Genomic DNA, 72,089 nt, shown 5'->3' with positions numbered 1-72,089 from the left:
AATATTCTCTGTTAATGAACAACTAGAATTATCTGTCCCATTCGATGTGCTTGAGAAATGACTAGGAGCCTAGACAAAGCCTATATAAAGGATTTCATTTATCTTTACTTAAGTGGCTACCTGAGAATTTTATAACTGCTCTTAAAATCAATTTATTCTTATGATACTAGAAACAATCAACCCATTAGAAGTAGTACACAGCTGACATCAACTTTATATACAGTAATTACATGATGCATAGTCTTTAATGAGAGGCCAACAGATACCAGTAAAACTCATGAAGTCATATACTATACCCTGGAGAATACATAATTATGTGGTTATGCACATTCTTTTTATGCGAAGAAGTGAGAAACGATATTATTAGAGACAATGGCAGGCACTGATTGAAAGAAGAGAGGAGGCCAAGCTCCAACTATCTACTTTGCAGAATCACCAGATTGAGCACATTACCAGAAGATAGTATCAAATGTTAAATTTTTCTTCTACATTGAACTCAAAAAAGGACAAGAGTTCTCACAGTATAAAGAAACAGGACCTGGGAAACTGCTTAAATCTGAGACTGAAAGCAAAATAGGGTCTTGAAAAGCACTGAATACTATATAATCAACAACTGTGCAGAATTAAAGTTAGATATAAAGATTATTGCAACCAACAATACTATATGTCTCACATATCTCTTCTTCAAAAAACAAGCAAACCAAATACAAGTGACAGAACCCAAGAAATCCACAAAAAAACCCACAAAAGAATAGCCAAACTATATAAGAAATAGACTAATAATATTTAAAATGCCAAATTAATATGAGACAAAATGTCTGCAAACACACCAGTGAGTTTGTATTGTGTCGTCTGACTACTATTGTAGTGGAGGCTTCCATTTATTGTTGTTCTAATGCCAAGTTGGAGTCCATCTATTGTTTTCTGGTCACTGGAAATTAATTGATAATAGCTCCTTGATTAAGAATGAAGCCCCTGGATTGGCAGTGGTGGCACACACCTTTAATCCACACACTCAGGAGGCATATCTCTGTGAGTTCGAGGCCAGCCTGGTCAACAAAGTGAGTCCAGTCCTGTTGAGGCTACACAGAGAAACCCTGTCTCAAAAAACCAAAAAGAAATGTGGAGCCCCCATCCATTTTTCATCCTTGATTTAGGGGCTTCATCAGGGTTGTGCATATTAATGCTGTATTTTTTCTGCAACAGTCTCTGTGGGTTCATGTAAGCATGTACTCTTCTGTCTGGGAGACACAGTTTCCTTGGAGTCATGCATCACTGCTTTCTCTTATTATCTTTCCACTTCTATCGCATAATTTTTTGAGTTTAGAAGAAATCATCCCATTTAGAACACAGTGTTTCAATATCTTTCACACTGTTTAGAATCCACTTTTGAGTTTCACTGTTATCTCACATCTATTTCTCTTTGTCTCTGAGCCTCATTGTCCACCATTCAGGAGCCTCATACAGAGATTCTGGCATCTTCATGCGTATCATATCCTCCAGAGCATAAGGAGTACATTCAAGCAAGTCTGGATAAAGAAAGATACTTTCATAAAAGCAAGAGAAGTATGCTCAGTACTTTCTTGAAGAATCTTAAAATCAATAATATGGGAAAATGCTTAAATGATGCATAAGAAAATTTCCATGAATTCAACATTTCCAAACTGTACACATAACTAAAGCCTACCATTGCCTCCCCTGCATGCAGCCCATGAAGATCAAGAACAAAATTGAAAGACAGCACAATGGAGATATTAACATGTGTCTCAAGTTTGCTGGAATTTTCTTCAACAGCTTTATTGGCTATATACATTTCACTGTTCCTATTAGATATGGCTGTGCCAATGTTGTCTTACTAATGTAGTGAGTATGTGTATGTTTCCCTCCAAGACCAAAGGGTTTCATAGAACTTGGGTGACTTGAAGAGATTTTCAATGAAGATAAAATTTTACTCTTGTTGAGCTGGTCATGTGTCAAGTTATCAACAGTATTTTTGAAAGGCTATAGTTTGGGATATACGAATAATAGCAATGAATGTCAGCAACTAACATAAAACTCACACAGTAGTATTCTAATAATTTTGTGGATGTTTTCTTACACATAACAATGGGAAATTGAAAGATTCTTTTAAAAATATATTTTATATAAATTACAAAATAATTATAAAACATGGAGAAATGAGTAGTAATAAAAACGAAGGATGTAGACACTTTATTATTTTATTATTTTATTTTTTTCAAGATATATATTATTTTATTAATTTGTTCTTGTTACATCTCAATGGTTATCTCATCCATTATATCCTCCCATTCTTCTCTCCCTCCCATTTTCCCTAACTTTATTATTTTAATTGAGGAATGTATACAAATTTATTGAAAAATTGTGAAAGAATATAAAATCAATAACATAAAGATGAACAGATTGTATAAAAAAGGATATAAAAATTAAACATGTTTCTGATGTGGTGCCAACATTTTCTTAAACTGAGAGCAGTTGGCTAAAAGGGGAGCAGATGACTAGATAAATGATATATAAATGTGTAGATTTACATGGAAGTGAGGTTAACTAGCAAGATTTAACATAGATGGATATGTGATGCACTTTGTGATGATTTGAATATGGACTGTGTAGTCAACTCAAAGGTGATTATTCTGATTGACTCATACTTCACTTTGGGTAATAAAATAAATTTCTAAATAATTCTACTAAGTTTTATGCAACACCTAAGCACATTAAAGTGCTATCACATCAAATACATATAAATTATGATATCTGGTGGTGTTTTTCAATATAAACATTTAATCCCAAACAAAGATTAATACGTTAATTTAATGTGTGGAGATATTTAGAAACACCATGTAATTCATTTTCAAGTCTGATGTATTGACAACTGATTATATAATAAATTAAAATATAATTATATAACAATTACATGTTAGCATGGCTTATTATAGGAAATTAGGAAATTTTATTCAGATGAACTTTTCAACCTACAATATATACATATATGTTATCAAGTCAGTCAGATGATAGAATATGCATTGAATTCATAAGGAAAATCAATAACATAAAAATGAACAGTCTCTATCAAGGAAGGGTACAAAATGCAACATAATCCAGGTGTGGTGCCATCAATTCTTACACTTAGAGCACTTGAGGCACCAGAGAGTAGATGTTGTTTTCAAACACGAAAAAACGGCTTTTATACTACAACACTGTAATACAATTAGATGATGAAATACAATCTGACAGAAACAAAACCATATAATTGTATAACACATGTTTATAACGCTATTGGGTAAGAATCCAGACCTTCTATTAAGTTGTGATGATAGAAGCTAAATTTATCTTTTGAACTATGTTTTGTAAGATTTATTTCTTCTAGAATGTGTCTTGTCCCAGATTTGATGAATTGAGTTCTTGTCTGGTCTCAGCAAAATAATGTAACACTTAGGGGCAAATATGAAGCCAAGGAGTGCTGCACTGGAAGCCAATATGGAGAAAACTTCCATAGCCACCATGACCTTCCCCTTAGTGCTGTGGTAGGCAGGAAGGAAGGTGACCCAGACACAGAAGAACACCAGCATGCTGAATGACAGAAACTTGGCTTCATTGAATGTATCAGGCAGATTCCTTGACAAGAAGGCCATGGTATAACTCCCAAATGCCAAGAAGCAGAGGTATCCCAGGACACAGTGGAAGGCAACAGATGAACCCTTGTTACACAAAATGATAATGCGTCCATGTTCAGTATGAACATCCTGGTCAATGAATGGAGGAGATGTTGCCATCCATATACCACAAAGACCAAGTTGTATCAGGGTGCACATAGGAATGATGTAGTTTGGGGCCCTTGATATGATTAGCCACCTCACCATTCTTCCTGCAAAAGTGGCCTTGAAGGCAGTGACAACAGTGATAGCTTTGGCCAACACAGTGGCAAGAGCCACAGTAAATGCAATTCCAAATGTGGTCTGCTGCAGGATGCAGGTGGCTTTGTTGGGCTGGCCAATGAAGTTCAAAGAACAGAGGAAACAGACAGTGAGTGTGATGAGCAAAATATAACTGAGAGCCCTATTATTGGCCTTGACAATGGGAGTGTTTCTGTGTTTCACAAAGACTGCAAGAACAATGACTGTGAGTGCAGAGAGGCAGAGAGCTAGGCTGGTGAGAACCATTCCCAAGGAGTCTTCATAGGCCAGAAAGCTCACCACTTTCAGGAGGCAGTGGTTTTTCTCCTTATTTGCATAATGACTATCTGGACACTTCACACACTGCTCCACATCTGGTTAGAAATGAAGGTTATAATGAGCCCATGTTGAGATTATCCCTTTTACTTTGAGATATTACTTAGTACACACTCAATTGAAAGTCAAATAAATTTTCTTCCTTAATTTTCTCAGTGACAACCTATATAAACACTATTGACAATAATTGAAGATTTATGTAGCCCACCTTGCTTCTTAGATATATCATTTAGTAATTAGGTAGACATATAATAATTTGCATCTAATTTATCTCATTCCTACTTTCATACTGATTTATTTCCCTCTTTATTAGCAACTTAATACGTTTTATAACTCTTCTTCTACATTTTAATAACCATGGAGTCCATTCAGTGCTGCCATTTTTTATATGCTTGGGGAGGGCTTCAATTATTACATAGGTAGACTTTCAGAGTTTACATTCCAAAACAAAACATATATCTCCCTGCAGTTAGCCAGCAAGTGCCAATAGCTTCTCAATAACAAATTTTCATTGTGTTTTTAACTTAACTAATCTAATGTCTTTTCTCTCTTTAATTACAAAGATTCTCTGCCTTTTATGATGCCTGTGTGTCTCTTTTGGAAGTAACCAGAGTAATAAGTTTCTTGTGTAAATCTTCTTTGCCCCTAATATCACCAGATAATTTATATATACTTTATAGATTGGATATGGCAATCTACTTAAGAGGGAGAATTTTCAGATATTTCTTTTTCTTATATGAGTCCTCAATTTAGGTTTCTTCTTAAAATTCCTTGCGTTTTCAAATTATGTTCGTTCACTGCTGAGACTGTAGTGTAGAGACATTATTACATGAGTAATATGAATATACAACGAAACATTTTGATAAAATTTGTGGGAAACATTCTATTTTCATAAAAACAATTAGTAGGATAAGTGAAAACTTTAGAAAACAGTCTTATAATACTCTGATCTTCAAATTTTTTTCAATCTATTTTTAACATAAAATTTATGTGCCCTGAATTATGTACTTTACATTATCACTATGTTAAAATATTTCTACTTTACTCAAAATATGAATTCAACAACATACTTTCAATTTTATTTCATTAAAATATGAATTAACATAAACTGTTTTGAATGAAAATACTGGTTTATTTTTCAACTTTCATCCTGCAGTATTTTGAAATTTGAAGTGTTTAGCATTTTTGAGCTGCATGGTGGTGTAAAGAATTGCTGGTAAATAGAAACACTATCATATTTAGAATTGGTGAGTAATATATAATCACCTACACCCTGACTGAAGGCTGGAAGCAAAGAAAAGACAGAGACTGAATGTGATTTGGTCTTTTCAAACCCAAGTGATATACCTTCCCCAGCAAGGCCACATATCATTATCTTTTCTAAAGATTCCATTAATTTAAAAAAAAAGTTCTATAAAAAATCTTATCTAAGAAAGTGCAGGAATTTAGTAAAAGCGCAGCTTTTAAATAACCACATGAAAACATTGTTTTCTGGACACAGATCAGTTTCAAGTTTCACACCACTTGAGACAATGCATTAGATCTTTGCAGGCTATGACAGACCAATTTCAGCATAGAACGTGGAGGAGGTTGGCATGACAATGTGCACCCAGCAAAAAATCTATTGACAACTCATATCTATTGGGAGGAGAGTCTTTTCATTTGTAAGGGTTCAGCCCATGGTTGGGTTACAACCCTCAACTAATATCCATTCACCCAAGAATAGATGAGAATCACAGATTATATAGTGTAATTAACCAAATTTGGGTAGATAGAAAAGAGGTGGATGGATATGAGTGGAGTGGGAATTTGAATATGATCACATACATTGTAAGAATGTATTTAAAAAACTACTAAAAATGAGAAAATATTTTTGAATTGAGCTATGAATAATCCAAAGAAGTTACAACAGATGTGAACACTCTTTCAGTCTTGAAAGTGGGTCAAATGCAGTTTGAAAAACATTAATATTTGATACTTCAGTAATGTGTTTTAAACAGCACAGTGAAGTAAAACACTGTTAGGTGCAAAAGAGTATGTTTTTTTTTCTGAAGGAATTGATATTGCCAGTGAATCAAATATATAAATCAAGTATGATTTTCAATGGTAATCTATTTCAAGGGAATGTTGATGAATTATGACCTTAAGTTCCCAAACAAAATGAGAAAAATTTATGTCTGACTTCTATTTAGATCATTCTTATTTGGTAGGATGTTTTGCAGAATTTCAGAGAAATGGGAATATTTTCTGATATAGCTGAATTTACCTGTTTCATTGGAAATCTCATTGTCTGCACAAGGAGTACAATTGTAGCAACAGATAGCCCGGCCCTCCAGAGAGACTTTCCTGAACCCAGGTCTACAACTCTCACTGCACACAGATCGAGGGGTCTGAGAAAAATTAAAAGAATGTTATGTCATCCTTACGTTTTATGAAAAATCACAAAATTGTGTTTTTGAATAGTATGCATTGAATTTGTGAACATTATTATAAGTACAATAAGATGTTTGGAAACACTATGCCCTTCTGAAAGAAAGTATGTTTAGATATTTGTCGGATTATTGTTATAACTTTATGAATTAGGACAAGTGTAAGAAAGGTAGGTAATTTGAGACATTATCTAGGGTATGTAGTCTCTCTAGACTGATTTTATCTCTGTATTTACTGACTAGTGGCTTGAGCAATTTTACTTCAACCATGGTTGTGAATATTGACAGTCAACAGGATTGAGCATGATCATGGAAACAAATATGTGTCTGTTTGTCTGAAGAATTGATCACTAACTCCAGTTAAGGTAAAAAGATACACTTGAACTCTGAGGGTCGCTATTTAATGGCTACAGTCTCATAACAAATATAAAGATCATAGATAAATGAGCTGCTGTATTCATTGCTTTCTGCAGAAATGATAGAATCAGGAGCCTTATAATTTGGAAATCATATATTTTCAAGGATAATACATTGCACCCTCAGAACATTTCTTAAGATACTTCAGTGATGCATTTATTTGTAGAAGCTAGGCAAGTCAGTTGTTTAGTCATGAGCATACCACACACTACTCTTTTTCTAGAGGTCTAAAAAGCAAAGGATAACATAAAAGAAAGAAATTCCTAAGCATGGAATAACAATTTATGCATTGAGTATATACAGCAAGTTAGGGTATACTAATATGTAAATATACAGTATTTTGAATGAAAAATATCCCATGTAAGCCCAAGTACTGAGGCCTTGCTCCCCATGGAACACACTATTTGTGGCTTATTGAAATTTTCATTTACTGTACTTTCTGAAGGAATTATGATATTGGCTTTAGAAATTGAAACAATATGATCCTTGCCTCAATTCCAATTTTCTCATTTAACTTATTGTAAATGTGTGTAGATAGAAAGATTATAACTCTGGTCCCAATGACTATCTCCAAGATCACCCATTGGTGTTATAATTTCATGCATGGTGAACTCATAACTTTGTAATCTCAAGCCAAAATATATTTTTTCTTTTAAAAATCACTTTTTGTCATGACATTTGATCATAGGCAAAATGTAACTTTTACATTGCTTCCTTACAATAATCACAAATGAGAGGTTTTCTTCAAAGATTTGATCCATGAATCATTTTGGAGATAGAAATTTGTTCTTTCCAAGTGTCAAATTTTTGTGACTAGTTGATTAAAATTAATCCACTTTCAAATGAATATTTGGAGACAGGGTTACCATTAAATACTTCAATTGATCTGAATCAAGGAATGTGACAATCCTTTATACTAATAATTTGGTGGAGGTATTTTAAACTGGTTATAGGAGAGTGCTTTGGCCTTGAGGCAGACAACAAGCATCACTATATCAGAAAACAAAACATAACCCACCTCTGAAAATTTTTCCGGCCATTGTATCATCTGCTCAGATAACAACAACTGTTGACCATGTGGAGCATTTGGAGAAAATGTTCCAATTTTCATCTTTAGTCCAAGACCCTTTGGAAAATCCCAAAAATTAAGAATATCATATTCTGCCTCTAATTTCTCTCTCCAATCTACACCCACGTTGTCCCTCACATCCATGTCCTTCAGGAAAGAGTTAAGCTGAAAGAGATTAGTTAATTTATATTACAGAGTGTTCCAGAGGCAGAACAGAACCTATACTGTAGTTCGTTGTTTTTAATTTCTGATGGGAAAGTCAGCACTAGCGAAGTTTCCAGTGATGATGAGGGAACAAAAACCTCTGTGAGTGGGATACTATTCTGCTTATATCTTTCACCTTTAACAAAAACCTTTGAATAAAGCTACTGCAAAGGATCAATGACTCCTGATTTATGCAAATCTCAAAATGTGAAACCTAGGCAGACCTAATTGCCTTCAAAATATCTCCCAAAGTCCAGTGTCAAAATGAGGACATTTATGTCTACAGGGTAGTTAAAAGGGATCACTTATGTATAAAAACACTGCTAGTGCTTCACTTAAATGTCAATTTTTTACTGGAGAATTGAACCATTGATATTGAGAGATATTAATGACCAGTTACTATTAAGAGTCTTAATTTTGATGTTGGTTCCAGTCGAGCATTTGTGTAGTTGTGTTTTTGCCATGGTATAGTTATCTATTTCCTGAGTAGTTTTGGTTGTAGCTTGACCCTTTGGGATGGAGTTTTCCTTCTAGTACCTTCTGTAAAGCTAGATTTGTGGATAGGTACTGTTTGAATTTGGTTTAAATTTCTGCTATAAGACATGTATCGGGTAAATATTTGTTTTCCTCATTGAAACTATTACCAGGAGATGAAATTGCAGTTAAGTATTGAGTCCATAAAACTGATCTTGAATAATTTTCTCCTGTTCTCCAATTTCTCCTGTTATCACATGTGCCATTCCTTAGCAACACACACACACACACAAACACACACACACACACACACACACACACACACACACACACACACACAACTGCCTTGAACTCCAATTAAGTTTAAAAGCTCAAACAGTCCTCTGATTTTGTATAATGTTTACTGATTTTACAGTACCTAATATAGGGCCTTTGCAAATTCTCCTATGTCATGGTGCTGATATCACAATACAATGAAAAGGATATTACCTGCCAAGGGAAGAACAGCACCCCTTCCCCATTTTCATATGGTTGCATCTCTACTTGCTCAAGACTCATCTTATGGAGACTGTGAGCCACAGCATACACAGCTTTGTATATATTGTAGCTTTCTTCACTCATGTTTATGTCAAATACATGTCTAGGTAATTCTTCCAAAGAAGCATTGGCTTGACAGTTGTCCAAAAGTTTACAATCAGTGTCAGAAAATGAGCACTTGAAGAACAAATGCCACAATTTAGGAAGATAAATGTCTTCAGGGTATTTGTAAGGATTCACTGTTCGAATAAAATTGGTAAATTCAACACTCTCCCTATAATGATGGGTAAAAATGAGGCTCCCGTGGAATGAGTCTAACAGGAAATAGTCAGCATGGTCAGTAACATCCTGTTCAAAGTTCATGATCCAGACTTTCCAGGTCAATAACTTTTGCCCTATATTCCTCATTAGACCTTGTAGTGAATCAATGTTACCACAAATGATTATCACATTTGTTGATGACTGCTGGATTTCATCCATATTTTTCCAGTCTTTGTTATAAAATAAAGTCCAGGTGGCAGGGATCATTTTCACAAAAGCTATGCAGACTCTTTTTCTTTCCATCTCATCTCTGAAATCTGATAGAATTTTATTCCCTATGTGGTCATCTGGGAGGATAAGACCAACCCAGGACCACCTAAAATGAATCAGCAAAGAGACAATGCCAAGTGAAATAGATGTGTCCTTGGGAGCCATCTGGTAGAGAGAAGAATACTGACTTCGGTCACTCAAGATAGGATCATAAGGTCCAAAAGAAAGCTGAAGCATATTGGAAAGAAGAGGAAGAATATTAACATCCTGCTCTCCTGAGTAAAGTATGACAACAGAAAAAAAAGAGACAGGTTCATTCCTAGTTATAGGTGTTTTCCACTTACAAGATTTTACAGAAAAATTCCATCAAGCCTGATAATTTTAGGGAATTATATCGTTTCATTCAGTTCACCTTCATTACTCCTTCATGCAGGGGAAATATGGATTGATCTCCGTGTGTATGTGTACTAGCTTTTGTGGTTGCAAAATTCAAGTATCCCTTCTTTAATTTTTAAAGACATCTATCCCTTCTTTAATTTTTAAAGACATCTATACTTTGAACAAAAGAGACCTGATTCCAAGTTCTTAGACTCCACATTTTCTCACCTGTGGAAATTTGAAGAGTTGCAGCAGTGTTCCAATGTAGGCAGATGTTGTCCCTGATGTTCCTGTGAGTACAGCAGTAAAATTTCTCTTTTCACAATTGTAGTTAGGTATAACATTGCCTTCCCTGTGAGCTGTGAGCCAAGCACAGGTAATCATAAGAATGTCCTTTTCAGTGAATCGGACATTGTTGAAATCAAATCCAAGAGATATGTTTGGTAAAAGATTTGGGTTCCCATTTATCTCTTCAATGGCAAATGCCAGAGCCAGAAGAAACTGGTAGTTCTTAAAATTATATCTGTATAAATGGCATAAAAGCACAGAAAAGGAAGACCACATATGCCTGTATATTTACTGCAATAACTTGTATTATTTTGTATCATTTTTGTTTCTATAGAATATGTATTTAATTTATCACCATGAATTGCTGCAACTAAATTATGCAAATGGGTTAGGATTAGGCAAAATCCTTTAATGTTACCACTCTTTAATTACACTTCCTCAGAGCATCCTTTATTTTTCTTTCATAGACAGATACAATAGAAATCCTGTCTTACATCAGCAAATAATTGTCCTAAAACAGTACATCTGTTGGTGTCCAGATTATTGTCTTTCAGTCTATTCAGCTATTGAAAGCCATTCTTTCTTCATTAAACTAATCAGTTTTCACAAACACTATCTTTTTAAGAATTATGTAATTTATTCATGTATTTTACATCCATACCACCATTTTCCCTCTTTCATCTCCTGCCAGGCCTTCTCCCCATTTCTCCCATTCATGTCACTGTCTTTTCTCCTCAGAAAAGAAGAGATTTCCCAAGGATATCAAGCACACTTAGCATACCAAGTTGCAGTAAGACTAGGGGCATCTTCTCCATCTTAGGCTAAAAAAGGCAGCACAATAATGATGGAAAGTGTTGCAAAGGCAGGCAACAGAGTCAGAGGCAGAATCTGCTCCAGATGTTAGGAGACCTACATAAGTATAAACCTACACAACTATTATATTTGTGAAGAGTGCATAGGTAATTCCCATACATGCTTCATAGTTGTGTCTTTAGTCTCTGGGTTCCTCACGGACTAGGTTATTTGGTTCTCTAAAATTTCCCATATAATCTTTTATCGCTCTCACTCCTGCATGCCTTCTTGCTATTTTTCTGTAATTTTCAAGCTCTCCCTAATATTAGGCTGTGCTTTCTGCCATCTGTAGAAACAAGATATTAACAAAATGTAATTCTAAGATTTGTTCATTACATATGTGGCCACTGCTGCCATTTTGACATAATTTTTTAAATATACAAGCCTTGAATTGCCAATATATCGCACACTGATGAGATACAGAGAAAAGCCTGTGTCTGCTTCTAAACTGATGAGATTAAAAAGATTACAGCTCTGTGCCTGCTATATTTTTATTTTGTATGCATTTGTGATGTTTGTGTGTTTAACTTTGTGCATATATGTGCCACTGTGTATAGGTATATGAAGGACAATAAGTATGACTGCAAGTCAGGAAAAGCTTGAGGAATAATCTTGGATATCCACCTTCTTTCCACATAGGCTCTATTTTGTTTATTTACTATACATTTAATTGGTTTAGTGATTTATCATTTGATTGATTGAATTAGACTTTGTCTGAATGTTTAGCTCTGGCTTGACTGGAATTTTGTTGGTTTCTTAGACTGGTCTTGAACTCATACATACTCATCTGCCTTTCTCTCATGAGTACTGGTTACAAAAACTTTTATAACCACAGCTTGTTGGTGGATTTCCTTAGTTTTATACCACATAAGCTCATTTTCTAACATAGCAAACTTATAGAGATTTTCCTGTTTCTATCTCCTACCATCTATATGATCATTGGACTATGAACATGCAATAATATACTTTTGTGTAAGATATGAATAACGATCCTAACATTAACAATGGTGTGTTCTATTCACTGAGGCATTTCATATATATATGAACAATATATAACTAAGACACCTTCTTTCTCTTAACGACCCCTTATATCCCCACTCATTGAAGAGTATCATTTTATTTCAGTGTCAATGTGTGTTGACTACAGATAAAGATTAATTAGGATTCCACTGTGTAAATTATTCTTTCCTCAAATGGTCTAAAGAACAGAGCTGAAAATGGTGGAAGAAAATAAGTAACCAGAGGCTATGAACAAACCCAGAGAAGCAATCATTTCTGGAGACATCAAGGACATTGTACCTGTCATATTACAATAAATGTAACACCATACCAAGATCTATGTATCTCCAAGTAAAACAAAATTCCAGCATGGCGAATGGAGGTAGCAAAAGATTGTCCTCATATCTGAGGGTAATTATATTTGTTAGATCTTTATTTTTGTGAATAGAAACAATGGACATAGAAATTCTTATAATAGAAAACATTGACTTGGTGCTGGCTTACAGTTCCAGAGGCTTCATATATTATCTTCATAGTGGGAAACATGGCAGCATGCAGGCAAACATGTTCTTGGGGGAAAGACCTGAGAGATCTACATCCTAATTCACAATCATCAGAAATGAAGACTTACATTTACAGGCCAGACTTGAGCTTCTTAGACCTTAAAGCCCACAGACACAGTTATATACTTCCTTCAGCAAGGCTGCATCTATTTCAACCAGCCTTCTAATAGTGAGACTCATTTTAGACCAAGAATTTACCACATCACTCCAAAGGAACCATTGCTATTTCAGCTAGAAGATTTCATTCCTTACTCTCAAGTGTAAGTTAAAATGTCCCCATTGTCTACAATGGTCTCACACTTATATAAAAGATCAAAATTCAAAGTACCTTCTGAAATTCATACAATACCTTACCTTAAAAATCCAGTAAAACAAAAATTAAAAGCATATAAAATACAATATATAATGTTACAGAATATAATTTATCATCCCAAACTGGAGGAAAGTGACCATAGTGAGGAAATACCGGACCCAAATAAGACTGAAAGCCAACTAGGCAAATTCCAATTCTGAAGCTCTGTGTCTGTTATCAATACTCTCTTCAGATCTCTAACTCCTTTCCTCTTTCTTCATTGCAAGAGAATTTTTCCCCCTGGAGTGCTCCATTCTTGTTAGCAGCTATCATCAGTGGGTATTACATGGCACTGGCATCATCAACATTTTGTGATCTCCAAGGCAATCTTGGCTTCTCCTTTAGGGTTTCACACAATGACAACCCCTGATGAACTCTTGGTCTCCTCAGCTTTCCTTAGTCACACAGAAAGAGTTTCCATAAGCCATTTCTTCTGCCCTTGACTCAAAAGCCAGAATCACATTGCTGAAGCTTCCAAGATCTTCTGCTTGCTGGGGCTTGAACATGGCCACTCCCTGCTTCCTTGCTTGTTCAATTACCTCATCACCAGCTTTTTTCTCCTTTGTTTCCTCAACTAAGCTTGGGTGTTTTGAACTGTAATGGGCCTTAAACTCAGAGATCCACCAGGTAAAATTAAAGATGTGTACCACCAACATACCTGGCTCTGAGTTTTCAAGAATTTATTTTCACAAGCAGAAAGCTTATCTTTGTGCCATCTTGTCCTGGGGTCTCTACTCCCTTCATTCCATTTAATATCATGACCTTCTTTTATCTTTTTATCTTTTGAACACAGAATTTAGCTCCAGTCCATTCCTTATACTCTTCTCAATCTGTACATTTTGAAATTTTACTTCCTCATCTTCCTCTTTTTCATCATAGATCTTCATAAGAGTGAACACTTCATAATTGAGGCAATACTCTAGTTCTTAGTACAAACTCCTTCTTAGTTTGAGTTTTCAATCTCTGAAGAGACATGACGGTCATGACATTTATACCAGAAAACATTTAATTGAGGTCACACTTATAGTTGCAGAGGTTTAGTGTATTATCATCATGGTGGAAAGTATTTTCATCACGTGGTTCTACATGGTCTTGAACAAGTATTTGAGAGTTTTGCATAATGACCATTAGCCAGCAAAATCAGTGTGTTGCACTCTGGCCAGACTTGACCTTCTTACACCTCAAAGCCCACTACCAAAATGTTATACTTCCTCCAGCAAGGCCACACCTCCACCACAAATAAAACCATCTCATACTATTGTCATTCACTGTGGGCCATGAATTCAAACGTCTATTGTAGATACTTCTACTCAAACACCAGAGTATAACAATTTGGTAACTGGTGAAAGATGAAGGGTCAGTTTTCTTACACAATCTGATTCCTGTTAGCCAATTATATTTTGGGATTGCCTGACCTTCAAGAATACTTGGACAACAGAAAGTGAACTTGACTGGGGAGAAAAGTATTAAGTTTAAAGTTTGGTAAGTAGAGATAAGGACAGAAAGGTTAGCTATAGAACATTAATCAACTATGGGACTACAGCAGCTTCAGAGAATATAGTCAATATAATGAATTGCTTATATGTATAAATTATTAGAATTAATATTTGCATAAAAACAATATGAAGTGAAGCAAGAAAACTGGTTCTGAAATTAAAAGTGTTGCTTTTCCTGAAAGCCCATATTTTAATATGTGTGTTTTGAAAATAATTTCATCATATATTTCATAGTTTAATGAATTAATTTGATACTAAAGGATATTATAAAAAATTTGAAATATTATTTTTAAAGAAAAGCAGTTAGATAAAATATAAATAAAACAATATTGTCCAATGGACAAGAATTTACCAAAGGAATTTTGAATTATTCAAAATAGAATAAATATGACATTTTTCTCATTCATGAAAAACTATATATATGTGAAGATATCATCATTTTTGAGGATTGCATATAAAACAGACTGCATTAAGTTTCATTTTATTAGTATACATAATGTACCTACATGTTTTTGAATGGGTATAGCTATCAAGATTTTTGGCCACATGTAAATGTTAATTACTAAATTAATTCCAAATTAAAATATGATTCTGAAAAAGTAATTTCAATAAATGAGAATTAATGACTTTGTAAAAAGCATTGTAAAGAATGCATAAAATGCAAAAAAAAAATAGGAAATGTCAGAAAACTGAGACATGCTTACTAAATTCGGTAAAGGTCCTTATTTATTTATTTATTTATTTACACTAGGTAATGGTGTAGTATTATATAACTTAATTTTATATGGATTCCTAGCTTAGAATTGATTTCAATGAAAAATCAGTCCACAAAGGTTTGCATTGTTACTGAATGTGAATGTTGCAGTTGCATGCACACATTTGTCTCTACAATTACAGTTTGAGATGAACAGTAAAAAAACAAAAACAAAAACAAAACAAACAAAACAATAACTATTGATGACAAGCAAGGGCCATTAGTACTTACTGCAGTATAAATACTTGCCAAAGATCCTTACTTCAGAAAGGTTCATGTATTTATAAAGAGCTGTTTGTGTTGTATTTCTGGATTTGCAAAAATATACCTCTGCAGATTATATATTTCTTACAGAACACACTGATACACAGACAGCAAGCAAACTAGACCTGAGTGCCAGTGAAAAGCAGAAATTGTAGATGGATGAAGGCCAGTGGCAAAAGAAGGACTTTTCAAAGCAGTGTAAACAAAAAAGCCATTAATAACTTGAGAGAACACTAACAATACGGTGCTAGCTCTGGGCAGTGAAAAACTATATTTATGACATTCAAGGAAATTCTGATATCGATTAAAGTGATAATTGAGAATCAAAATATAGTTAAGAACAGATCTTTATTCACTGCTAATAATTGTAAAAAATATGGTGTAAAGAATCTAGAATGGCATTATCTATATGAGAAAAGTTATGAAAAACTGGCAATAGACTATTTTATAGTTTTTCCATTCCCAAAACATATGTAATCCACATTTGGTTTAGTAAATATATGTTTATACTTAGATATTTCTGATTTTCAAAATTATAATAAAATTTCCATAATTACCAAAACCACAATATTGATACATTTAGCTAAAAATGACCCTTCATATACTTGGAACAATGAATAAAACATGCTTAAAAATAGATCACAATGTAAAATATTTTAGAAAAACCTGTCAGAAAATATTTTTGTCTTTTAACATGAAAGTTGCTCATAATGGTAAAGGATGATAATAAAATGAAAATCTATTAAAACGCAAGAGAAAAGAAATATGTTCTTGTGATACATAAACATTATCAATCTATGAGTAGAAGAAATGAATATATGATTGATTTATTCCACCTAGGTATATAAGTTCAAAGCCATATTTTAATTCATGTGAGGAAAAGGAATTTACTCGCTCATTAACCACAAAGATATTCTCCATAGATTTTGCAAGATAAGATATCAATAAAAGATTTAATGTATTGTCCAATAAAATGTCTTAGCCAATGCAGGATATGGTAGAAGAGTTTGAGAGGCTGAATTTAATCTTAGCACACATACTGTGTGGCAAGAAAGCTTGTTTCCATAGTTTCATTTTTATCGGCAAATGTGAGCTGCATCAAAAATATGCATGCATGCACACACACACACATGAACGTCATGACAAATTTGAGAAGATTTTATCATGAATGTCTCAATGGAGCAAGCCACTTTTCTCTTAAAATTGTTTTATAGTCTCCAGGAAGCATATGAATCCTCAATAATTTATACAAAAATACTCACTTGGCACCTGTCCTCTAATGATCCATTAAAACAAGTTCCATTTAGTAAATGTGACCATACAAAAACTTACGTTGAAGGTTATAATCAAACCCACTCATTCTTTGTAAACATGAGAATTACAGAGAACATATTTAAGCACACAAATCACAGAAGAAATAAAAATGGAATGGAGAGAGGAAAAATAATCATCCTTTTGAAATGCACACTAACTTCCACATAGGTAAATAAAAGATTAAGTGAGAAGGACTGAAAATTATTCTCAGCTTTGTGATATATTTGTCTTTCTGTGGTACCTACTATATGAAAAAATACATTTAGTGAATTCACTGTATAAGACAGTACTGTCAATTGACTATAATAAAAGTGCTGAATTTCATGATTTAGTTTTTATCACTGATAACATATTAAAAAGTTTGACAGGAAACAATCCTCTTATTTATAATAAACCAAAATAATGCTCATGCAACTGAAAGTACAATATTTGTAAGGATGGACTTGAATGCAAAAAATAAAGAGAAGCAAATACCAACATACTTTGGTGCCTGGAATTCTGAGAGTAGAGGACATAAAAAGTACGAGTTAAAAGGAGCATTAATTCTGAGGTAGTAAAGGAGGCATGACATAACACTCAACATTACCACACCTATGAATAATATGCTATATTTGTGATTTAGAGAAGAAATATCATTCCCTAAGGAATTCGATCTACAATCAAATGTTTTATCTAAATAAATTTTGCATAGCCATCTTGGCTATGTTTCAAAATCTAAAAAACATCTGCCAGGGTAACAAAATGATCAGTGGCCTTTAAAATTTAAACATTTTTTCCTTCCACTGTCTTTGATTTAATGACTTAATAGTCCACAAAGTTTTTCACAAACACATAGTATTGTTACACTGAGCATAATTTACCTTCACGTACATATTTCTTTGGTCATTTTTCACTTGTTGACTCCCAACACATTTCTTCATGTGTTCACATGGTTTTTACAAATGCTATTGCTGCAAACTAAAGGTCTTACAGCCTGGATCCACAGAGATATAAGCTCTGCATGGGGTAGGCAAATCTTATTGGCATAGGCACATATTATTTCATTTATTAAGAGACACTTGAATATTTCATTCTAATTCAATAAGACTTGTCTGACACTATTCATTCATCCTGCATATTTCACAGAAACTAAGGAACAATTCAAAGTTTACTCTCTCACAGTCAGTATGACTTGGTGAACACATCTAATATCACCAGAACAGTTCAGAAATTCAGGAATTCAGGAGTTTTGGAATGCCTTGAAAGCAAAGTCAGCCTTAAATTAAAGCATACTACTTCTGAAATCATAATACACTGAAAACCATAAAGTCATTGTGGTACTAAAGGCGTAGTAATTAAGAAGTTGCAATTATCAATAAAAGGAATAAATAAGAGTTATTTTTTCATTTTCCTTTTGAAAAAAGCAAGAATGAAAATAAAATTGAAGAAGATATTTTAGAACCTGTAAAAGAGAAATTGTTACAATAAAAACAAGAAGTAATATGTAAAATTTCATAGGTACAGCACCTAAGTTAAAAGAGCTCTGAATTCTAAAATAAATAATTGTACTTACTGTAGGTAATAGTCTTCATAATAATATAGTACATATGAATGTGGAATTTTGTTGATGGTGTAGTAAGTATGAACAGGGAAAAATGCACCAATTACCACATCACCTTTAAGGTGAAAATGTTCACTGATTTTGAAATAGCATTTACTGGAAGTAAACTTGCAGACAACATTGGGAATCTGCAGGAGTAAGGGGATAAAAATCCAGGAGAACATCCTATGAATACATATATCTTGTTGATGGCGATCACACAGTGTCTAGTATATATATTCTCAGTTCTTGTTTTTGTGAACATGTGTGTTTTGAACACTGTTGATGAGTAAGGCTTTCCCACTAATCATGCCAACATTTTCCTCTCCTCTCCATAACAGCCATTGGGAATTCTGAAGCTATTTATTCCATTGGGCTCTGCATCTGAGGCCCTTTACTCCAGTAAAAGAAAAAAACATGCTGGAGACATGTTTGTTGACTTTCTTTACTAGGAAAGGCTCTATGGTTTTAGCCAAGACTAGAGCTAGCCAAAGGTCAAGAACCCTTCATGAGCTGAACTTCCTGAAAATATGAAGAAAATAATTTAGTTTGACCATTACAGATTACATCAGAGGAGGACAACTATGTGAAAGAAGAATGCCTCAATAAGAAACAATTTTGAGTAAACTGACTCAAAATTAATTGCCCATAATTCTCTAAAATCTAATTATATAAGTGTATGTATGTCCTTATGGTTTATACCCTGTTGGCATCTCAGACATCTACTTCCTTGTTATAAATATATCAGCATATCAATAATAGGTACATAGCAAAAACATTTTTCTTCTCTCTTCAAGGGACTGAATAGCACCTCTTTCATTTTTTTAAATTTATAAATTTATTAAGATTACAACTCAATTGTTATCCCATCACTTGTATCCTCCCATTCATGCTTCCTTCCTGCTTTCCTCTATTCCCCTCCCCTGGGTCTAAGACCAAGGGAGACTTTCTCCCCCACTATATAGTCATAGGCTCTGAAGTCTCATCTTCATATGCTCTTTATTCTTTCTTCTAGTGCCACAGGCCTCATCACCAAGGGCAGGTGGTAATATATTTAGAACCAGAGATCATGTCGAAGTCAGTCCTCACTCTCCACATAACTGGAGATTGTCCTGTCTATTGGGTAGATCAGAATAGGGGTTCAATGTTTACAACTTGTATTGTCCTTATTTAGTGCAATAGTTTAAGCAGACCACCCAGGGCTCAGATGTTCTTCTTGTGGGTTTCTAGCACCTTCTGAGTCCTTCTCTTTCCCCATCTCCTACATTTCTCTTACCTAGAGTCTTGGTAGGATGTTTTCACATCCCGTGGTAAGTGAAGACTTTCATGGGACATGTCTTTGGGGCTAGTGCCCAATTATATGTGAGTATATACCATGTGAGTCTTTCTGCTTCTGGGTTAAATCATTCATTATGATCAGTTCTAGACCTATTCATTTGTCCACAAATTTCTGGATTTCCTTGTTTTTAATAGTTGAGTAGTATTCCATAGTGTAAATGTACCACAGTTTCTTTATCCGTTCTTCTACTGAGGGATACTTAAGCTGTTTCCATGTTCTCGCTATTGTGAATAAGGCTGCTATGGACATGGTTGAGCAAATGTTCTTGTTGTGTGCTGGAGCATCTTCTCAGTATATTTCAAGGAGTGGAATAGCTGGGTCTTGAGGAATCCCTATTCCCAGTTTTCTGAGATAGCACCAGAGAGATATCCAAAGTGGCTGTAATAGTTTGCATTCCCACCAGCTATGAAAGAGTATTTCTCTCTCTCCACATCCTTGTCAGCATGTGGTGTCACTTGAATTTTTTTCTCTTAGCCATTCTGATGGGTGTAAGATGGAATCCAAGAGTTGTTTTGATTTGCATTTCCCTGATGACTAAGGAGGTTGAGCATTTCTTTAAGTGTTTCTCCACTATTTGATATTCCTCTGCTAAGAATTCTCTGTTTAGTTCCAAGCCCCATTTCCCAATTGGGTATTTGATTTGGTGGTGTCTAATTTCTTGAGTTCTTTATATATTTTGGATATTAGACCTTTGTCAGATATAGGGTTGGTAACGATCTTTACCCAGTCTGTAGGCTGTCGCTTTGTTCTATTGACAGTGTCGCTTGCTTTACAGAAGCTTCTCAGCTTCATGAGGTCCCATTTATTAATTGTTGACATTAAGGCCTGGGCCATTGGTGTTCTGTTCAGGAAATTGTCTCCTGTGCCAACGTGTTCCAGGCTTTCCCCCACTTTTTCTTCTATCTGATTTAGTGTCTCTGGTTTTATGTTGAGGTCTTTGATCCACTTGGATTTGAGTTTTGTGCAAGACAAATATGGATCCACTTGCATTTTTTTTACACATAGACATCCAGTTAGACCAGCACCATTTGTTGAAGATGCTATCCTTTTCCATTGAATGGATTTGGCTTCTTTGTCAAAAATCAAGTGACTATATGTGCGTAGATTCATAGGTGGGTATTCAATTAGATTCTTCTGATCAACCAGCCCATTGCTGTGCCAGTACCATGCTGTTTTAATTACTGTTGCTTTATAGTACAGTTTGAGATCAGGTATGGAGATTACTCTGGATTATCTTTTATTGTACAAGATTGTTTTAGCTTTTCTGGGTTTTTTTGTTTTTCCATATGAAGTTCAGAATTGAACTTTCAATGTCTTCAAAAAATTGTGCAGGTATTTTGATAAGAATTGAATTGAATCTGTAGATTGCTTTTGGTAAGATGGCCATTTTTACTATGTTAATTCTCCCAATCGATGAGCAAGGAAGATCATTCCATCTTATCATGTCATCTTCAATTTCTTTCTTCAGAGTTTTGAAATTTTTTTCAAACAAGTCCTTCATTTGCTTGGTTAGAGTAATTCCTAAATATTTTATATTGCTTGGGGCTAATGTGAAGGGTGTGGTTTTCCTAATTTCTTCCTCTGCAAGCTTCTCATTTGTGTATAGGAAGGCTACAGACTGTTTTGAGTTTATTTTGTATCTAGTCAATTTGCTGAAGGTGTTTATCAGCTGTAGTAGCTCTCTGATGGAATTTTCAGGATCATTTATGTACAATATCATATCATCAGCAAATAGGGATAATTTGACTTCTTCCTTTTCAATTTGGATACACTTGATCTCCTTTTGTTTTCTTATTGATCTGGCTAGAACTACCAGTACTATGTTGAAGAGCTATGGAGAGAGTGGTCAGCCTTGCCTTGTTCCTGATTTAGAGGAATTTCCTTGAATATCTCACGATTTACTTTGATTTTTGGCTATTGGCTTCCTATATATAGCCTTTATTATGTTGAGGAAAGTGCCTTGTATCCCCGATCTCTCTAAAACTTTAAACATGAATGGGTGTTGGATTTTATCAAATGCTTTCTCTGCATCTAAAGAGATGATCATGTGATTTTTTTTAATTTTCAGTTTGTTTATATGGTGGATTACATTGATGAATTTGTGTATATTAAACCATCCCTGCATGCCTAGAATGAAGCCTATCTGGTCATGATGAATGATATCTTTGATTTGTTCTTGTATTCATTTTGCAAGTATTTTACTGAGTATTTTTGCATCAATGTTCATAAGAGAAATTGGTCTGAAATTCTCTTTCTTCATTGAGTCTTTGTGAGGTTTAGGTATCAATGTGATTATGGTTTCATAGAATGAATTTGGTAATGTTCCATCCCTTTCTATCTTTTGGAGTAGCTTGAAGAGTATCAATATTAGTGCCCCCTTGAAGATCTGGTAGAATTCTGCCCTGAAGCCATCTGGCCCTGGGCTTTTTTTGGTTGGAGACTATCAATGATTGCTTCTATTTCTGTAGGGGAAATGGGACTATTTTGCTTGTTTATCTGTTCTTTACTCAATTTTGGCAAGTGAAATTGATCAATAAAATTGTCCATTTCCCTTAAATTTTCAAACTTTGTGGCATACATGCCTTCGAAGTAGGATCTTATGATTCTTTGTATTTTTTCAGTATCTGTTGTTATGTCTCCCTTTTCATTTCTGAGTGTTTTGATTTGGATAGTGTCCCTCTGTCTTTTAGTTAGTTCGGCTAATGGTTTGTCTATCATGTTGATTTTTTCAAAGAACCAGTTCCTGGTCTTGCTGATTCTGTGAATTGTTCTCTTTGCTTCTAATTGATTGATTTCAGCCCTGAGTTTTATTATTTCTAGACATGTCCTCCTCTTGGGTGTTTCTGCTTCTTTTTTTCTAGGCCTTCCAGTTTTGTCATTAAGATGCTTATGTGTGATGTTTCCAATTTCTTTTTAAAGGCACTTAGTCCTATGAATTTTCCTCTTAGCATTGCTTTCATTGTATCCCACAAATTTATGTATGTTGTTCCTTCATTTTCATTGAATTTCAGAAACTCCTTGACTTCTTTCTTTATTTCTTTCCTGACCCAGGTGTCATTTAGCAGAGTGTTGTTTAGTTTCCACATACATGTAGGCTTTTTGTTATTTCTGTTGTTGTTAAATTGCAGACTAAGACCATGGTGATCTGATAGGATACAAGGTATTATTTCAATCTTCTTGTATCTGTTGAGGCTTGTTTTGTGACCTATGATGTGATCAATTTTGGAGAAAGTTCCATGGGGTGCAGAGAAGAAGGTATATTCTTTCTTGTTTGGGTGAAAGGTTCTATAGATATCTGTTAGATCCATTTGATTCACGGCATTAGTTAATGATGTTATTTCTCAGCTTAGTTGCTGTTTCAATGACCTATCCTTCCCTGAGAGTGGGGTGTTGATGTCTCCCACTATTATTGTTTGGGGATCGATGTGTTGTATAAGCTTCATTAGCAGATCTTTTACAAATGTGGGTGCCCTTGTATTTGGAGTATAGATGTTCAGAATTGTCATATCATCTTGGTTTACTTTACCATTCATGAGTATGAAGTGTCCTTCCACATCCCTTTTGACTAATTTTGGTTGAAAGTCTATTTTGTTCGATATTAAGATGGCTATGCCTGCTTGCTTCTTGTGACCATTTGCTTGGAATATTTTTTCCAACCTTTTACCCTGAGGTAATATCTATTGTTATGGGTGAGATGTGTTTCTTGGATACAGAAGAATGTTGGATCTTGTTTATGCATTCATTCAGTTAGTGTGTGTCTTTTTATTGGAGAATCGAGACCATTGATGTTGAGAGATAGTAATGACCAGTGACTGTTAAGAGTCTTAATTTTGATGTTGGTTCCAGTCAAGCATTTGTGTAGTTGTGTTTTTGCCATGGAATAGTTATCTATTTACTAAGTAGTTTTGGTTGTAGCTTGACCATGTGGGATGGAGTTTTCCTTTAGTACCTTCTGTAAAGCTGGATTTGTGGATAGGTACTGTTTGAATTTGTTTTTTTTCATGGAATATTTCTTCTCCATCAGTGGTTATTGATAGTTTTGCTGAGTAAAGTATTCTGGTCTGGCATCTGTGCTCTCTTAGTGTTTGCAGGATCTCTGTCCAGGTCCTTCTGACTTTGATGGTCTCTGCTGAGAAGTCAGGTGTAATTCTGATAGGTTTGCCATGAAATGTTATGTGCCCCTTTTCCCTTGCAACTTTTAATATTTTTCTTCGTTCAGTATGTTTTGTGTTTTGATTATTATGTGACGGGCAGTTTTTCTTTTCTGTTCTATTCTATTTGGTGTTCTGTAGGCCTCTTGTATATTTATAGGCATCTCTTTCTTTAGTTTGAGGAAATTTTCTTCTGTGATTTTGTTGAGAATAGTTTCTGGGCCTTAGAGTCTGATATCTTCTCTTTCTTTAATGCCTGTTATCCTCAGATTTCTTCTTTTCATGGTGTCCTTGATTTCCTGGATGTTTTGTGTCAGGATTTTTCTAGATTTAGCATTTTCTTTAATGGTTGCTTCAAGATCTGTGATTGTATCTTCTAGGCCTGAGATTTGTTTCTCTATCTCTTGGATTCTGTTAGAAAAGCTTGCCTCTGTGTTGCTTGCCTTCTTCTCTGAAGTCTCACATTCTCATTTTTCTTCTGTCTGTGTGTTTTTCATTGAATCTATTTTTATCTTCAGATCTTGAACTGATTTTTGATTTCTTTAATCTGATTGTTTGTATATTCCTGAATTTCCTCCATTGCCTCTTTATAGGTCTTCAGAGCTTGAACTGTTTTATTGACTTCTCTCATCTGCTTGCTTGTATTTTCCTGAAAATTTTCCAATTCCACTCTATGGGCTTCTTTTATGTCTCTCATTTTTTTGGCTGCGTCTTCCTGCACTTGATTACGAATTTTATATGTTTCCTCCATTATCATCCTCATTACCAAGGATTTGAGGTCATTTTCTTCTATTTTCTTTGTGTTTGAGTCCTTTGAGTTGTTTCCTTTAGGATAGCTGGGATCTGGAGTTGTCATATTGGTTTTTTTTTTTTTGCATATGCCTTTATGCTGTCCTTTAGACATCTTGCCATCTCTGTTTTTGTTGGTTAGCTTCCACACTTGGGTGGAGGGAGTCTGATGATAGATTCACTTGTTTTATCATGATTTCCCTAGGCCGGAAGCCCTGATGCTTCACTGGTGTGGATGGCAGGAGGCTAGGCCTGTCATTTTGGACTCTCACAACCAGTGATCCTCAGCTTCCCTGTACTGTGGGTCCTGCAAATGTTCTGGGTCGCTGAATGTGCGTTGGGTCAGGTCAAAGTGTCCACAGCCTTCTGGGTCCCCTGCCAAGACCAGCCAGGAACACTGGGCCCGAACCACACACCAAGCTCTGCTAGATTCTCATGGCCCAGACGGTCTGCCAAGCTCAGCTTGAAACTCTGGGCCCAAAATGCATGCAGAGTCCAACCAGAGTTTCAGGGCTGGGATAGCCCTCCAAGCTCAGCTAGGTTCTTTGGACCCAAAATGCGTGCTGTGGTCAGTTATAGACTCAGGGCCCGAAACTTCCACCAAGCTCAGCCAGGAATTCTGAACCCAAACTGCACACAGTGTCCAACCAGAGTCTCACGGCTGGGACTGCGCAAAAATCTCATCTAGAGTCTCTGGGCCAAGCTGCCTGAGAAGCACAGTTAAGGACTTTGGCCCCAAACTTCATGCCCATCTCTGCCAGAGTCTCAGGGGCAGAATTACACAGTGAGCTCTGCTAGGGACTCTGGACCCACACTGTGTGCTGAATTCAGACAGGGACTCCAGGCCTAAACTGAGCAGAGAATCCTGCCAGAGTCTCAGGGACGCGATGTGCACAAAGCTCAGCTAGAGTCTCTGAGCCCAAATTTCCAGCAAGCCCAGCTAGGGACTCTGGTTTGAATCTGCGCGCTGAACTCAGCAGCAGAACTGTGTGCTGAGCTGACCTAGCATCTCCGGTGTAACTGCGTACTGAGCTGAGCTAGCATCTCCACGGCGGAACTGCGCACTGAGATTAGCTTGGGCCTCAGGGGCTGAACTGCCGGCCGAGGACAGTTTTGGTCTCAGGGCACCCCGTGGCCCAAATCCTGCCCAGAGTCCCTTCTCCCACAGCCAGTCCCACCAGCTACCACAACAATCTCCTCTGCCAGAGGGCTTCAAGCTAAAAACCTCAGCCGCTGCAGCCACCACCGTCACCCCTGCCACTGCTGCTGCTGCTGCCATTGCTGCTCCTATCTGAGAAAATCCATGCTCCTCCCATATGCAGGGGCATGCAGGTCCTCTGCACCCTGGTCCCTTCAAACCATGGAGTGCTCCTGCTGCAGTGGTGTGGGGACCTCAGTGTTCCTGGTTCAGAATTCTGTGCAATTCCCTGAATTGCTTACTGGATCTTTTAAACACGGTCCATACTGCTCGCCACCCACCATCTTGGATCTCTCCCGTCAGTCTTAATTTTTATAGGTTTATCTACAGTTGCCATACATTTTTTAAAAAAATTTTTTATTTAAGCATAACTTCTAGGAAATACACAATAACAGATTCAGCTTTTTTCAGATCTTCAGGCTGTTGACCATTGATATCCTGAATACATGTCTATAGTTTCCAGTTTACCAAACTTGGTAAAATAAATACATCCATTTGCCAAGTTTCATTTCTTTGACTACCTTCAGGGTTACATACTACAGATAATGGAGTCTGGTTATATAAAGTACAAGTAGAATATTTTCTCACAATTTTCTTGGCTTGTTGCCAAGTGATGTAAAATTCCTTTAAAAAAATCTTTGCAAATAACATGGTGTTGTTATGAAAATCTGAATCCTCCAGCACACTTTCTATCAATAGTTGATTAAATTTATCATTACCTTATGCTAGCAGGCCTGGTAGACCCGTTTGAGATCTCATATGTGTTGTATATAATAGAAAATTTCTGTTTCTGATCATTTGTTGTAATAGAATAAGTAGTGAAGTTAATTCAGAATCATCCTGAAATAAATAAGTAGTTTCTTTATGCAAAACCACTGTTTCAGCATACTGAGAATCAGCTAATATATTAAGAGTTTTTTGGAAATCTGATAACATCATAATTGCATAACATTCTGATTTTTGAGCAAAATCATAAGGACTCTCAACCACCTTATTTACATTTTCTGACATGTCACCTGCCATTTTTGATTTGTTGACATCATCTTAGGAGAACCAGAAATTGAAATCCTCTTTGCTATATGATGAAGAATCCATTTAGTTCTTTTTATGAATTAAAGTCACCTGCCTTTTGGGTATCTGTTGTTAATTCTCCTAATTCTCCCCCCAAATCACTGCAACACTGTGCCATTGTTCATTATCTGCCCATAAGCAGGCACTCTTAGTATTCATAAAATCTACTATAATATCAGCAGGATCTACTCCAGTTAATTGGTGAAGTCTAAATTTACCCTTTATGATAAGTTCAGAAACCTTTTCTGTGTAGGTTTTTATTTTTTTTAACTTTCTGTGGTAAAAATATTCATTTTAAGATACAATCTTCTCTCTATATACAAATTCCTGTGGGAGAATGAGTAGGAGGCAAAATACAGTCCATCTTTTTGTATCAATGGAGTCTATATATGAATTATGTTATTTCCTTTCTATCAGTGCCAATTAATTTTCAGCTTCTGCTGGTAACTTTCATGGGTTATTTAAGTCTTTTTTTTTTTTACCTTGTAAGCTCTGAAATAAATTATCTAGCTCTTGAGTAGTCAAGCCACTTGTAGGCCACATCGAGTGAATATATCCCAGCAATTTTGGAAAATCATTGAGTTCTTCACTGCTTTCTCCTGACTTATAAGTTTTTTAGTCTGTTTGTAGGTCTATTTTGTACCCATGATAATTAATAGAATATCCTTTTAAAGTTTTTTTTCAGGCACAGTCTGTAGTCCCCACAAAGTAAAACTCTATTTACTGCATCAGAAATATTTTCTAATATACTCATATCTGAATTAGCCAATAAGATATCATCGATATAATAGTAAATATTGTGTTTAGGAACTTTCTTAGGAACTATCTCCAACATATGTTGGATAAAATGTTGGCACAGGTGTGACTGGTTAACATTCCTAGTGGTAAAACTTTCCAATGATATCTCTTTATAGGGCAGCTCCTTTTAAATGTAGGCACCGAAAAACAAACCCCTCCCTGTCATGCTCATGTAAAGGAATTGGGGTGTCATGGAGTGAACAAACTTCTATTTCAATCACTAGAAGAGGTAACAAGGAAGGCAAGGAGATTCCAGACTGTAACATTCCCATTGGCAGAATAATTTTATTAATTTCTCTGTGTTCTGTTAACATCCTACATTTTCCAGATTTCTTTTTGATGACAGATACAGAATTCTAAGAGCTGGTGGACTCCTCCATATGTTGAGCCTTTAGCTCTTCTTGGACTAGCTGCTCTAGTGCCTATAATTTTTCTTTAGTCATAGACCTTTATTCAATACAAAGAGCTTGGTTAGCCAACCTCTGTAGTGGCAAGGCTATAGGTGTTTTATCTGCAATTCTTCTTCCCAACATAAAGTACACGATACAACCCCTACTGTACCTTGTTTATGGACAGCTTGGACAGTATATAACCAGCTTTGACAACCATTTTTAATAATCTCAATTTAAAAATTAGGAATATCACCTATTTTCTCATTTGTGTCTGAAATTGGAGAGACATTAATCTGGATTTTCCATTCTTGTAACAGATATGGCCTTAATTTTCCTATTTGACTATCTGGCTCTGTAAATTTAGGCCCTTAGACACTTTGTTTATTTGGAGACAATGATAAAATACCTAGGACCTGTGTAGATTTCTTTTGAATGGCCAAACTGGATTCCAGGAATCTTGAAAAAACTATTGTTACATCTGCCTCACTGTCCAGTGTCTGCCTTCATCTCAGGGCCATCTAACTGTAATTTTATCTTTGGTCTCTTATCATTTATAGTAGGATGTAGTTTGTGATATATGATTAATGACAAAGGATGACAGCAACTACATAAAAATCACACAGTAGTATTCTAAGAATTTTATGGATATTTTCTTACATGTAACAATGGGAAGTTGAAAGGTTCTTTTTTAAATTTTATTGTATATCATTTACAAAATAATTAGAGACCATGGAGGTAAGGGTATTAATAAATGAGAAGGATGTAGCCACTTCATGATTTTAATTGAGGAATGCATACCAATTTATGGAAAATTTGTGAAAGAAAATAAAATCAATAACCCAAAACTGAACAGTTTATATAAAAAGAATATACAAATTAAGCATGATCCCAATGTGTTGCCAACAGTTTTTAAAAGTCAGAGCAGTTGAGGCAAAATAGAGCAGATGATTAGATTAAAGATATATAAATGTGTAGATTTAAATGGAACTGACCTTAACCAGCTAGATTTAACATAGCTGGGCATGTGATGCACTTTGTGATGCTTTGAATATGGGCTGTGTGTAGTCAACTCAAAGTTAATTATTCTGGATGACTTGCATTTGACTCTGGGTAATAAAAGACATATCTAAATAATTCTACTAGGTTTTATACATCAGCACATTAGAGTGCTATCACTTTAAATACATATAAATTATGATATCTGATGTTTTTCAACATAAACACATATTCCCACAGATAGTAAGTTAATTAAAAGTATTGAGATAATTAGAAGCACCATGTTATTAATGTTCAACTCTGGTGTGTTAGAAATTGATTTTATAATAAAATTGAATTTTACTTACATAACAATTACATGTTAGTATGTTTTATTATAGGAAACTAGGAAATTTTATTCAGATGAACCTTTCAAATTACAACATATACAAATATGTAACCAAGTCAGTGAAAGGAAAGAATATGCATTGAATTCATAAGAAAATAAATCTATATAAAAAATAAACAGTCTATCAAGGAAGGGTACAAAATGCAAGATAATCCAGGTGTGGTGCCATCAATTCTTACAGGAGTTGAGGAACCAGAGAGTACATGTTTTCAAACATGAAAAATTGGCTTTTATGATACAACATTGTAATACAATTGGATGATGAAATACAATCTGACAGAAACAAAATCATGTTATAATTATATAACATGTTTATAATGATATAGGATAAGAATCCAGACCTTCTATGAAGTTGTGATGATGAAGCTAAATTAATCTTTTGAACTATGTTTTGTAAGATATATTTATTCTAGAGTGTGTCTTGTCCAAGATTTGATGAATTGAGTTCTTGTCTGGTCTCAGCAAAATAATGTAACACTTAGGGGCAAATATGAAGCCAAGCAGTGCTGCACTAGAAGCCAATATGGAGAAAACTTCCATAGCCACCATGACCTTCCCCTTAGTGCTGTGGTAGACAGGAAGAAAGGTGACCCAGACACAGAAGAACACCAGCATGCTGAATGACAGAAACTTGGCTTCATTGAATGTATCAGGCAGATTCCTTGACAAGAAGGCCATGGTATAACTCCCAAATGCCAAGAAGCAGAGGTATCCCAGGACACAGTGGAAGGCAACAGATGAACCCTTGTTACACAAAATGATAATGCGTCCATGTTCAGTATGAACATCCTGGTCAATGAATGGAGGAGATGTTGCCATCCATATACCACAAAGACCAAGTTGGATCAGGGTGCACATAGGAATGATGTAGTTTGGGGCCCTTGATATGATTAGCCACCTCACCATTCTTCCTGGAAAAGTGGCCTTGAAGGCAGTGACAACAGTGATAGCTTTGGCCAACACAGTGGCAAGAGCCACAGTAAATGCAATTCCAAATGTGGTCTGCTGCAGGATGCAGGTGGCTTTGTTGGGCTGGCCAATGAAGTTCAAAGAACAGAGGAAACAGACAGTGAGTGCGATGAGCAAAATATAACTGAGAGCCCTATTATTGGCCTTGACAATGGGAGTGTTTCTGTGTTTCACAAAGACTGCAAGAACAATGACTGTGAGTGCAGAGAGGCAGAGAGCTAGGCTGGTGAGAACCATTCCCAAGGAGTCTTCATAGGCCAGAAAGCTCACCACTTTCAGGAGGCAGTGGTTTTTCTCCTTATTTGCATAATGACTGTCTGGACACTTCACACACTGATCCACATCTGGTCAGAAATGAAGGTTATAATGAGCCCATGCTGAAATTATCCCTTTTATTTTGATGCATTACTTAGTACACACTCAATTGACAGTCAAATAAGTTTTCTTCCTTAATTTTCTCAGGGATATGTACAAATATATATATGTACAAATATATATATACACACACAATAGATTACCTATAGCAAGAAGAACTATAACACAAGCAGGAATTAGATAAATGTTACATTCTTAGTGTTTTGGTTATTTGTATTTGACAGCCTTGAAGAAGACATCTTTCCTATCTTGGTGCATCTAATTTCTGAATGTAAATCAATCTCCATCACATATTGTGATTATCAACTTAGGCCATGTAGACCTAAAAACATCTTAACCCCTAAACAATTAAGCTTCATTGTAAAACTAAGCTACCTGGTCTTCAACTTCCTCAGAGACTTAAGAAGGAATACATTTGATTAACTGAGTATGCCAGGACTGCAGGTTAGTATCTTTCCAAATGAAAAGACGACACAGACAATTTTCACCCAAAACTCTCTGTAACATTGATTCATGTTCTTCAGCCTTCTGGCCCAATATATATGACAGACACATTTGTGAGGCAGGAACTATTGAGGACTTCCTTACCCTGTCTTGGTAGTTTTTGGCCATCAACTCTGCCTGTGTCCAAGCTTGAACCTTTTCCAGGCAGAGTTCTGTGTGTGGTAGAAATGAAGACCTTTTCCCAGTGGCTTCCAATTTGAAGCATCTCCCTAAGGAGGTTCTTTTCTTTGATGCTCATCATCCTCCCTGAGGTAGTTTGGGTGTTGCCATGAGTTAACTTGTCTCATTGTCAATGAATCTTTAAAGTAATAAAACCATTTTAAATGCCATATTCTGCATGTCTCTGGGGTTTTTGAAGACCTTATCTTTCTATAGAGTCATATCTGTCTGTTTCACCTAAGATCTATATTCTTGTGATACAAGTAGCTTAGCAGTTGACGTGACAATCATATAATCTACTTATATTGAATTTGTATAACTTATTTCTATTAAAGAGCTTGCTATAGCACTTTCAAAGAATTTGAAGTAAACCTTGTGTTATAATTGGGGTATATTGGTACAATAGTATATATATTACAATATTGTACTATTGGTACAATAGTATATATATAGTATATACATATGTGTGTGTGTGTGTGTGTGTGTGTGTGAAAAATTTTATAGTATCTTAGAAAATTTTACTTAAAATTTTTTGAGCTGATACTAATCTTTTATAATGGATTAGATAGCAAGATATTAAGGTTCATTCTGATTGTTATAATTCCATACCCATAAAATCTAGCTCACTTAAAATAGTATATATTTGGAATTTAGCTATGGTAGTTTTAAGTAACTGATATAACTTTTGTTTACTAGGAATCCAGTCACTGAGAGAGGCAAACTCAGACAGATCTCTATGTGTTTGAGGACACTCTGGTCTACAAAGTGAGTCCAGGACAGCCAAGGCTACAAAGAGAAACCTTGTCTGAAAATAAGATGTTTTCCTCTTTGGTGCCCATAACACTCTCTCTCTCTCTCTCTCTCTCTCTCTCTCTCTCTCTCTCTGTGTGTGTGTGTGTGTGTGTGTGTGTGCGTGTGCGTGTGTGTGTGTGTGCGTGCGTATACATACACACACACATATATACATATATATATGTGTGTGTGTATACATACATACATATACATATAGGTGTGTGTGTATACATATCTGTGTATACATACACACAGCCATATCATATGTATATATACATGTGTGTAACATCTATAACTTTTGTGAATGCGCTAGATATTAGGTCAACCAACAATATGAAAATTTGGCCTAATAACAGAATTGGCTCAGGATTTCATACACTTCATCAATTTATGCAGTAATCTTGGAAGTGAGGCATTAATGACAACACTCATAGACAAAGTTCTTGGCAATTATGTTACTGTCATACACATTTACCATGATCTGACCCAGAAAAAACTTCACTCCACAGATGTTAGCAAAATATTTATTCTGAAATTCAGAATTTTTGGGGACAAATCTATCTCTTTTATTTGAAAATCATAATTATAGTGCCCATATATAACAATGGAAAATAGAAAACAACATCTAACTTTTAATCCTCACACTGTCAGTAACAATATTAATAACTATCAATTGCCTCCTGATTAGTATCAGCACAAAAAATTTAAGTAAAATTTTCTAAGATACTATAAATTTTTTCTTTTAATTCTGTTTAGTTATTATTTTATTGCTGAGAACAGACACCATGAACCACAGCTTATAGAAATATTAACTGAGGTTTTTAGTTATATTATCATCACGTTAATACATTTTCTTTATAACAGAAAGCATGGACACAGCCAGAATGCATGATGCTGGAACAATATATAATCACCTACACCCTGACTGAAGGCTGGAAGCAAAGAAAAGACAGAGACTGAATGTGATTTGGGGTTTTCAAACCCACGTGATATACCTCTCTCCAAAAGGCCACATACCATAATCTTTTCTAAAGATTCCATTAAGAAAATAAGAAGTTCTGTAAAATTTCTTATCTAAGAGTGTGCAGGAAGTTAGTAAAACCTGCAGCTTTCAAATCACTACATGCAAACGCTGTTTCTGGTCACTGGTCAGTTTCAGATATAAATTCATCTCACAAGAGAAAATGTAGTAGATGATTGCAGGCTTATGACAGAGCAAGTTCAGTTTAGAATGTGGAGGAGGTTGGCATGAAGATGAGTACCCAAAAAAGATTTATTGACAATTCAGATTTATTGGGAGGAGAGTCTTTTCATTTTTAAGGGTTCAGCCCATGACTGGGTTACAACTCTCAAGTAATATCCATTCACCCAAGAATAGATGAGAATCACAGATTATATAGTGTAATTAGACAAATTTGAGTAGATAGGAAAAAGGTGGAGCGGGAATTTGAATGTGATCACACACATTGTAAGAATATATCAAAAACTACTAAAAATGAGAACATATTTTTGAATTGAGCTATGAATAATGCAAAGAAGAAGCAACAGATATGAGCACTCTTTGAGACCTGAAAGTGAGTCAAATGCAGTTTGAAAAACATAAATGTTTGATACTTTACTAATGTGTGTTAAAAAACACAGTGAATTAAAGCACATTGGTAGTTGCAAAGGAATATTTTTCTGTAGTAATCAATATTGCCAGTGAATCAAATATATAAATCAAGTATGATTTTCAATGTAATCTATTTCAAGGGAATGTTGATGAATTATGATCTTAAGTTCCTAAAGAAAATAAGAAATTTTATCTCTGACTTCTATTTAGATCATTCTTATTTGGTAGAATATTTTGCAGTATTTCAGAGAAATGGGAATATTTTATGATAAAGCTGAATTTACCTGTCTCGTTGGAAATCTCATTGTCTGCACAAGGAGTACAATTGTAGCAGCAGACAGCCTGGCCTTCCAGAGAGACTTTCCTGAACCCAGGTCTACAACTCTCACTGCACACAGATTGAGGGATCTGGGAAAAATTAAAAGAATATTATGTCAGGCTTATTTTTTTAATCACCAAATGGAGTTTTTGAATAGTATGCATTGAATTTTTGAGCATTATTATAAATACAAAAAAATGTTTAGAAACACTATGCCCTTCTGAAAGCAGACATATTTAGATATTTGTCAGGTGATTGTCATAATTTTATGAGTTAGGACAAGTGTAAGAGAGACAGGTAATTTGGAACTTGATCCAAAGGGCATGGAGTCTCTCTAGACTGATTTTGTCTCTGTAGTTACTGACTAGTGACTTAAGCAATTTTACTTCAACCATGGTTATGAATCTAGATAGTCAACAGGATTTAGCATGATCATGGAAGCAAATATGTGTCTGTTTGTCTGAAGGAATTCATCACTAAATCTAGCTAAGGTGAAAAGATACACTTGAACTCTGAGAGTTGCTATTTAATGACTGCTGTCTCAAAACAAATATAAAGGTCATAGACATATGAGGTACTGTATTCATTGCTTTCTGTGAAAATGATATAATCAGGAGCCTTATAATTTGGAACTCATATATTTTCAAGTATGATACATGGCACTCTCAAAACACTTTTAAGATACTTCAGTGCTGTATTTATTTGTAGAAGCTAGGCAAGTCAGTTGTTTATTCATGGGCATACCACACAGTCCTCTTTTTCTAGAGGCCTCAGAAGCAAAGGATAACTGATAAACCAAAGAAATTCCTAAGCATGAAATAACAATTTATGAATTGGGTATATACAGCAAGTTAGAGGATACTTATATGTAAATATACATTATTTTGAATGAAAATATCCTACATAAGCTCAAGTATTGAGGCATTGTTCTCCATGGATCACACTATTTGGGACTTATTGAAACTTTTGTAGACCAGTACTTACTGAGAGAATTATGATATTGGCTTTAGAAATTGAAATAATATGATCCTTGCCTCAAGTCTAATTTTCTCATTTTACTTACTGTAAATGTGCATAGAAACAAGCATCATCATTCTGGTCTCAACGACTATCTCCAAGAAGACTCATTGTTGTTATAATTTGAGGCATGATGGACTCATAACTTTGTAAATATGAGCAAAATATACATTTTCCGTTAAAAGTCAATTTTTGTCATGACATTTGTTCATAAGCAAAATGTAACTTTTACATTACTTTCTTATCTAATTATGAATGAGAGTTTTTTCCCAAAGATTTGATTCATGAATAATTTGGAGATAGACATTCCTCCTTTCCAAGTTTCCAAAATTTGTGACAAGTTGATGAAAATTAACTCTCTTTCAAATGATTATTGGGAGACAGATTTAATATAAAATACTTCTATTACTCTGAATCAAGAAAGGTGAAAAATCCTTTATACTAATAGTTTGGTGGTATTTTACACTGGTATTAGGAGAGTGCTTTGGCCTTGAGGCAGACAACAAGCATCATTATGTCAGGAAACAAAACATAACCCACCTCTGAAAATTTTTCTGGCCATTGTATCATCTGCTCAGATAACAACAACTGTTGACCATGTGGAGCATTTGGAGAAAATGTTCCAATTTTCATCTTTAGTCCAAGACCCTTTGGAAAATCCCAAAAGTTAAGAATATCATATTCTGCCTCTAATTTCTGTCTCCAATCTACACCCACGTTGTCTCTCACATCAATGTTCTTCAGGAAAGAGTTAAGCTGAAAAACATTAGTTAATTTACATTACAGAGTTTTCCAGAGGCAGAATAGAACTTGTACTATAGCTCATTGTTTTTCATTTCTGATGGGAAAGTCAACACTAATGAAGTTTCCCGTGATGATGAGGGAACAAAAACCTCTGTGAGTGGGATACTATTCTGCTTATATCTTCCACCTTTAACAGAAACCTTTGAATGAAGCTACTGTAATGGATGAATGACTGCTGATTCATGCAAATCTCAAATTGTGAAAGTTAGCCACCTAATTGCCTTCAAAATATCTTCAGAAGTCCAGTGTCTAAAACAAGGATATTTATTTCTCTAGGGTAGTTAAAAGCGATCACTTATGTATAAAACCACTGCTAGTGCTTCACTGAATGTCAAGTTTTACATTTCTGTTATAAGAAACTCAAAGGGAAAATATTTATTTTCCTCATTGAAACTATTACCAGGAGATGAAATTGCAGTTAAGTATTGAGTCCATAAAACTGATCTTGAATAAGTCCAATTTCTCCTGTTATCACATGTGCCATTCCTTAGCAACACACACACACACACACACACACACACACACACACACACACACACACACAACTGCCTTGAACTCCAATTAAGTTTAAAAGCTCAAACAGTCCTCTGATTTTGTATAATGTTTACTGATTTTACAGTACCTAATATAGGGCCTTTGCAAATTCTCCTATGTCATGGTGCTGATATCACAATATAATGAAAAGGTATTACCTGCCAAGGGAAGAACAGCACCCCTTCCCCATTTTCATATGGTTGCATCTCTACTTGCTCAAGACTCATCTTATGGAGACTGTGAGCCACAGCATACGCAGCTTTGTATATATTGTAGCTTTCTTCACTCATGTTTATGTCAAATACATGTCTAGGTAATTCTTCCAAAGAAGCATTGGCTTGACAGTTGTCCAAAAGTTTACAATCAGTGTCAGAAAATGAGCACTTGAAGAACAAATGCCACAATTTAGGAAGATAAATGTCTTCAGGGTATTTGTAAGGATTCACTGTTCGAATAAAATTGGTAAATTCAACACTCTCCCTATAATGATGGGTAAAAATGAGGCTCCCGTGGAATGAGTCTAACAGGAAATAGTCAGCATAGTCAGTAACATCCTGTTCAAAGTTCATGATCCAGACTTTCCAGGTCAATAACTTTTGCCCTATATTTCTCATTAGACCTTGTAGAGAATCAATGTTACCATAAATGATTATCACATTTGTTGATGACTGCTGGATTTCATCCATATTTTTCCAGTCTTTGTTATAAAATAAAGTCCAGGTGGCAGGGATCATTTTCACAAAAGCTATGCAGACTCTTTTTCTTTCCATCTCATCTCTGAAATCTGATAGAATTTTATTCCCTATGTGGTCATCTGGGAGGATGAGACCAACCCAGGACCACCTAAAATGGATCAGCAAAGAGACAATGCCAAGTGAAAGAGATGTGTCCTTGCGAGCCATCTGGTAGAGAGAAGAATACTGACTTCGGTCACTCAAAATAGGATCATAAGGTCCAAAAGAAAGCTGAAGCAAATTGGAAGAAGAAGAAAAATATTAACATCCTCCTGACCTGATCAAAATATGACAGCAGGAAAAAAGGTCAGATCATTCCAATTTCTGAGGTGAATTCCAGGAACAAGGTTTTATAGAAAATCTTATCAAACCTTTTAATTTTAAGGAATCATCTCTTTCCATTCAGTTCCTCTTCACTGCTCCTGCAAGCAGGGGCAATATGGATTAATTTACACATGTCTGTGAACTAGCTTTTATGGGTGTATAATTCAAGTATCCCTTACTTAGTTTTTTAAGACACCTATAATATCAACAGAAGAGACCTGACTCCAAGATTTTACAATCCACATTTTCTCACCTGTGGAAATTTGAAGAGTTGCAGCAGTGTTCCAATGTAGGCAGATGTTGTCCCTGATGTTCCTGTGAGTACAGCAGTAAAATTTTTCTTTTCACAGTTGTAGTTAGGTATAACATAGCTTTTTCTATGAGCTGTCAGCCAAGCACAGGTAATCATAAGAATGTCCTTTTCAGTGAATCGGACATTGTTAAAATCAAATCCAAGAGATATGTTTGGTAAAATATTTGGGTTCCCATTTATCTCTTCAACAGCAAATGCCAGAGCCAGAAGAAACTTGTAGTTCTTAAAATTATATCTGTATAAATGGCACAAAAGCACAGAAAAGGAAGACCACATATGCCTATATATTTAGTGCGATAACTTATATTATTTTGTATCATTTTCGTTTCTATAGAATATGCATTTTAATTTATCACCATGAACTGCTGGAACTAAATTATTCAAATGGGTTAGGATTAAGAAAATTCTTTAGCATTACCACTTATTAATTATACTTCCTCAAAGCATGCTGTGTTTTTCTTCATAGATAGATACAAATTCTACCTTATATCAGCAAATAATTGTCCTAAAACAGTAATTCTCTTGGTATCAGGATTATGGCCTTTCAGTCTCTTCAGCTCTTAAAAGCCACTATTTCTTCATTAAACTACTCTTTTTAAAAATTAGGTAATTTACTCATATATTTTACATCCACAGCACAATTTTCCCTCTGTCATCTCCTCGCTGGCCTTCTACCCACTTCTCCCATCCATGCCACTGTCTTTTCTCCTCAGAAAAGGAGAGGTTTCCCATGGATATCAATCACCGTTACCATACCAAGATGACAAGCAAGCGCCAATAGTACTTACTGCTGTTTGTATTTGTATTTCTGGCTTTGCAGAAATATATCGCTGCAGATTACATATTTCTGACAAAACACACTGATACACAGACAGCTAGCAAACTAGGCCTGAGTGCCAGTGAAAAGCGTGAATTGTAGATGAATGAAGGCCAGTGGCAATAAGAGGACTGACAAAAGAAATACCTTTCAAGGCAGTGTAAATAAAAAGCCATAAATAACTCGAGAGAACTCTTAAGTTCCAGTGGTATCTCTGGGCACTGAAAAACTATATTTATGACATTCAAGGAAATTCTGATATCGATTAACGTGATGATTTTGAATCAAAATATAGATAAGAACAGATTCCTATTCACTGCTAGTAACTGTAAAGAAAGATATGGTGTAAAGAATCTAGAATGGCATTACTTACATAAAATATTGGCAATAGACTATTTTATCATTTTTCCATTCCCAAAACAACTGTAGTCCACATTTGATTTAGAAAATATATGTTTACATTTAGACATTTTTGCTTTTCAAAATTATAATAAAAATTTCATAATTACCAAAACCAAAATATTGATACATTTAGGTCAAAGTGACACTTCATATACTTTGTACAATGACTATAACATACTTAGAAATGGATCACAATGTAAAATATTTTAGAAAAACCTCTCAGAAAATATTTTTGTCTTTTAACATGAAAATTGCTCATAATGGTATATGACTATAATAAAATGAAACTCTATTAACATATATTCTTATGATAAATAAACTTTATCAATCTATGAATAGAAGAAATGAATATATGGTTAATTTAATCCACTTAGGCATATAAATTCAAACCTGGAGGACTCCAAGATGGCATTGACTATTCAGCACAGTATCTGATCTACTGCAGGGACTTGAATGGAGACACAGACTGCTGGATCTTGAGAACTATAGGTGAATGGGGTTCCAAACTCTGCAGACCACCGGTGGGCCTGGCCCTGGGACAAGCAACAGCCTGGAGGTTCTGAACCCACTCCCCAGACGCTCGAACAGAACCCACATGTGGGCTGCAGATGGCCTATAAAGCACAAACTCACTGTGTGGGGGAGGTGGTATGCTGGAGCCGCTGGCCTGAGGAGTCTCAATGAAAAGGGTGAAACTGTCCTTGGATCCCACCACCTACCCCACGCCAAACTGCGGAGGTACCCAGGCTGAGTGGAAACACAGGCAACAGGGCACACTAAAAATGGCTAGAGTGAGCATGCAGCTTGCAGTCCATCCTGGGCTCAATCTAGAGCAAGTCACAATGGAATGAGCCTACAAATGGGCAGTTAAAAACCATTTTGGCCTGCTCCCACAGGCCCAGAAGGATCTCCCATGCAATCAGGGGAGGTTGGCTACCCCTGTGATGTCTAATTGCTGACCTAAAGGCAAATACAGCTCTGAGGATTTGTATGTGGTCCCAGCTACAGTGTCACAGAAAGTGCACGCAGCTTGGAGCTGGCTGTAGTTTAAAACAGTCCTGTCTCTGGGCCACCATTACTGACCCTGCACTCTCCAACAGACAGAGCTCAGCTGGATCAGCTCCCACAGGCCTGGCAGGATCACTCATGCTGTTGGGAGAGGTTGGCCACCTCTGTGGTATCTAATTGCTCACCTAAAGGAGAATACAGCTCCAAGGATCTGTGAGCAGTCCCAGCTACAGGGTTGTGCAATGTTCAGGCAGCTTGGAGCTGGCTGTAGCCTGAAACAATCCTGTCTCTGGGCTGCTGCTACTGATCCTGCACTCCCCACAGACAGATCCTAACTGGATCAGCTCCCACAGACCTGGCAGGATCTCCCATGCTTTCAGGAGAGGCTGGATGCTTCTGCAGTGTTTAGAGGCAGAGCTAAAAGACAGCTACATCCCAGAACATCTGATCCAGCTGGGGTCTTGGCTACAAAGCAACAAGAAGGACAGGCATCTAGGAACAACCTTCTCAACCAGAGTGCTTGTGTGCTGACCTTGTTCTAGGTGCCAAAACAGCTCATCTGAATTACAGCAATAAGGTGAAAGGATCCAGAGAGAAACCTACTTCTGCTGACTCAATCTGGAGCCTAAGGTGTAGAGCAATATCTCCAGGAGTGGAAACCAGATTACTTTCAGGGAAATACTCCTTGATCCCCACAGAAAAGGGCCCCCGACCAATAAGCATTAACCAACTATCCACTCTCAACCAGTAAAGGTCACAAGAAGCTACCTCCCAACATTAGAGACACCAAAATGATGGGAGGAGAGCAGAAAAACACAAACAAAACCCAAAACAGTTTGGCATCTCCAGATCCCAGTAATTTCAATGAAAGCAGCCCAGAGAACCCAAAAAACAATTGAAATATAAGAAAATGACCTCAAGTCCTTAGTAAGAAAGATGATAATGGAAGAAAGGAATAAAATCTGTAAACAACTGCAGGAGGATGCAAATAAGAGGATTGAAGATGTAAAAGGGTCATATAAAGAGGCACTGGAAGAATTTCAGAAAAACACAAACAACCAGATGAAGGAAATCATTAAAACAGTTCAAGATCTGAAAATAAAAATGGAAGCTATGATAAAGGGACACACAGAAGAAAAAATGAGATAGAGAAGTCTCAGAGAAGAAAGCAAGCATCCCAGAGGTGACCTTCTATAACAGAATCTAAGAAACAGGGGAACGAATATTGGGACTTGAAGATACAATCATAGGACTTGAAACAACCATCAAAAAATGATAAATCTGAAAATTTCCTGACACAGAACGTCCAAGAAATCAATGACACCATGAAAAGATGAAACTTGAGAATAATAGGTATTTACGAATGAGAGGACACTTGACTCCACAGACCAGAAAATATCTTTAACAGAATCTTAGAAGCAAATGTCTCCAATTTGAAAAAGGAGATGCATATGAGCATACAAGTGGCCTACAGAACACCAAATAGAATAGACATGAAAAGAAAATCTTCCTGACATATTATAATAAAAACACAAAATTCAGAACAAGGAAAAATGTTAAAAACAGGAAAAGAAAAAGGCCGAGTAACATATGATGGCAAACCTATCAGAATTACACCAGACTTCACATTAGAGACCATGAAAGCTACAAGGGCCTGGAGAGAGGTCCTGCAAACCCAAAAAGAACATGGATGCCAGGCAAGACTACTATATCCAGCAAAACTATCAATAACCGTTAAAGGAGAAAACAAGATATTCCATGACAAAAACAAATTCAAACAGTACCTAGCCATAAATCTGGCTTTACAGAAGTAACTAGGAGGTAAAATCAACCCCAAAGGGTCAAATTACAACCAAAACTACATAGGAAATAGATAACAACACCATTGCAAAAATCACAAACTCTTGACTGTAACAAACAGCAAAAATGAAGGGACTTAGGAGTCACTGGTCATTAATATCTCTCTACATCACTAGTCTCAATTCTCCAATAAAAAGACACAGACCTACTGAATGGATGCATAAACATTACTCAAAATTCTTCAACATTTAAGCAACACATCTCACCCAGAAGGACAGACATTGCCTCAGAGTAAAAGGTTGGGGAAAAATATTCCAAGCAAATGGTCTCAAGAAGCAAGCTGGTGTAGCCATTCTAATATGTAATAAAATAGTCTTTCAACCAAAATTAATCAAAGGGACGAGGAAGGACACTTCATACTCATCAAAGGTAAAATCAACCAAGATGATTTCACAATTTTGGACATCTATGCTCCACATACAAGGGCACCCACAATTGTAAATGAACTATTAACAAATTTAAACCACTCATTGATCCCCACACATTAATAGTGGGAGACTTCAACACCCCACTTTCACTAAAGGATAGGTCTTTGGATCAGAAACTAAGCCAGGAAATAACTGCATTAACCAACATCACGAATCAAATGGATCTAACAAATATCTACAGAACTTTTCACCCAAACAGAAAGGATTATACTTTCTTATCAGCACCCCATGGAACATTCTCTAAAATTGATCTCATAGCAGGTCAAGAAGCAAGCCTCAACAGATACAAGAAGATTGAAATAATACCTGCTATTCTATCAGATCACCATGGTCTAAGGCTGAACTTCAACAACAAAAGAAATAACAAAAAGCCTACACACACATGGAAACTAAACAACTCTCTGCTTAATGATACCTGGGTCAAGGAAGAAATAAAGGAAGAAATAGAGGACTACCAGAAATTCAATGAAAATGAAGGAACAACATACCCAAATTTGTGGGACACAATGAAGGCAGAGCTAAGAGGAAAATTCATAGCACTAAGTGACTTTAGAAAGAAAATGGAAGCATCCCACATAAACAACTTAATGACACATCTGTCATCCCTAGAAAAAAAGAAAAAGAAACACCCCAGAGGAGGAGCTGTCTAGAAATAATAAAACTCAGGGTGAAATCAATAAATTAGAAACATAGAGAACAATTCATAGAATCAACAAAACCAGGAACTGGTTCTTTGAGAAAATCAACAAGATAGACAAACCATTAGCCAAACTAACTAAAAGACAGAGAAATGCTATCCAAATCAACAAACTCGGAAATGAAAAGGGAGACATAACAACAGACACTGAAGAAATACAAAGAATCATAAGAAGCTATTTTAAAGACATTTATGCCACAAAATTTGAAAATCTAAGGGAAGTGGACAATTTTATCGACCTATTCCATTTGCCAAAATTTAATCAAGATTAGATAAACAAATTAAATAGCCCTATTTCACCTATAGAAATAAAAGCAATCATTCATAGTCTTCCAACCAAAAAAAAACAAACAAACAAACAAAAAAACCCAGGGCCAAATGGCTTCAGTGCAGAATTCTACCAGACCTTAAAAGAGGAGCTAATACTGATACTCTTCAAGCTACTCCAAAAGATGTAAATAGGGAGGGAATCCAAGATGGCAGCGAGCAGTGTGGGCCGTGTTTTGAAGCTCCAGTGAACAATTCAGGGAATTGCACAAATTTCTGAGCCATGAACACCAAGGTCCCCAGACCACGCCAGCAGGAGTGCTCCATGGTTCGGAGGGACCAGGGTGCCCCGGCACATGGGAGGAGCGCGGATTTTCTCAGATTGGAGCAGCAGCAGCAGCAGAGGCAGCAGCAGTGGCACCAGAGGCACCAGTGGCACCAGCAGCAGTGGCTAAGGTTTGCAGCTCTGAGCCTTCCGGTGGAGGTGATTAGTGTGGTGGCTGGGGGGAGTTGCTGCAGGAGAGGGTACTCTGGACAGGGTTTGGTTCTCATGGTGCCTTGTGAGCCAAACTGGACTCAGCGGACCTTTCAGACCCAGAGTCCTGGGTTCAGCTCAGTGCATAATGCCGTGGAGATGCTGGCTCAGCACAGCAAGTAATTCTGCCCCAAGCACTAGCTCAACACAGCCACAGATCCCCTGCTGTGACATAGGCTGGGCAGAGAACTCTGTTCAACCCTAGGCACCAGCTCAGCTCAGCAGCAGTTCTCCTGCTGTGATGCAGGCTGGGCAGAGTGCTCAGTTTCACCGGAGGCGTCACCTCAGTGCAGCTGCAGTTCTCCAGCTGTGACGCAGGCTGGACGGAGCTCTCAGTTTCACCAGAGGTGCCACCTCTGCGCAGCCACAGTTCTCCTGCTGTGATGTAGGCTGGGGGCAGAGCACTCAGTTTCACGGGAGGTTCCACTTCAGAGCAACCACAGTTCCCCGGCTGTGACGCAGCTGGGCGGAGCACTCAGCTTCACCAGAGACGATATCTCAGTGCAGCCACAGGTTGGTTGGAGCACTCAGTTCCACTGGAGGCACTAGCTCTCTTCAATGAGCAGTTCTGCCCAAGACACTAGCTCAGTTCAGCAGGCGCTGATGCAGGCTGAGGTCAGCACTCAGATTCAGTCCAGAGGCCCTAGCTGGACTTTCTGGGAACTTTGGGCCCAGAGAATCTAGTTTAGCTGTGCACACAGGCTCAGCGGCCCCAAGACTCTGGCTGGACTATCCACACAGCATAGGCCTGGAGTCCCGGGCTGAATTAAGCGTGCAGTGTGAGTCCAGAGTCCCTGGCGGAGCTCAGTGCACAATTCTGCCCCCAGAGACTGGGGGGGGGAGCTCGGCGTACAGTTTGGGGACAGATTCCCTAACTGTGCTTAGCAGACAGATTGGGCCCAAAGACTTTAGGGGAGTCTTTGGCACAATCCCAGCTCTAAGATTCTGGTTGGACACAGTGTGCAGTTTGAATACAGAATTCCTAGCTGAGCTGGGCAGACAGTTTGGGCCCTGAGTCAATAGCTGACCATAGCATGCACTTTGGGCTAAAAGCCCCTAGTGGTGCTCGGTGCACAGTCCCAGCCCAAAAATTCTGGCTGGACCCTGTGTGCATTTTGGGCCCAGAATCCCTAGCTGAGCTCTACAGATGGTTCACGCCCTGAGAATCTAGCTGAGCTGCGCGTGGTTTCAGCCTAGTGTCCCTGGCTGGATTTGACAGGGAACCCAGAAGGCTGTGGATACCTAGGCCTAACCCAAAGCTCATTCAGAGACCCAGAACAATTGCAGGACCCACACAGTACAGGGGAGCTGAGGATCACTGGCCGTGAAAGTCCAAAACGACAGGGCTAGCATCCTGCCATCCACACCAGTGAAGTATCAGAGCTTCCAGCCTATGGAAATCATGAGAAAACAAGTGAATCTATCATCAGACTCCTTCCATCCAACTCTGGAAGCTACCCAACAAAAACAAAGATGGCAAGATGTCTAAAGGACAGTGTAAAAGCATACGCAAAAACCCCAAAACAACATGGCGTCTCCAGTCTCCAGCTATCCCAAACAAAACAACCCAGAGAACTCAAATACAACAGAAACACAAGAAAATGACCTCAAATCCTTGGTATTGAGGATGATAATGGAGGAAACAAATAAAATTCGTAATCAAATACAGGAGGACGCAGCCAAATGGGTGAGAGACATAAAAGAAGCACATAGAGTGGGACTGGAAAAATATCAAGAAAATTCAAACAACCAGATGAAAGAAATAAATAAAACGGTTCAAGCTCTGAAGACCTATAAAGAGGCAATGGAATAAACTCAGGAATATACAAACAATCAGATGAAGGAAATCAAAAAATCATTTCAATATCTGAAGACGAAAATGGATTCAATGATAAACACACAGAGAGAAGAAAAATGAGGACGTGAGACCTCAGAGAAGAAGGTGAGCAACACAGAGGTGAGCTTTTCTAACAGAATCCAAGAGATGGAAGAACGAATCTCAGGACTAGAAGATACAATCACAGATCTTGAAGCATCCATTAAAGAAAATGCCAAATCTGGAAAACTCCTGACACAAAACATCCAAGAAATTAAGGACACCATGAAAAGAAGAAATCTGAGGATAATAGGCATTAAATAAAAAGAAGATATCAGTCTCCAAGGCCCAGAAATTATTCTCAACAAAAAAATAGAAGAAAATTTCCCCAATCTAAAGAAAGTGAGGCTTATAAACATACAAAAGGCTTACAGAACGCCAAATAGAATTGACCAGAAAAAAAAACTGCCCGTCACATAATTATCAAAAGACAAAACATACAGAACAAAGAAAAAATATTAAAAGCTGCAAGGGAAAAGGACCAAATAACATTTAATGGCAAACCTATCAGAATTACACCCGACTTCTCAACAGAGACCATAAAAGACAGAAGGGCCTGGACAAAGATCCTGCAAACCCTAAGAGACCACAGATGCCAGGCCAGAATACTTTACCCAGCAAAACTATCAATAACCATTGATGGAGAAGACAAAATATTCCATGACAAAAACAAATTCAAACAGTACCTATCCACAAATCCAGCTTTACAGAAGGTACTAGAAGGAAAACTCCATCCCAAAGGGTCAAGCTACAACCAAAACTACTCAGGAAATAAATGACTATACCATGGCAAAAACACAACTACACAAACGCTCGACTGGAAACAACAGCAAAATTAAGACTCTTAACAGTCACTGGTCATTACTATCTCTCAACATCAATAGTCTCAATTGTCCAATAAAAAGACACAGACTAACTGAATGGGTGCATAAACAAGATCCAACATTCTTCTGCATTCAAGAAACACATCTCACCCATAACGATAGGCATTACCTCTGGATAAAAGGTTGGAAAAAATTATTCCGAGCAAATGATCACAAGAAGCAAGCAGGCATAGCCATATTAATATCGAACAAAATAGACTTTCAACCAAAATTAATCAAAAGGGATGCGGAAGAAGTCAACCAAGATGACATCACAATTCTGAACATCTATGCTCCCACATTTGTAAAAGATCTGCTAATGAAGCTTAAACCACACATCGATCCCCACACAATAATAGTGCAAGACTTCAACACCCCACTCTCACTGAAGCATAAGTCATTGAAACAGAAACTAAGCCAAGAAATAACATCATTAACCAATGCCATGGGTCAAATGGATCTAACAGATATCTATAGAACCTTTCACCCAAACAAGAAAGAATATACCTTCTTCTCTGTACCCCATGGAACCTTCTCCAAAATTGATCACATCGTAGGTCATGAAGCAAACCTCAACAGATAGAAGAGGATTGAAATAATACCTTGTATCCTATCAGATCACCGTGGGCTTACGCTGTAATTCAACAACAACAGAAATAATAAAAAGCCTACATGTATGTGGAAACTAAACAACTCTCTGCTAAATGACACCTGGGTCAGGGAAGAAATAAAGAAAGAAATCAAGGAGTTTCTGAAATTCAATGAAAATGAAGGAACAACCTACCCAAATTTGTGGGATACATTGAAACAGTGCTAAGAGGAAAATTCATAGCATTAAGTGCCTTTAAAAAGAAATTGTAAACATCGCACCTCAGAATCTTAATCACACAACTGGAAGCCCTAGAAAAAAAGAAGCAGAAACACCCAAAGGAGTAGATGTCTGGAAATAATCAAACTCAGGGGTGAAATTAACAAATTAGAAACTAAGAAATCAGTCCAAAGAATCAACAAAACCAAGAGCTGGTTCTTTGAGAAAATCAACAAGATAGACAGACTGTTAGCCAAACTAACTAAAAGGCAGAGAGAAAGTATTGAAATCAACAAAATCAGAAATGAAAAGGGAGACATAACAACAGACGCTGAAGAATTACAAAGAATCATAAGATCCTACTTTGAAGGCATATATGCCACAAAATTTGAAAATCTAAGGGAAATGGACAATTGTCTTGATCAATTTCACTTGCCAAAATTGAGTGAAGAACAGGTAAACAAGCGAAATAGTCTCATTTCCCCTACAGAAATAGAAGCAATCATTGATAGTCTCCCAACAACAACAACAACAACAAAAAGCCCAGGGCCTGATGCTTTCAGTGTAAAATTCTACCAGACCTTCAAGGGAGAGCTAATACTGATACTCTTCAAGCTACTCCAAAAGATAGAAATGGATGGAATATTACCAAATTCATTCTATGAAGCCGTAGTCACATTGATACCTAAATCTCACAAAGACTCAACAAAGAAAGAGAATTTCAGATCAATTTCTCTTATGATCATCGACACAAAAATACTAAATAAAATGCTTGCAAAACGAATACAAGAACACATCAAAGATATCATTCATCATGACCAAGTAGGCTTCATTCAAGGCATGCAGGGATGGTTTAATATACACAAATTCATCAATGTAATCCACCATATAAACAAACTGAAAATAAAAAAACCACATGATCATCTCTTTAGATGCAGAGAAAGCATTTGATAAAATCCAACACCCATTCATGTTTAAAGTTTTAGAGAGATCAGGGATACAAGGCACATACCTCACCATAATATAGGCTATATATAGGAAGCCAATAGCCAAAATCAAAGTAAATGGTGAGATACTCAAGGAAATTCCTCTAAAATCAGGAACAAGGCAAAGCTGCCCACTCTTTCCATATCTCTTCAATATAGTACTCGAAGTTCTAGCCAGAGCAATAAGACAACAAAAGGAGATCCAGGGTATCCAATGGGGAAGGAGGACGTCAAATTATCCCTTTTTGCAGATGATATGATAGTCTACATAAGTGACCCTCAAAATTCCACCAGAGAACTCCTACAGCTGATAAACATCTTCAGCACATTGGCTGGATACAAAATTAACTCAAAAAAGTCTGTAGCCTTCCTATACACAAATGACAAGCTTGCAAAGGAAGAAATTAGAAAAGCCATACCCTTCACATTAGCCACAAGCAATATACAATATTTAGGAGTTACTCTAATGAAGCAAGTGAAGGACTTGTTTGAAAAAAATTTCAAAGCTCTGAAGAAAGAGATTGAAGATGACATGAGTAGATGGACTGATCTTCCTTGCTCGTGAATCAGGAGAATTAACATAGTAAACATGGCCATCTTACCAAAAGCATCTACAGATTCAATGCAATCCCTATCAAAATACCTACACAATCTTTTAAAGACATTGAAAGTTCAATTCTGAACTTTATATGGAAAAACAAAAAACACAGAATAGCTAAAACAATCTTGTACAATAAAAGGTGCTCCGGAGGAGTCTCCATACCTGATCTCAAACTGTACTATAAAGCAATAGTAATTAAAACAGCATGGTACTGGCACAGCAACAGGCTGGTTGATCAGTGGAATCGAATAGAAGACTCAGATATGACCCCACACACATATGGTCACTTGATTTTTGACAAAGAAGCCAAATCCATTCAATGGAAAAAGGATAGCATCTTCAACAAATGGTGCTGGTCTAACTGGATGTCTATGTGTAAAAAAATGCAACTGGACCCATATTTGTCACCTTGCACAAAACTTAAATCCTAGTGGATTAAAGACCTCAACATAAAACCAGAGACTCTAAGTCACTTAGAAGAAAAAGTGGGGAAGAGCCTTGAACATGTTGGCACAGGAGACAACTTCCTGAACAGAACACCAACAGCCCAGGCCTGAATGTCAACAATTTATAAATGGGACCTCATGAGGCTAAGAAGCTTCTGTAAGGCAGGAGAAATTGTCAATAGAACAAAGCGACAGCCTACCGAGTGGGTAAAGATCTTCACCATCCCTACATCTGACAAAGGTCTAATATACAAAATATATAAAGGACTCAAGAAATTAAACACCACCAAACCAAATAACCCAATTGAGAAATGGGGCTCAGAGCTAAATCGAGATACTCAACAGAGGAATATCAAATGGTTGAGAAAAACTTAAAGAAATGCTCAACCTCTTTTGTCATCACAGAAATGCAAATCAAAATGACACTCAGATTCCATCTTACACCGATCAGAATGACAAAAATAAAAAATTCAAGTGACACCACATGCTGGCAAGGATGTGGAGAAAAATGAACATTCCTTCATTGCTGGTGGGAATGCAGACTAGTACTGACACTTTGGAAATCTATCTGGCGCTAAATCAGAAAACTGGGAATAGAGATCCCTCAAGATCCTTGGACTATACTTAGAAAAAGCTGCACCACACAACAGGGACATATGCTCACCCATGTTCCTAGGTGTCTTATTTGTAATAGCCAGAACATGGAAACAGCCTAAGTGTCGTTCAGTAGAAGAAAGGATAAAGAAACTGTGGTACATTTACACTATGGAATACCACTCAGCTATTTAAAAAAGGAATTCCCTAAATTTGTGGACAAATGGATTGAACTGGAAGTTATCATAATGAGTGAGTTCACCCCAAAGCAAAAGATCCAAATGGTATATACTCACTTATATTTGGACACTAGCCCAAGGGGAATGTCCTATGAAAGTCTTCACTTATCAGGAAAGTGGATAAGAGGGGAGGACATCCTATTGAGACTTTAGGTGAGAGAAGCATGGAAGAATGGGGAAATAGAAGGACCCAGAGGGTCCTAGAAACCTACAAGAAGAACATTATGACCTGTGGATCTGGGTCCAGGGGTCCTGCTCAAATTATGGCACCAGCCAAGGGCAATATAGGCAGTAAACTTTGAACCCCTACCCAGATCTAGCTGACGGACTGGACATTCTCCACCATTGAGTAGAGAGTGGGGTCTGACTTTCATGCAAACCCTAGTGCTCCATTTTTCACCATGTCCACTTGATGATGAAGCCTGGTGGTACTCAGAGGAAGGATAACAGGCTACCAAGAAGACACTTGATATCCTATGAACATACAGGGGGAGGAGGTTTCAGTCACAGACATAGGGGAAGGGAGTAGGGGGGAAGTGGGAGGGAGGGAGGAATAGGAGGATACAATGGATGGGATAACAATTGAGATGGAATATGAATAAATTAATAAAATATTTAAAAATAAACTTACAATCTAAACAGAATTAATTTTCAAATCAACTTTAAGAATAATTCTATATATATATATCTTATGAAATTGTCCTTTATATTAACTACTAAAGTAATGTTTAATCTACATTAAAATTTGATCTTTAAAGTCCCCCAATGAATACTAACATAATTTACCCTCATATAAAAGAAGCAACATTAAAGTTCAAAAGTACTTTATTTTGTGTTTAGTATCTCAATTTGTACAATGTGAAAAAAATGTTCCTGAAATTATTAAAGGAAAGGAACAATAAAATAATATGTATCTCAAAAAACAAACAAAAATAAACTCAAACCAATATTTTAATTCATGTGTAGAAAAGGAATTTACTCTCTTATGCACCACAAAGTTTTTCTCCATTATATTTTGAAAGATATGAGCTAGCATCAGTAAAAGGTTTAACTTATTGTTCAATAAAATGTCTTTGCCAATGTAGGATACTGCAGAAGAGTTTGAGGGCCTGAGTTTAATGTCAGCACACATATTGTGTGGCAAGAAAGCTTGTTTCCCCAATTTAATTTAACTGCAAATGTGAGCATCAAAATATGCATGCATGCACACACATGCACACTCACACACACACACAGGCACATACACACACACACACACACACACACACACACACACACACAAAATGAAAGTCATAACAAATTTGAGAAGATTTTATCATGAATCGCACAATGGAGCAAACAACTTTTCTCTTGAAATTGTTTTATAGTCATCAGGAAGCATATATGTATTTCCTAAAAAATTTATGCAACAAATACTCACTTGACACCTATCCTATAATGATCCACTAAAAGAAAGTTCCATTTAGTAAATGTGACAATGCAAAACCTTATGTAGAAGATTATAATCACAACCCACTCATTCTTTGTAAACCTGAGAATTACAGAGAACATATTTAAGCAAACAAATTACCAAAGAAATAAAAATTGCATGGAGAGAGGAAAATAATCATCCCTTTGATGCACACAAACTTCCACATAGGTAAATAAAGGATTAAGTGAGAAGGACTGAAAAATTATTCTCAGCTCTGTGATACATATGTCTTTCTGTGATCCATAATATAAGGAAGAACAATACATTTAGTGAATTCACTGTATATGACAGTACTGTCAATTGACTCCAATAAAAGTGATGTATTTCTGTCATGAATTTAGATTCTTTTTACTGATAACATATTTAAAAGTTTGACAGTATTTATAATGAGCCAAAATAATGCTCATGCAATGAAAAGTACAATATTTATAAGGATGGACAATCCTGTTATTTATAATAAATCAGACTATTGCTCATGTAACTGAAAGTACATTATTTGTAAGGATGGATTTAATGCAAAATATAAAGAGAAGCAAATACCAACATACATAGGTGCCTGGATTTCTGAGAGTAGAATACATAGAAAAAGTACGAGTTAAAAGGAGCATTAATTATGAGGTAGTAAAAGAGGCATCACAGAACATTCAACATTACCACACCTGTGAATACTATGATAAATTTGTGAGTTTTTTGAGAAGAAATATTATTTCCTAAGGAATTGGACCTACAACCAAATGTTTTATCTAAATAAATTTTGCATAACCATCTTGGCTATGTTTCAAAAACTAAATAACATCTGTCAAGGTAACAAAATGATCACTGGCCTTTAAAATTTAAACATTTTTTTCTTCGACTGTCTTTGATTTAACCACATAGTAGTCCACAAAGTTTTTAGCAAACACATAGTATTGTTACACTGAGCATAATTTACCTTTACATACACATTTCCTTTGGTCATTTTTCACTTGTTGACTCACAACACATTTCTGCATGTGTTCACATGGTTTTTACAAATGCCACTGATGCAAATTAAAGGTCTTATTGCCTGCATCCATACAGATAAAAGCTTTGCATGGGATAAGAAAATCTTATTGGATAGGCACATATTATTTCATTTATTATGAGACACTTGAGTATTTCACTGTAATTCAATAAGACTTGTCTGACACTATTCATTCATCCTGCATATTTCACAGAAACTAAGAAACAACCCAAAGTTTACTCTTTCATAGTCATTATGACTTGGTGAACACATCCAATATCATCAGAAAAGTTCAGAAACTCAGGAGTTCAGGAGTTTTGGAATGCCTTGAATGCAAAGTCAGCCTTAAATTAAAGCATCCTACTTCTGAAATCATAATACACTGAAAACTATAAAGTCCTTGTGGTACTAAAGGCATAGCAATTAAGAAGTTGCAATTATCAATAAAATGAATAAATAAGAGTTATTTTTTCATTTTCCCTTTGAAAAAGCAAAAAGGAAAATAAAATTGAAGAAGATATTTTAGAACCTATTAAAGAGAAATTATCCTAATAAAAACAAGAAGTAATATGTAAAATTTCATAGCTACAGCATACAAGTTATAAGAGCTCTGAACTCTAAAATGAATCATTGTACTTACTGTAGGTAATAGTCCTCATAATAATATAGTATATATGAATGTGGAATTTTGTTGATGGTGTAATAAGTATGGACAGGGAAAAATGCACCAATCACCACATCACCTTTAAGGTGAAAATGTTCACTGATTTTGAAATAGCATTTACTGAAAGTAAACTTGCAGACAACATTGGGAATCTGCAGGAGCAAGGGGATAAAAATCCAGGAGTACATCCTATGAACAAGTCATTGATGGCGATCACACCGTGTCTAGTATATATATTCTCCGTTCTTGTTTTTGTGAACATGTGTGTTTTGAGCACTGTTGATGAGTAAGGCGGTCCCACTAATCACACCAACATTTTTCTTTCTCTTCCAGAACAGCCATTGGGAATTCTGAAGCTATTTATTCCATTGGGCTCTGCATCTGTGGCCCCTGATTCCAGTAAAAACACACACACACACACACACACACACACACACACACACACACACACACACACACACACATGCTGGAAATATGTCTGTCGACTTTCTTTACTAGGAAAAAGCTCTATGGTTTCAACCAAGACTAGAGAGAGGCAGAGGTCAAGGTTGAACCCTTCTTGAGCTGAACTTACTAAAAATATGAAGAAAATAACTTAGTTTGACCCTCACAGATTACATCAGAGGAGGACAACTATGTGAAAGAAGAATGGCTCAATAAGAGACAATTTTGAGTAAACTGACTCAGATTAATTGCCCATAATTCTCTCTAAAATCTAACTATATAAGTGTATGTATGTCCTTATGGCTTATACCCTGTTGGCGTCTCAGACATCCACTTGTTTGTTATAAATTTATCAGCATATCAATAATAGGTAAATAGTAAAAACATTTTTCTTTTCTCTTCAGGGAAATGAATAGCCCTTCTTGACACATTAATTCTCCTTATATTTACAACTTTGATTCTTGAACTACTTATACCCTCTGTTATTACTTACAAGTCACTGAATCACATTTTAAAAATCAGGACTTATTCATATATCTCCTAAAACTTAGAAAACTCTCTATTTACAAGTTTCTGATTATATCAGCAAGTGTTAAAATTTCATACTTTTTTAATATAACTAAACCATTGAGAACTACTTGACTGTCCTATTACACAGTATATGTAATGAAGCTATTTTGTGCTGGGCTCTATTTACTAGCTCATAGCAGGATGTTATTGTAGTGAAAACACTGTGTATTGAAGTTTAACAATGAGTGGATATTCCAATAAGTTAACTGTAAAGAATTGAAGAAAAGAGTGAAAAGAAACACAAATGCTCAACAAGAACAAAAGTATATTATATATGTAAATAGGTTAAATACAAACCTTTTATTTGATAATATATAATGAATCTATTGACAAGAAAGAGAATATTATTTCTGCTGTCAATGAAAGGATGAACAAAATAACATTAACTGTAGTAGACATCTTAAAAGTTTTAATTTTAAGATACAACTGTGTAATAAGCCACTTTGCCTCATCTCTTAGCTACTGAATCAGACCAGATTAAACCATGCTTAATTTCATATCTTTATACCCCCGAATGGCAGTTGTAAATTTATACACCTCCAGGTTATTTCATTCTCAAAGACCGTCTAATCCTTTGTGTCAATAATCTGTACACAGAAACCTTTTATATGATGGACATCCACTGACCAAATCAAACTGAGTCAGATGTGCTGAAAATGTTCTAATATAGACCAAAGTTACTTTATACCAAACATATTGTAGCCATACTGGACTGCATATTGGCCTGCTATTTTGGGTCATTTAATTTTTTTTTTTATTTTCAAACAGTGTTTCTCTGTGTATTGTTGGCTGTCCTAGACATCCAAACAACAAAGATCATATAATGCCACTAAGCAACTCCTTAAACTTCCTAACTGTAGGCACTTATTAGAGTCATCCAGTAGCAATAAAGGAGAACAATAATACCTCGAGGAGCCATGAAAAATGCTTCCACAAGAATCCATCAATCCTGTTATTTTAAGCATTATAATAAAATGTAGTCTACTTAAACACTCAGTTTTGAATGTAAACTCAAAGAAGATAGGAATAAATTCCTAAATTAATAATCTTAAAACACAAAAAACAGCTCAATTAAATAGTGGAAAGATTAAAGACATGAAAATAGGAATACATTCACTAAAGAAACTCAAAATGAAGTTGATAAATCTAGGGTGTCAAGTGAAAATCTCAAAGTTAAGCCTTATCAATACATTACAATACATGGAAGATGTAATCTCAAGTGTTGAAAACAAGATAAAAGAGGTGACAACTTCATTCAAAGCAAGTTTTAAATATAAGATAAAACCACACACAAATTGTCTAGAAAATCAGTGATATAATGAATGTATAAAATTTGCAAATAGAAGAGATAAAGAGGTTGGATCCAAGATGGCATTGAGCGGGGTGGACCTTGTTTAGAAACCAGAGTAATCAAGTCAGCGATTTGGACTATTTTCTTAAACAGGAACACCAAGCTTCCGGCTCCACCACAGTGGAAGAATTCCACTGTTCAACATAAATAAACTACAGAAATCCTGCATATCCCCAAATGCATGGAGAGCACAGACCAACTGGCCAGCAACCGCTGCAGCGTCGGCTGCTCAAGCAAGGCTGGGCATACAGTCAAGATCCCACCTGCAGAGGGGTTTGGCACAGTATCTGGAAGATCTGGACAGAAATAGATCCTGGGGGAACAGAGAGCATGCTTCTAGGGGTCCACAGTGAGACTCAGAACAGGCGAGCAGCCGCTGTGGCTGCAGACACTCAAATGCTGGAAGCAGGCAAATCCCCACCTACTGAGCTGATTGGCACAGTACCGGAATATCTGGACAATACCAGGTCCAGGAGGAACAGAGAGCATGTTTCTAGGGGTCTGCAGAGAGACCCCGAGCCTTCACAGAGAACACGGCCCCCCCAGAGAGCAGCTGCCCTGGCTGGAGACTCTCAAGTGGGTACCCTGGAGCAGGAAAGGTTCTGCTGGCTGAGGTGATTGGCGTCATGACCAGAAAATCTGGACAATACTTGGTCCAGAGGGAACAGAGTGTTTTTCGGGGAACCCACAGAGAGTCTCAGAGCCCATGCAAATAACATGGACCATCTTGAAGAGCAGCCACCAGGGCTGCAGCCACCCAAGCGGGTAAACAGGAAAAGACTCTGCCTACTGAGGTGATTAGCGTGGTGATCTGCCTGCGGGTGTGACTGGCACAGTGTCTGGAAGATCTGCACCGTACTAAGTCCAGGGGATCAGAGAGTGTGTTTCTGGGCTCACCAGTCTGTAAAGAGTCCCAGAACTCGACAGGAGACCAGGCACTTGGGGATACATCTGCCAGCTGCAGTGCTAAACCTGCGCTTACAGCTTATCTGGTCTGTGCTAAGAACTTAGAGGAAGGGTGCACTCTTCCCAGCAGTTGGACAGGGAGCTTTCTATCTGAGACTGAACTGTGGGCAGTGTATCTCCAGGCTGGAACTACTGGCCCAGGCAAAACACAGGACAATGGGTGACTCTGATGCCAGACCAATCTGCTAGTCCCATGAAAGCCCCAGGGGCCAGTGTCCAGGTGAGCGGGAGTGCAAAACTAGATTATGCAAGTGGTTAGGATTAGGCAAAATGCTTTAGAATTACCACTCATTAATTATACTTCCTTAAAGCATGTTTTATATTTCTTTCATAGACAGATACAATAAAAATTCTGTCTTATATCAGGAAATAATTTTCCTAATATAGTACATCTGTTGGTTACTGGATTAAGGCCTTTTAGTCTCTTCTGCTGTTAAAAGCCATTCTTTCTTCATTAAACTAATCAGTTTTCACAAACACTATCTTTTAAAAAAATTACATAATTTATTCATGTATTTTAAATCCACCTCACAGTTTTCCTTTTGTCATCTACTTCCAGGCCTTCTCCCCACTTCTCCCATCCATGCCACTGTCTTTTCTCCTCAGAAAAGGAGAGGTTTCCCATGGATATCAATCACTCTTAGGACACCAAGTTGCAGTAAGACTAGGAGCATCTTCTCAATCTGAGGCTATAAAAGTCAGCACAATAAAGGGGAAAAATGATCCAAAGGCAGGCAACAGAGTCAGAGGCAGAACCTGCTCCAGATGCTAGGAGACCTACATAAAGATAAAGCTACACAACTATTATATTTGTGAAGAGTGCATGGGTAATTCCCATACATGCTTTATAGCTGACACTTTAATCTCTGTGGTTCCCTGTGGGACTAGGTTATTTGATTCTTTAAGTTTTCTCATGGTATCTTTGACCCCTCTCACTCCTGCACTCCTCTGCCATCTGTAGAAACAAAATATTAATGAGATGTAACTATAAGGTTTTGTCATTACATATGTGGCCACTGTAGCCATTTTTGACATTATTTTTAAGTACATCAGCCTTGAATTGCCAATATATCACACACTAATATTGAGATCCAGAGAAAAGTTCCTAAACTGATGAGATTAAAAATACTGCACCTCTGTGCCTGCTATATTTTTATTTTGTATGTATTTATGATGTTTGTGTGTTTAACTTGGGTACATATATGTGCCACTGTGTATATGTGTATGAAGGTCAGTAAGTATGACTGCAAGTCAGGAAAAGTTTCAGGAATAATCTTGAATATTCAAATTCTTTACACATAGGTTATATTTTATTTATTTACTATATATTTCATTGATTTGGTGATTTATCATTTGCTTGGTTGATTGAGTACGACCTAGTCTGAATATTTAGCTAGGGCTTGATTGGAATTTTCTGTGTATCTTAGACGGACTTGAATTCATACATACCTACCTGCCTTTCTCTCCTGAGTACTGGTTATAAAAACTTTTATAATCACATCTTGTTGGTAGATTTCCTTAATTTTATACCACCTGAGCTCAATTCTCTAACATAACAAACTTATAGAGATTCTCCTGTTTCTATCTCCTACCCTCTATATGATCATTGGATTATGACCATGCAATCATTTACTTTTGTGAGAGATATGAATAATGATATTCACACTTGCAAATTGAGTGTTCTATTATCTGAGGCATTTCATATTAATATATATGACAAACATACACACACATATATATGAACAACTTATATAAATAAGATACCTTTTTCTCTTAAAGACCCCCTATATTCCTACTCACTGAAGAGTATCATTTTATTTCAGTGTCAATGTATGTTAACTACAGATATGGATTCATTGTGATTCTACTGTGTGAATTATTCTTTCCTTACACAGCCTAAAGAACATAGCTGAAAAATGGTGGAAAAAATTAAAAATCAGGAAGCTATGAACAAACCCAGAGAAGCAATCATTTCTACAGACAACAGGGACATTATACTTGTGATATCACAATAAATGTAACAACATACCGAGATCCATGTATCTTCAAGTAAAACAAAATTCCAGCATGGAGAATGGAGGTAGGAAATGATCAATTTCATAGCTGAGGGTATTTGTATTAGTTAGGGCTTTATTGTTATGAAGAGAAACAATGGACATAGAAATTCCTATAATAGAAAACATTGACTTGGTACTGGCTTACAGTTCCAGAGGCTTCATAAATTATCTTCATGATGGGAAGCATGGCAGCATGCAGGCAAGCATGTTCTTGAGGAAGGACCTGAGAGATCTTCATTTTAATCTGCAGTCATCAGAAGCAAAGACTACTTATACAGGCCATACTTGAGCTTCTTAGACCTCAAAGCCCACACGCACAGTGATATACTTCCTTCAGCAAGGCTGCACCTACTTCAACAGGCCTCCTAATTGTGTGACTGATTTTAGGCCAAGGATTTACCACATCACTCTATAGGAACCATTCCTATTTCAACTACCAGACTCCATTCCTTACCCTCAAGGGTAAGTTCAGATTTCCTCATTGTCTACAATAGTCTCCCACTTATTTAAAAGATCAAAATTCAAAGTATCTTCTGAAATTCATACAATACCTTAACCAAAATCTCCAATAAAACAAAAATAAAGACGCATATAACACACAACATAACAGAATATAGTTTATCATCCCAAACTGGAGGAAAGTAAGCATAGTGAAGAAATACTGGACCCAAAGAAGACTAAAAATCAGCTGGGCAAACTCCAGATTCTGAATCTAAATGTCTGTTATCAATACCCTCTTTAGAGCTCTAACTCCTTTCCTCTTTCTTAACTGTAAGATAGTTTTGTTTCTCTTGGACTGAACCCATTCTGTTTAGAAGCTATCATCAGCAGGTGTCCCATGATACTTCCATCTTCAACATTTTGTGATCTCCAAGGCAATCTGGGCTTCTCCTTTATGGTTTCACACAATGACAACCCCTGATATAATCCTGGTCTCATCAGCATTCCTGGTCATGCAGAAAGAGATTCCATAAGTGATTTCTTCTGTTCTTGACTCAAAAGCCAGAGCAACATTGCTGAAGCTGCCAAGATCTCCTGTGTGCTGGGGCTTGAACATTGCCACTCCGTGTTTCCCTACTTGTTCAATATCATCATTACCAGCTTTCTCTTCTTCTTCGTTTCCTTCACTGACTATGCTTGCTGTCTTGAACTTTGGTGCAAACCAGGTGGGTCTCAAACTCAGAGATCCACCAGCTAGAATGAAAGGTGTGTACCATGCACATACCTGGCTCTGAGTTTTCATTAATTTATTTTCACAAGTAGAAAGCTTATCTTGATGGCATCTTTTCCTATGGTCTCCACTCCCTTCATTCCATTTAATATCAGAGTTTCTTTTATCTTTATATCTTCTTAACACAGGATTTAGCTTCACTCCATTCCTAATACTCTTCTTTTCTCAATCTTTACATTTTGAATTTTTACTTCCACATCTTTCTCTTTTTCAGTATAGATCTTCATAAGAGTGAACACAGATAACCTTGTAATAGAGTAAATACTCTATTTCCTAGTATAAGCCACTTCTTTGTTAGAGTTTTCCATCTCTGAGGAGACATGATGGCCATGGCAAACTTTATATCAGAAAACATTTAACTGGGGCATGCTTAAAGTTTCAAAGGTTTAGTGTATTATTATGGTGGAAAGTATTTTCATCATGTGGGCATACATGGTCTTGAAGAAGGATTGAAAATCAAGAAATATTATATTTATACCAAAGTAAATTATCAAAAAATTAAAAATCAAGAAATATTATTTTTAAAGAAAAGTAGCCAGATAAAATTTAAATAAAACAATATTGTCCAATGGACAAGAATTCAATAAAGGAATTTTGAATTATTCAAAATAGAATAAATATGACATTTTACATTTATAAAACTATATATTCATATGTATATATAGATATCATTTTTGAGGATTGCATAAAAAACAGTATATATAACAATGTGTATTTGTCACCACAATCAATGGAAGAGCTCAAAATCTCCAATGACAAAGCAAGAACTGGTAGTTTTAATAAAAAATATTTGCCTCCAGTTCTAATATAGCCAATGTTCAGATCGTGCTCCACAGTTGTGGAGGGAATGGTAACTGCCTCTGACATTACCTCTTCCCTTGATGGGCAGGCCAGGCAGGCACACATAGGAAGGGCAAGCAGGTTATGCAGATGAGATCTGATAATCTGTGGTCATATGATGGGGGAGAAGCTCCTCTTCTGTCAGAGGTTTACTGAGGGAAATAACATGGAAGAGGGAGGGAGAGTGTGAATGGGAAGATACAAGGAGGAGACAACAATAAGTGTGTAAACTTAATAAATTATAATAAAGTGAAATTTAAACATAATCCCTCTATTTTGGATACCTGATTTCAAAAGCACATGCTGTATAATAAAAAACTTTTAAAATATGAAAACTATTTTTATTATTTTTTATCATAATATACTTGCAGCATTTTACCCTTCCCTATACTCTACCAGAAACCTCCTTTTAATTTTTTAAATTCATGGATTCTTCTTTCATTAACTGCAAATTAGAACTCTACACTACACCAAAAATTGTGAGTAACTAAGGAATACTGTGATATAGTTTACCCATGGTGTTATATTTTTCAGTTGGTTATCCTCTACTAAATGTTTGCCATGATATGTATAAAAGCAACACTATAGAGACTGAAAATGTTTTTAAAGGTTAGAATTTTAAAAAGAAGTGCATTTCACAGCATTATAAAAATATGCTGTGGTCCTGGAGAGCATTCAAAAGAAGCCCCAGAGGAAAAGAAAATGGAAGTTAGGACTAAAAATGGTGGGAACTCCCAAAAAACACATAGTGATGGTATAAACAAAAATATTTTCTGATTATTTGTCATTCTTTACTACAGTGCATTTGAATCTCGTATCTTACAAAATGGATCAAATTTCATTTTATTAGTATATATAATGTACCTACATGTTTTTGAACGGGTATAACTCACAAGATTTTTGGCCACATGGTAATGTTAATTGGTAAATTTAATTCCAAATGAAAATATGATTCTGAACACTCAGAAAAAGTATTTTCAATAAATAAATAAATAAATAAATAAATAAATAAATAAATAAAATAAAGGTCTTCCTTCTTGAATCCATAAAGATATAAGGTCTGCATGGGATAGAAAAGTCTTATTGGCACAAGCACATATTACTTCATTTATTAAGAGACACTTGAATATTTTGCTCTAGTTCAATAAGACTTATCTGACACTGTTCATTTTATCTTGCATATTTCACAAAAACTAAGAAACAGCCCAAAGTTTACTCTCTCACAGTTATTATGGCTTGGCGAACACATCTAATATCACAAGAACAGTTCATATATTCAGAAACTCAGGAGTTTTGGAATGCCTTGAAAGCAAAGTCAGCCTTAAATTAAAGCATCCTACTTCTGAAATCATAGTACACTGGAATCTATAAAGTCCTTGTGGCCCTAAAGGCTTAGCAATTAAGAAGTTAAAATTATCAGTCTGTAGGCTATCGCTTTGTTCTCTTGACAGTGTTTCCTGCCTTACAGAAGCTTTTCAGCCTCATGAGGTCCCATTTATTAATTGTTGACATTAAGGCTTGGGCTGTTGGTGTTCTGTTCAGGAAGTTGTCTCTTGTGCCAATATGTTCCAGGCTCTTCCCCACTTTTTCTTCTAAGTGACTTAGTGTCTCCGGTTTTATGTTGAGGTCTTTAATCCACTTGGATTTGAGAAAAGATCTTCACCAACCCTACATCTGACAAAGGTCTAATATACAAAATATATAAAGAACTCAAGAAATTAAACACCACCAAACCAAATAACCCAATTGAGAAATGGGGCTTGGAACGAAACAGAGAATTCTCAACAGAGGAATATCAAATGGCTGAGAAACACTTAAAGAAATGCTCAACCTCCTTAGTCATCAGGAAAATGCAAATCAAAACAACTCTGAAATTCCATCTTACACCCATCAGAATGGCTAAGATCAAAAATTCAAGTGACACCACATGCTGGTGAGGATGTGGGGAGAGAGGAACACTCCTTCATTGCTGGTGGGAATGCAAACTAGTACAGCCACTTTGGAAATCTATCTGGTGCTATCTCAGAAAAATGGGAATAGGGCTTCCTCAAGACCCAGCTATTCCACTCCTTGGAATATACCCAGAAGATGCTCCAGCACACAACAAGAAAATTTGCTCAACTATGTTCATAGCAGCCTTATTCATAATAGCTAGAACATGGAAACAGCCTAAGTGTCCCTCAGTAGAAGAATGGATATTTTAACACTTTTAATTGAAATAAAATTACATAGCCTTTCCTTGCTTCCTTTCTATTCTCTAGATTCTCCCATTTATCTCTCAAATTTTCCCATAGCTTTCACTCTCAAGTTGAGGGGTTTTTTATTTATTGTTGTTGTTGTTGTTGTTGTTGTTGTTGTTGTTATTATTACTACTACTACTACACTGAGGTCAAATTGTGTGTGTGTGTGTGTGTGTGTGTGTGTGTACACAATTGTATTTTAGAGACATCTCACTGTATAGTTTTGGAAAGCCTGGAAATCACTATATAGATCAGTCTTCCTTTGAACTCGTAAAGACCTGCCTGCCTCTGACTCCTGAATACTGGGATTAAAGGTATGTGGCACCACTCCAAAACATTTTTCCTTTCTTTTTTCCTCTTTTTAAAAACAATTTATTTATTCATTACATATACAGTGTTTCACCTGCATGTATACATGCAGACCAAAGAGGGCAACAGATCACATTATAGATGGTTTTGAGCCACCATGTGGTTGCAGGAAATTGAACTCAGGACCTCTGAAAGGGCAGACAGAGCTCTTAACTGCTGAACCATTTTTCCAGTCCCCATTTTCTCATTTCTTAAGCAAGTGTACCAAAACAGGCTATTTATATTCTTACTTTCACTTCTTTCAATATTGCAGTTACAAAAATAAACTTCTAATTTTTAAATCTTCTCTTAACCAGTCTCTGAAACTCAACTGACCAAAGGCTCGCTTTCTACTAGAGACTGTAGTCATCACAGGTGATGCAGAGTCTTGGAGTCCTCCTAACTGCCTCATTAGGACCCTCCAATTGATATATCTGGCAGTGAGGCCCAGGACCACTAGAAATTTCCATGGTACTCTTGTCAGAGGTTTACTCCATATGATATGAGAGAAAACCTGGATAGTACAGGAGACCTGGGTAGAGGATGCATCCACCAATAAAAATCAGGAATATAAAGATCTTTACTCTGGAATTAATCATTTTCACCCTTTACATAATAAACACAAGCAAAATAAGGGAAATTGGGTATATGGGAGAGATTTCTCAGTGGTTTCAAAAACTGGTTACTATGCTAGAGGACCAGGGTTTAGTCTCCAGCATCACACTTAAAATCAGGCATAACTCCTACTTCAAAACATTGACTCTACTTAAATTAAACACCTACTCTATAGCTAAAACAATTCAGGATGATAATAAAACTTCTAGAGTTATCTCCATCCCTGAGTTCCAGCTATACTACAGAAGAATAGTACCAAAAACTACATGGTCCTCACATAGAAAAAAACTATTTGATCAATGGAATAAAATCGAAGACCTAGAAATAAACCCACACACCTATGGACACTTGATTTTTGACAAAGGACCAAAATCTTACAGTGTTGAAAAGCAGCATCTTCAACAAGTGGTATTTGTCTAACTGCAAGTCTACACGTAGAAAAATGCATAGTTATCACCCTGCCCAAAACTCAAGTCCAATTCGTTCAAAGACCTCATCATAAAACCAAATATGCTAAATTAGTAGATTAGTATATCAGAAGAAAATATGAAGATGAGCCTTAAACTCATTGGCATACAGGAAACAACTTCCTTAGTAGAAATCTAACAGCCGAGACCCTATGATCACTAATTAATAAGTGAGGAATCTTTAACCTGAAAAGCTTCTATAAGGCAATGAAACAACAGTCTATAGTCATTCAATACCAGCACAAAGGCACAGCCCACATGTCTGAGAACACTGGACCACTTGTCCTTGAAAAAAGCCTTACCTCCTTCATCATGAGTGATCTTCAGCCAGCAGTCAAGCTTGCCTGTAGAAATAATATCTGTTCCTTTGCATCCTGACTGCATCATTCAGAATTGTGTCAAAAGGATAGGAAGTCAGGCCAGCAGCATCAGGGACAGACTATGCAATCATACAGCTGATGAAGACATGTGTATTTTTGGTATATGGAACAATTCCCTTTGTAGCAACTCTTTTAAAGAAAAACATTTAATTGGGACTGGCTAACAGTTTCAGAGGCTTAGTCCATTATCATCATGGCAAGGCCCACATAAAATGCCCCAATATATGTATTACCATCCTAAATGGGATCATAGTGAAAAAAAATACAGGACCACAACAATACCAAAAAACTAGGTGGTCATGCTCCACACCCTGCATCTCTATATCTGATGTCCAAAACATCTTCAGACCTTCAACTCTTTTTATCTTTGTTGACTGAACACACTTTTGTCTCTCTTGTTAGACTCTCCTTGGCAGGTGTATTAAGCCTCTGGCATCTTTAACATCTTGTGATCTCCAAAGCATCCAGACTTCACCTTTGAAAATTCACACAATTCCATTTCTGTAGGGACACCTTTGTTATATTCCTGGCCTCAACAGCTTTTCTTCAGTTGGGAAGGTAGATTTCTAACCTGTTACTTCTATTATTGATTTTAAAACCAGAGCCACATGGCCAAAACTCTCAAGTCTGCTATTTGCTGGGACTGAAACATGGAATCCTTGTCCAATTGCATCTTCACCAGCTTTCTGTTTTCCATGGTTTATGTCAATACTTTAGCTTGGCTGACCTTCAACTAAATCTATAGACCAGGCTGACCTTGAACTCAGAGTTCTTCATGCATTGCTCTTCAGTGTGAGGATTAAAACCTTATACCACCACATCTGGATGTAAACTCTTTTTTAATTCCTTTTAGTAAGATGGAGGCTTATCTGGATGCTATCTTGCCCTGAGGTCACCACTTTCTTGATTCCACTTAACATCTTTAATTTGCTCATGTTCTTTAAAACAAGATTTAGCTCCATTCCATTAACTGGTGAGACTTTTCTCCTCAACCCATATATTTTGTGTTTTTCCTTGTTTGGCTTCATCCTTTTTGACAAAATGCTCTTCATATGAGTCAACACTAGTAACCAAACCATAAAGTTTATACTAGGCTATTTTGAGATTTCCTTTGCCAATGGAATTAATCCAAACATCTTCACTTTAACCTTAAGAAGACTCTTAGGACAAGGACAAAAAGCAGCCATATTCTTCACTAAAATATCACAAGAAGGATCTCTAGAGAACATAGTTAAAATTTCTCCTCTAAAATCTCTTTGAGCCAGGCTTCCTCAGTTCAAATTACAATCAGCACCACTGTCTTCCATATTTCTACAATGATGGCCCATTAAGCCTTACTTAAAGCATTCCACTCATTTTCTAATCCAATGTCCTTATTACTCCAAACAAGAGCATGGTCAGACCTATCATAGCAATGCCCTCATCCCTATTACAAAACTCTGTTTTAGTTAGGGTTTTATTGCTGTGAAAAGACACCATGAGCTTCAGAACTCTTGTAAAATAAAACATTCAACTGGGGCTAGTTTACAGTTTCAAATGTTTACTCCATGATCATCATGGCATAAGCAGCACAGTGGCACGCAGGTAGACATGGTGATGGAAAAGGAGCTCAGAATTCTTCATCTTGACCCACAGGCCTCAGGGAGTGACTGTAACATACTGGCCAGACTTGAGCTTTTAAGACATCAAAGCTCATCTGCAATGAGACACTTCCTTCAACAAGGACACATCTATTCCAACAAGGACACACTTCTTAATATTTCCACTCCAACAGAACAAGCATTCATTAGATTCAATAGGGGACATTTCTATTCAAACCACAACATTTTGTAATATACATAAAGCTTGCAAATATGAGGTCATCTTCCCACACAGAATAGCAATAGAAAGCATGTGTTACTGTTTCATGTTCATAGAATAGAATCATATTCAGTCTCTCTCCCAAGCCTTCTTTTTTTTTCTTTAGAAGAAGAGTATATTCTCTTATTGAGGCTAGAAGAGGTAGTTCAGTTAAGGAAAAAGTGTTCTAAACACAAGCAAATGTCAGAGGCAGCCTCTCCTCTTTCTTTTTGTGGTGCCATAAGAAGATCAATTTCCACAACTGTTGCATATGTGCCTAAGGCCTAGGTCAGTCCCATATATTCTCCCTGGTTGGCAGTTCAGTCTCTGTGAGTCCCTATGGCCTAGGTTACTTGAGTCTATGGGTTTTCTTGTGGTATTTTGGTCCATCTGCTTCTTTTTGTTCTTCCTCCTCTTCTTCTGCAATAGGACTGCAGGATTAAGCACTGCCTAGTATTTGGCTATGGGTCTCTGTATGTGTTTCCGTATGTGGCTGGGTGAAGCCATGCTAATGGTAGTTATGTTAGGCTATTGCATGGAAGTTTAGCAGAATATCATTAACAGTGTCAAGTGTGGCCTTCTCATGCCATTGTCATATTTCCTGAGAATATCATACTCCTTGTGAGAGGATCCTGGGAGGTGTCAGTACAAGCAATGATCCAAGAAGACATAAGAATAAAAACAACCAGGTATAAGTTTTGTGATTCAGACTTTTCATGGTCTAATGCCAGGTGGTACCTTGTAGAATATTTAAAATGCAGTACAACTTAATCATTCTGAGAGGCAAGGTCTGCCTCTATGGCAAAAAGAGGGTAAGGCCTGCCTTCACAGACAGCACAGTGGTCACCAGGTCCTTAACATGATCCAATCTCAGCTTTCTGCATGGAATACAGTTTTTGACTTTTGACTGAAAAGACACCTCTGCCTAATTAATTTTACTGGCACTCTTAGTGCTTTCTTGAGAGGATCTTTGCCTTCATCAACTCTTCTATTTTAATTTTCCAATAAAATAGTACCTGTAATAATACCTTATTATGCTTGCACATGAGCAACTCACCTCAGTGTTATGTTGTCTCCAGGAGCAATCTGGCATGAAGCCACCTGGTACAGTGCATCATTTGTAAATGCTGGAAGCTTATTTCTTCATTCTCTCTCACAACATATCAGTGTTCTCTTTTTTCACCTAGAATGTTTTTAGCTGAGGTGTACACTATTGGTAGAACACAGGACAAGGAAGAGCATAATTTTCCTTCATAAGACAAAACTGTATTGCCTCTCTTCTTCTCAACTTCCATTTTCTTTTGGGTTATTTAACCAATATTTCTTTGCAAAGATCAAACAGAAAGTCTTCTCTTCCTGCAAATTGTTCTAGTGAATTATAGATTCAAGGTTTTCTGGGAAATGAACCACTTGCCTGTGCCTCTTTAGTACTAATATTAATGAAATGCATCACTTGCCATTAATTTTTAGTCCAGGTTATGACTTCATGTTTTTTCTTTTACTGGTTCTCTCTCTCCCTCCCCCCTCTCTGTATATATAAATATATATATACATATACACATATATACATACATATATGTCATAATAAGTAAGCTAAAACTAATGTTGCCTAGTATTAACTGTATTTTTCTATGTTTTTTGTTAACTTAAAACTCTCTCAGGGGGATGATAAGTGCAAAGAATAATATTTATGTACTGTTTGATAAATCATGAATGGTTTTCATTTTTGAATAACAAAATGAACACACATTGTTCAGTTGAATTGAAATATTTGAAAATTAGAAGATAGTATGTCCTTATGTGATATTTCATGGATACAATGACTTGATTTGTGAGAGAGAGGTATGTGAAAATTGTTCTAGAAATAAGGCTGTGTTCAAGGAGTCTCTCGTTTTCAGGAAGATATCTGTAATTTTTCCTTGAATATCTTTTAAATCACATTTCTAATTAATTCTTCATCAGCTGTAAAAAAAGAAGTCATTTACTTCTTTTCTTTTTATTCTTTTCTTATTTGATTTTGTTTTATGATCTTTTTAAATAGAGTCCTGGATGTCCTGAAACTTGCTACACAAACCACAGTGGCCTTCAATTCATAGAGAACCACCAGCCCATGCCTCTTTGGTACTAATATTAAAGGATTGCACCACCACACTTGCCATTAACTTCTAATTCAGGTTATGACATCATGTTTTTTATTTTACTGATATATATATATTAGTAAATTGATTTCTGGAGAAGAACACAAAGAAAGTTGAAGTACATTGGGACACAAAGTTCTTTCCAAAACTCTTGTGTATCAGTTGATGGGTTCCTGAACATTTCCTCTTAATCAGCCTTCACGGATAACAAAAAAAATAACTTCTTCAAAGCACTCTGTCTCTTTGGAGACACTCACAATTGCTTTGGGTAATTAGCAACTGGAGGAAATATTATAATTTTTCAATCACAAGGCTAGTACAGTCATGTCCACTGCAGGTGAAGTGAAGATTACAATTCAGAATGGATATGAGGTCACAGGAGTGCATGGTTTTATCTAAGCATGAATTTGCCTACCCCTCTGACAATGCTGAGTATCAGGATGCCAGGAGTTACATACTGAGCTTAAGGTTTCTGACAGAGCAGAAGTCAAGCAAGCATTTGTATCACAGCCTGGAGGACAGTTTCAGCAATAAAGGAAGCTTGGTAAGTGCTCAAATTTAGAGAATCTAGTCAGTTGTTCTACAGAAACTTCTAGGGTGAAAAACAGATATAAAGCAAATCATATCAATGAGGAGGAAATTTTCCTAGGCTGTGTTAAAAGCAACTGAAGAACTCAGTATATTGTGATTATACTAATGCCTCACATAGCTAATATTATGTAGTGAAATCATCTTTGTGTTCAAATTAAGTTTAGAGTAAAATATTATTGTCCTAATTACTATAACTTTTAATCATACTTGAAACCACATTTGAATGTGATCTTTATATTTTAAATAAATCATTGATGACTTCTTGTCTAATTATCATTGTTGTTAGAATAATGGTTTCACATTTGTAATAAAGTCTATAATATAAGTGTAAGATTTATCTCATCCTTGAGTGAAGCATGGTATGAACTGGTTTCTAGACTAAAATCCATTGTGGTTTATCAGTATGTTCATGACTTGACCAGGAGCTGTGTCCGTCCTAAAAGTCAGTTTTGATGACTGCTAACTTTGCTTTCCTTCTTGAACTTGAGTGTTGAAAGGAAGTTGACTGTCATTACAACTCTTGAATAACACTCATTTAGAACAAATTTCTCTTGTCATTACTTTTAATTTGCTGGAATAGAAATGTTACTCTTGTCCTTGGGTCTGTGTTCCAGTTTCCATTGCTTGGATTGAAATCAAAAGCTTTCTGCCTGACAGGCAAGGAAACAATCATCTAAATTCATGGACCATGTTCACCTTCAGTTTTACAAAGCATAATACACTATACTATACTTACTCTCTTTGTATTATATTTATAATTGCTTATAATTTTGTTTACTAATAACTAATAGTTTGACCAAGCATATATTTATTTTTATATATGAAATTACTGATACTTCTATTTTCTTTGTGTAATGTGTATGTTTGTATGTTTGAATTCATGTCCCTGAATAAGCTGAGGGTATCTGTTTGTGGTCACAATACAATGTCAGTTGTTCCACATACAATTTGTATCCTTTTTTAAACTGTGAAAGACTCTTCCCTGGCATTGAACTCTATCTAGTCTAAGTTGGCTAGTGAGTGAGCCCTGGAATCTTCTTGTCCATATCTCTTCAGTGTTTAAGTACAGGTGTGAACCAAGAGAATCAGGTCTTTTAATGTGAATTCTGGGGAGATAATTCATATCTATATACTCAGAATGCTAGCAGTTTATCGATTGAACTAACTCCCAGCCCAAGTAGTAACATAATTTCTATGACACACTGCTTAATCACATATTAGTTTTCATGTTTTAAGTGTCAATGTAACATTGTCCAAAAATTTATTTTATTGAAACTACTGTTTTGAAACTACTGTTTTTTAAATAGAATGTAAAAAGTATGTCTGATGAATAGTGAAAATTGGGTTTATTTGCACTTATGAAATCAAATTCTGACAAGAGTAGTTTCTACAACATTTGACTATAATTTTAGCAGTGCATTTTTATATACTGGCAGGAAGATAAGATTCAATGGTAAATTATAAATCAACCTATGCACAGATTGAAACTTTGAAAATGTTTCTTACCATTGTTGAGCGCAAACTTATGTAACATGTTATATGAAGCTATTAGTTGTTCAGATTTCTCACGTCTCTATTAAATTTGTAATTGTTATGTATTTTAACATTCATCAAACATCTTCCAAGAACTTTAATCATCAATGAATAAAATTTGACATCAAATATTCATGAAAAGCATTGAAGACAATCATGAAAACATAGTTGCAAATTATGTTTACAATTTTTATTTTTATTTTTTAATTTTTAACTCTTTTATTAATTTATTCATGTTGCATCTCGATTGTTATCCCATCCTTTGTTTCCTCCCATTCCTCCCTCCCTCCTGCTTTTAACTTATTTCCTTCTCTTATGTCTATGACTGAGGGGGATGACTTCCCCCTCTATATGACCATAGGGTACAAAGTTTCTTGTTAATAGCCTGTTATCCTTACTCTGAGTGCCACCATGCTTCCCCATCAAGAGGATGTGGTCGAATATGGGGCTCCAGAGTTCATCTAAAAGTCAGTCTCCATTCAACTGTGCAGAATGTCTTGTCCATTGGCTAGATCTGGGTGGGGGTTTGATGTTTACTGCACGTATTGTCCTTGGTTGGTGCCATAGTTTGAGCAGAACATCTGGGCCCAGATCCGCCCATCATAATGTTC

The 72,089-nt window shown here is 36.3% G+C and overlaps 2 protein-coding genes across 2 annotated transcripts; both read right to left on the bottom strand.

The window, feature by feature from the left end:
* Window positions 1-3,356: 3,356 nt before the first annotated feature.
* On the bottom strand, window positions 3,357-18,932 carry LOC311609809 (vomeronasal type-2 receptor 116-like; the record flags this gene model as incomplete). Its single annotated transcript, XM_084803180.1, has 6 exons — window positions 3,357-4,285; window positions 6,514-6,637; window positions 8,112-8,327; window positions 9,330-10,136; window positions 10,515-10,809; window positions 18,721-18,932. The coding sequence occupies 6 exons, from the start codon at window positions 18,930-18,932 to the stop codon at window positions 3,357-3,359; spliced, it is 2,583 nt and encodes an 860-aa protein (XP_084659306.1).
* Window positions 18,933-30,253: 11,321 nt separating this feature from the next.
* LOC311609803 (vomeronasal type-2 receptor 116-like) lies at window positions 30,254-54,056 on the bottom strand (the record flags this gene model as incomplete). Its single annotated transcript, XM_084803171.1, has 6 exons — window positions 30,254-31,182; window positions 34,565-34,688; window positions 36,157-36,372; window positions 37,113-37,919; window positions 38,266-38,560; window positions 53,845-54,056. 6 exons carry the CDS (start codon window positions 54,054-54,056, stop codon window positions 30,254-30,256), a joined length of 2,583 nt encoding a protein of 860 aa, XP_084659297.1.
* Between the last annotated feature and the right edge of the window lie 18,033 nt (window positions 54,057-72,089).

This window comes from Acomys minous (genome assembly GCF_964271855.1).
Source record: "Acomys minous genome assembly, chromosome: 2".
In the NCBI taxonomy this organism is placed as follows: domain Eukaryota; kingdom Metazoa; phylum Chordata; class Mammalia; order Rodentia; family Muridae; genus Acomys; species Acomys minous.
The sequence above is the reverse complement of the archived record's forward strand: the minus strand, read 5'-3'. Positions and strand labels throughout refer to the sequence as shown.